This window comes from Strongylocentrotus purpuratus, unplaced genomic scaffold (genome assembly GCF_000002235.5).
Source record: "Strongylocentrotus purpuratus isolate Spur 01 unplaced genomic scaffold, Spur_5.0 spur5_scaffold_12, whole genome shotgun sequence".
NCBI lineage: Eukaryota > Metazoa > Echinodermata > Echinoidea > Camarodonta > Strongylocentrotidae > Strongylocentrotus > Strongylocentrotus purpuratus.
In genome coordinates this window covers 24,561,289-24,633,377 of record NW_022145597.1, presented here as the reverse complement: position 1 = coordinate 24,633,377, position 72,089 = coordinate 24,561,289, and the positions used below count along the sequence as shown (strand labels likewise).

At 38.6% G+C, this 72,089-nt stretch overlaps 4 protein-coding genes across 4 annotated transcripts in view; 1 reads left to right on the top strand and 3 right to left on the bottom strand.

The window, feature by feature from the left end:
- Positions 1–23,243: 23,243 nt before the first annotated feature.
- On the bottom strand, positions 23,244–28,234 carry LOC100891806 (zinc finger CCCH domain-containing protein 13). Its single transcript, XM_030982203.1, has 3 exons — positions 26,659–28,234; positions 26,025–26,228; positions 23,244–24,366 (listed from the first exon to the last, which is right to left on the bottom strand). Exons 1-3 carry the CDS (start codon positions 27,518–27,520, stop codon positions 24,068–24,070), a joined length of 1,365 nt encoding a protein of 454 aa, XP_030838063.1. The 5' UTR covers positions 27,521–28,234; the 3' UTR covers positions 23,244–24,067.
- LOC105446241 (serine/arginine repetitive matrix protein 1) lies at positions 28,121–44,038 on the bottom strand. Its single transcript, XM_011682800.2, has 12 exons — positions 43,944–44,038; positions 40,680–40,846; positions 38,472–38,551; positions 37,811–37,934; positions 37,258–37,423; positions 36,567–36,652; positions 35,864–36,060; positions 33,407–33,574; positions 31,772–32,526; positions 30,624–31,082; positions 29,277–29,496; positions 28,121–28,630 (listed from the first exon to the last, which is right to left on the bottom strand). Exons 2-12 carry the CDS (start codon positions 40,788–40,790, stop codon positions 28,246–28,248), a joined length of 2,751 nt encoding a protein of 916 aa, XP_011681102.2. The 5' UTR covers positions 40,791–40,846; positions 43,944–44,038; the 3' UTR covers positions 28,121–28,245.
- Positions 44,039–45,898: 1,860 nt separating this feature from the next.
- Positions 45,899–57,151, top strand: LOC100890205 (high-affinity nitrate transporter 2.1). The gene is made up of 7 exons (XM_030982202.1): positions 45,899–46,278; positions 47,365–47,526; positions 50,309–50,581; positions 53,145–53,199; positions 54,842–55,030; positions 55,767–56,066; positions 56,428–57,151. Exons 1-7 carry the CDS (start codon positions 46,172–46,174, stop codon positions 56,878–56,880), a joined length of 1,539 nt encoding a protein of 512 aa, XP_030838062.1. The 5' UTR covers positions 45,899–46,171; the 3' UTR covers positions 56,881–57,151.
- Positions 57,152–65,939: 8,788 nt separating this feature from the next.
- LOC115922877 overlaps positions 65,940–72,089 on the bottom strand; it is a 13,805-nt gene continuing 7,655 nt past the window's right edge. Inside the window, exon 4 of the mRNA XM_030982626.1 lies at positions 65,940–66,553. Coding sequence (XP_030838486.1) covers positions 66,126–66,553 — 428 coding nt within the window. The 3' untranslated portion in view covers positions 65,940–66,125. The remainder of the gene's footprint in view (positions 66,554–72,089) is intronic.

Below are 72,089 nucleotides of genomic sequence, written 5' to 3'. Positions count from 1 at the left end.
ATTTCAGCGAATAACTACAGACCATGCATGTAAAGGCTATTCAATTCAGAAGATTAAACTCATTTCGTACCTGCATTAGATAATTATATGCATTGCTGACAAAAACGAACATATATTTAGTTGGTAGAGAGACAAATTAAAAAGAATCTCAATAAAACGGTAAGCCGTGAAAATATGAATGCGTATGAGTTCATTCGTACTTGCATGTTCTTTCAACGACATAGAAAATATTCAAGACATAAGTTTAGGAAAAAACTGAGGGCCATGCAAAAGCTATTCAATTCAGAAGATTAAACTCATATCGTACCTGCATTAGATAATTATATGCATTGCTGCCAAAAACGAACATATATTTAGTTGGTAGAGAGACAAATTAAAAAGAATCTCAATAAAACGGTAAACCGTGAAAACATGAATGCGTATGAGTTCATTCGTACTTGCATTTTCTTTCAACGAGATAGAAACTACTCAAGACATACGTTTAGCAAAAAACTGAGGGCCATGTAAAGGCATTTCAATTCATTAGGTTAAACTTATATCTGCATGAGATGATTATATACATTGATGCTGCCAAAAGTGAACATAATATTTTTTTGGCATAGAGGCAAATGAAAGGATCCAATGATTTCTCTACAATTTCATTATTCAGGTAATAGGTCAGATTTATATAACAGATATGAGCCACATTATGTTTGACAGTGCGACGTATTAGAGGATTCTGCTGAATATATTTGAGTGAAAAATATCCCATTATCTATGTCATACGATGAAACTGAAAGGTATTCCATTACCTTGAAAGACCGATGAGGCATTTTTGCTCTTATTTTTTATACATTTTTGCCGACGTCAATATTTCAATACGAAAAGCTTATCCCCCAAATCTATGGGGAAAATTGGATATTACATCAACACAAAAGCCCACCAATTTCGAATAAAAATTTGCTGTGGGATGCTGACGGGAAAATGTAATGAGTTTTATCGGGTGACGAAAGTGGAGGAGAGTGGGAGAGAGGAATTGTAATGCAGGGGGTTAGAGAGATAGATAGGGAAATAAAGCGAGAGAGAGAGAGAGATAGAGAGAGAGAGAGAGAGCGAGAGAGAGGGAATAGAAATAAAGAGAGAGAGAGAGAGAGAGAGAGAGAGAAAGAGAGAGAGAGAGAGAGATGCCACATATAGAGGGTAAGAGAGAGAGAGAGAGAGATGCGACATTTAGAGGGTAAGAGAGAGAGAGAGAGAGAGAGAGAGATGCGACATTTAGAGGGTAAGAGAGAGAGAGTGAGAGAGAGAGAGAGAGAGAGAGAGAGAGAGAGAGAGAAAGAGAGGGGAGGAGAGAGAGAGAGAGAGAGAGAGAGGGGGGGATGGGAGGGGGGGGGGGGGGGAGAGAAAATGCACTGTACAGGATGAAAAAGAAAATGAGCGAATAAAGAGACACCAGGAAGTGAGACAGTGACAGAGTTGACAACAGGGAAGTGGTAACAAAGAGAGATAGAATAAAAAAAGGAAGGAAGTAGGAAAGAAAAACAGACCGTGAAAGAGAAATGACTTACATACACAGACAGACATAGAATAAGACAGAACAAGAGAAAGGAACAGACGCAACAGAAAAACAAACAAACATACATACAAAGAAGCAGAAGGACGGAGAAGGAGAACACGGGAGAGTATTATGAAGATGGGAGTCACCCGAAAGAAATAATCTGATATGTTTGTAAGTATGGTAATTATCAATCAATCTATAAACTCTTTTTGAAAGTATAAATGGTAATCTCTAAGTGCAAAACTATCGAATATTCTATCATTTTGAATTTAAGGCATATCCTGAGTACATCCATGAGTAATAATAGAACTCTACATGATTATATATGCTTTAAACAATAGCGAATCACCAACCATTCCTACTCAAAAACTAGACTCTGAAAATAAATACACTGTAAAAAATAATTTGTTCATTGGTAATTTTTACGTATTTTTTCCATGTAGAATTTACTTGTAAACATTAGTTTTGCCACTTACGCACTAAATTTAAGTCTTGCTAACTCAAACTTTCAATTTAGTAAAACATACGTGGAATATTTAAGTAAAATCAAATACATAAGAACTTTAAGTAATTTCAGCTTGTATTAATTTAGTAATTTTAACTCAAAATCAGAAATTATACGTATTACTCAAACAATTTATGTTGATTATTCTTATCTTTTTAAAGTAAGGACCGATGCAGTGCGTAATAGAAATATTTACATAATTTATGAATATTCATTAAGACCAAATTAAACTCTTTTTTAAATAAAACAATTCTTTTTTGTGGTTGAATGAAAATTTAAGGAATTTAAAACATTTACTAATTCATTTAACATGGCTAAGCAAAGACAAGACAATTTTTAATTGTTACCCAGTTCAAAACAAATCAAAACTTGATATTTCAGGAAATTGTCAACCAATTTTCCTTTTAAGATGCTACGATCAAGTATATATAAAATTTGGAGCCTTTCAATATGTGTCGAATAGATAGAAGTAGTGTTTGTGATTAGTGATTAATCTTAAATAGAAGTAATGAATGATTAGTGGATGTTACTTGTTAGATTAGATGGGTACCAAATCGTGCAATATGTAATCCTATCATAGCTTTTTTTTAATTATCTAAAATGATTACACTACTTAAATTATTTACGTTAATGTAACTCGATTTAATTGAGTAAAAATTTATTCAGCAAAATAAGTAAATTCTACTTAAGATGCCGTAGGTAATATTTACTTAATAAAAATAAGGCAATTCTTTTCCTCAATTTTATTGAGTTATTTCGACTATTATTTTTTTACAGTGTAAGAAGAGGGCTGATTATCATTTTTTCCATCTACCTTTTCTTCTTCTTCTCCTACTTTTTTGTTCTTCTTTTTCACATAATTTTGATTCCCTGTGATTATACAGAATTCTTCATTAAGCTATGGCGTACCGCCAGGGTTGCAACAGGCACTCGATGACTAAAAGAAATGATGACGATGACTACAGGAGCGGTAAAGAAAAAAGCTAGAAAGTGATACAGAGAGGGACAGAGAGAGACAGAGAGAAGAAAGAATGAGTTATTGAAAGGATTTTGAATCTGCCATTAGTTTCAGTCAATAAGCTAAGATAATCACCCTACTGGGATCAGCGTAGTTTATCCGTCAGCTTATAGCTTTCCGGTTCCTGTTTGTCGGTTATTACTTCCCCCCCCCCCACACACACTCCCTCTTTCCATTAAATTTGACGGGAATGATATTATCATTTGGCAATATACACTGCTTCTTTTGAATTTTTCATTTGTTAGCATTTGTGTAATTCGTGGGTGCTTCTATTTTCATGAATTCAAGGAGCTAAATTATGAAAAAGTTTTCACCATGTTGACAAAACTATAGTCAGACCTATTTTGATGAAATTGCTTTGTGTGTTGAAAAGTATAGCCTTTCTCTCCATCGTGAAATCATACTTGGTAAAAGTGAACAAGCTTTTACAGTATTCAATATACACCAACAAAATATGCGTTACCATTGTGTTTTCATACCGCCGATACCAGATCCTTTCCTTAGCAAGAATGTAAGAGAAGCTTCTCTTACTTGGCATCAATTCAATTTTTATATTAGATGAAGTGATGAATCGATATATTGAAGGATGCTTATTTGATAGCCGGGCAGAGGCACATAAATATTCAATACGACGATTGGTAGTGATAAAAGGATTCTACATTGTGCTAGTCGCTTAGGCTGACTGCATTATATGATTATAATGACTGTCTCTACTACTGCGATCATGGATCGTCAATGGTAGCAAGAATGCACGGTCATAAACATGAACCTTGAACCACGGAGAATCAACCTATTTTTTGGGCGGCGCCATCTATAGCCTCGGCTCCAGACTGAAATGTTTTTCACATGTATACATATTCACTCGTGCTCAGACCAGATTTGTTGCTGTTGTTTTTGTTTTGTTTGTTTGTTGTTGTTGTTGTTATGTTATTTGACATGTACGATATTAAAGGGAAAATCTAACAATCTGACACAATTTATACTTTCCTTCTTGACAAAAGACTAATCGAACCTCATAGTCTAATAACGCTAAATATCTATTCCCACCTATTCTAGCATGCCAAACCCTTAGCCTGACCTAAAGCTAAATCATGTCAATTGTCCTAAATTAATCCATGAACTTAGCACTTGGTGGATTGCAAACGAAATAGCTGGAGATAAATAAAAAATTTAAAAGAGCATAGAATGGAAACAAGGCTACACAGTCAAGTGGTTTTTGAACAGGCGAGTATCTCAAATTACGGTGTACACCCACACATAACGTGACGTCAAATAATTTCGGAAGGTACAGTCATCTTTTAAAGATGGTGTTAAGCACAGGTCATGTACTTGGTTTGTGGATGCAAATAAACAACCTGTTTGTAACGGTTGATTACGTAGAAAACATGAATAATTTTGTTTCGTGACGTTGTAGAATCATCAAAGATACATGGAAGTTAACAACAATTGAGGAAAATCACAATCACTCTTACTGAAAACAATAAATGTCTACCATTGGACTTCACAAACATGTGTCGTCAAGTTTGGATTTTTTTTTAAAGATTAAACTATTTCTAGTCGTATTTGAAAGGTATATAATGATGTTCTGACATTAATATGTTCTTTGTATTCAGGGCTTTCAAAAGGCAAGCTCTGCTTTTCGCCCAGTACTTTTGCAATGTTTAATATATTTCCTTGTACCGAATTTCGTACAAAGGAAATAAATAAGAACTCGACGCCTCCCCCCCCCCCCCACCCCCGATATGACGGTGTTTTCAGAGCAAGCCACATCGTGTGCAACGGCTGCTTGCTATAACACTTTTCCAAATTGGAACGAAACAAAAGATAGCTCAGATTCATATGTACCTTCACTCCAGAAATAAACATTCTCTTTAAGACTGGGTTTTATAGCCTGTACAAATTACGAGTCCCACGGGAAATCATAGAAAACTACGACTCCTTATCAATAATTCAGGAGGGTGTGTAAATCATAATCTGCCTGTTGACATTGAAGAGGAATTTCTTTCATTGATCTGCCACCTGCCGTAGTAATCTAAAACTGCGTTCGCACATACCGCTGTCCCATTTGCGGGCCAAAAAATGAAAAGGTGAAATTCTAACGGCATTTGAAAGACAATACTAATTTAGAACTTCCCTAAAAAAAAGGGGGGGAGGGGGGCTTGAAAATGTCTTTAAGTGGGAAAAGAACGACTATTAATCGTCGAATCGACTTAAGAGCTACAGAGCCAGTACCGAATGGTCGTACGTTTTATGCTGCGCAAAGATTCAATCAGTTTAATTTTGGCCAGTACAAGAAGTGGGTTATTGATGTAGACAAATGCTCATAATAATAATAATAGCTCGTTCTTATATAGCGCTTTTCAGGACCGGAGGCCCTCTCAAAGCGCTTTACAGATAAGTATATTATTATAAGTATATTATTATAAGTATATTATTATTATTTGCACCCTTTACAGCTAATTTTAAGTATGTAATTACCAAAGAAGAAAAAAAGCCAGTCAGTCACTCAATAGTGTCTGACAGTGAAGTCTAGCAAGTAAACGGGTTTCCTTGCATAATTTGAATATTAGGACACTGCTAACGTTTAAATTTCACAGATGGGACATACATGACATATTCATAATTCCTGCAAAGTTCTACAGAATTCGATGTTGGCTGCAAAAGGGACATAATATCTTTAAGATACCGCCCCAAAAAATGAAACGTCATTGCCCATTGGCGTAATGCATTGCGCTTCACATGTTGTGGATCTTCAAACGCTCAGACAAGTGAGAATACGCTTTAGCCCGTAAAAAGCAAGGAATCATTTCAATTTCGTTGTCATCTGCGCTAATCCAGCTTGTTTATAAGCCCACACGCTGGTAGTTCAACGCAACCTTTGCGCTGTTAATTTCCCCTCCTCTCTCACACACACATGGCGTCAATGACTGCACCAGTCGCTGACGCAGGGCTACGTCAGACAAAAAAGGACGCCTCGTGTGCAACAGGCTTTTTTCTGGGAGGGAGTGGGGGGGGGGGGGGTATGCCAGAGACTAAAGCGTGTACGGTACCTTGCCATTCATTTACACGAAATAATATTTTTGTTTTGTTTTGTACTCTTTGGGAGCTATTTCCTTTTCTTCTGTTTGTTATTCTAAAGCAGTTCAACTGTCAACGAGGCTTTAACAAGGACACCAATTGTAGGCCTATCTGGTAAATCACAAACGATTATTTAAATATCTTTTTTAATTGAATGCGAAAGGGTGGGAAAGATTTTGTTCTTGTTGATAATCCGCACTTCATTCGAAAAAGAACGAATGATCGTCTCATGATCATAATCATGATGAATGATAATAATCATATGGCTGTACGTGCGTGTGTATGTGTGTGTATGTACGAGCAAAGTGCGCTTGAAAACAAATGCTTTATCAGATAATCGAGTAACAATAACGAAATTGGGCGTCTATTCATTATGCCTAGATCTAATCACATGCATGGACCGTGAAATTGCTTTTTTAAAGAGATAAGAACGTTCTTTCTTTAAACACCATAACACAACAACAATCATTCTGAAAAAACTCATGTCTGTATTAAAATGGTCACTTCTTATAATCTATAACGATGAAATGAATACTTGCATGTGCAACATGTTTTCGATAGAATCTCTAGTTAATTATCCTAAGATCAAATAACATCGGGGGGGGGGGGGGAATCGCCTCGTCTATTAACCCATTAAAACGCCTTATTAACCAGTCTTTATCACCGGTACCCAATTATAATAAATCAATGTAACCTTTAGCGATGTCTTGCTGCTCATAAGAGACCGGGCGACCTTTTTATAGTCAGCCAGGAGCGTGGCGAAACTAATTTGAAGGGGCACAGGGCGTCGGGCCACTTTAACAGACTACAATAAAAAGGTAATAACTGTCCCAACAAGCTTGATCAGAGGGACTTCAAACTGGCTTTGTATTTCTAGCTTTCGTGTATCCAGGGGGTATGGGGGCACGTCCCCCCCCCCCCAGAGAAAATGATTTTGTCCCCGCCATTTAATGTTATGTAGACTAACAAGGCACATGACATGAAAGATGAAATAACCTGCTTTTAAAATGATCTGCTTATTTGTTGTTTCGTTTTTTCTTCTTTTCCTTTTAATTTCATTTTATTGTTATCGTTATATTTCTTGACATAGGGGATCAACCCCCCCCCCTCCCCACAAACATACACCCCCGCACCTCCTCTTCCTACGCCTCTGTAGGCCTATCCAGTCATCGTCGTATCACTATCGGCATATCCGCCACTCAGTGGAGTTCGGAGAAAAGCTTTCAAGAGCAACAGCCAATTTCTGCACGATACCATGAATCACATCTCTGCCCGAAGTTACAAATCTCTATACGACCTATCCAGTAAATGCATGTAGTCTTACTCACAGATTATGGACCATATATTTTACAAGTTTGCATGGGTGCTTGTCTTTCAATCGCAACGAGATTTGAACCATTACTTATCTAAACTGCTCGTACTGGGACCTTAGGCTGTAAATCAGTCGTTCCTATCTTATTTATCTTTTTGTTTGTCTGACATAGGCAACGCTCGAGATGCTTTGGAAAGTTTAATCGAAATCGAGCCTGTGTCGGGAGACTATATAGTCATGATTAAACCACTCATTTTTGTTTGCTTAAAAATCAATGACGTGAATTTAGAGCTGTGACTATACCGGGTGAATCATGATATCATGGAGTCGATATATATATATATATATATATATTTTTTTTTTGTCTTACGCTTATGCAATGTGAGCGAAGATCATTAGTTTTACTCCAAAAACAGAGACTAACTAAAAACTGTTTTTTCCGATGGCAGGAACCTAGCCATCACCGTGATTCTCATGCTCAATTCTATTGAAAAGCAGGAACTTGTTTTACCAGACAGTTAATAAGACGTGCGCATGCTTGTAAATAAGCAACCAGGGTCCGACTTGGTTTCGAACCCGGGACCTACCGGTTACGAACCTCGCATGCCCTACCCATAAGCCATCGCGTCTTCTTTTAACGTACCATCATTGTGTTAGTACGCATCTATGTGGCTCAATAAATTATCAACGGACAAGAAATCAGAGACATACATAAATGGTTATTATCAATTCCATATACTAGAAAGTATAATTATGTTTTTGCATAATTCATAAGCTTACGGAGAGATTGCATAAAGCATATCTAAATCTCTCTTAGATCTGTTTTGCTTCTTCTTTTAGATACATCCTAATAGAGTTCTTTGCTTTATGTACTGAATCCACTCTGATTGTTTGCATAACGATTGTCCTACTTTCTTTTATTAGATGCATAAATTTAAAAATTTTCTTATACAAAAGCATTAAATAAGGGGGTCAGAGATTTGTTGGGTGTTCTTTTTCTCAAAAATTATCTAACAAATTAAAAGAAGTTTTCAAATATGTGTTTGAGGTCCCTTTTTAAATAGGGGGCACATCTGGGTGATTTTGTAATTAAGGTATGCCAATAGGAATTGGTTTCCAGAGAAGGGCACTGGCGGTTGCGCCCCAACCCCCTTCACGAAAATACGCAGGTGAAGGCTTTACAATGTTCATCCATTCCTGGTTATTGCAATTTTGACCTTTGCACTCAATTATCTTTGTTAGACTGTAATTTTGACTTTTGTTATCCTATGTTTAAAGCAATTTGAGAATGATCCTTTTTGTTTTGAATATAATCGATACATTTTCGAATTGAATGGAATTGAATCGGTAAATCCACAACTTCCCATCATGTGGTCATTTTAAAGTGTCAGACCACCTGCCGTTTCCGCTTGTTACATCAATTGCATCGATCCGATTGTCATTATGCGAGTCCCACTGTATTCCGTCGACCGTGCGTGTAACGTGCGTGTGTGTTTGTGTGCGTGTGTGTATGTGCGTGACTGTGTGCGTGTCTGTGTGCGTGTGTGTACTCATAAATGCATTATTCCCTGAATTAATTCATCAACCTTTTGTGAACCTGTGACTGTTTATCTGAACTGGAATTGACTCAGATGTAGATTTAGAGGGGGAGGGGGGGGGGGTGTCACAGAGGAAATCATTGCCCCCTCCCCCACACTCCATTTACATTAATTGTTTTGTGATGTCTTGGGTCTAATTAGAAGAAAAGTCGGCTTTATTCCTCTTAAAGGGACCCATCACAGACACGCAAATAGTGATTTGTGTATAGCTGAAATAAAAAGAATCCTCAGCGACTGTTTCCTGCAAATTCTCTCGTTGCCAATTAAAACAAAATACCCGGTAATTACATGTACTCAGATTGTAGGAACAGATAAGATAACGTCATCGAGTACGCCAGTGTTCATTATGAATATTATTATGTGAGAGACAAAGAGAAAATGAGACGGAAACAGGTCGGGGAGACAAAAGAGTGACAACAAGATAATTGGAAATGGGAGGCGATAAGAAAGAGAGAGAGAGAGAAAAAAAAAGGGGGGGGGAGGGAGAGAGAAAACAGTGAGAAAGATGGGAGTGAAAGCCACATCATATACTCGTTTGAAAAGAATAACAGTTAAAAAGATGTATAACATACTGAGTGGAAAGAGAGAGAGAGAGAGAGAGAGAGAGAGAGAGAGAGAGAGGGGAAGAGAGAGACAGAGAGACAGAGAGAGGGGGAGGGGAGCAGATGGATGGGAAGAGGCAGCATGAGAGAGAAAGAAAGATAAAGACGCGTGTACATTGTTGAAAGGTTGGATAAACAGAGAGGAGAAGTAGAATAACAAAGCAAAGTACAGCAAAGAGTGAAGGAAGGAGAGAAAGAGCAACAGACAGATAGAGAGGTAGTGTAGGGAAGATTATTAAGAAAGAATAATGTACAAGTAAAAATAAATAAAGAGGGACTGATAGATACAGAGACAAATAAAGAGACGGAGCGAAACAGAGAGACATATGAATCGAGAGAAGGGGGAGAGAGGGGTATGGAAGAGAGATATAGCTAAACGGAGAGAGGGGGGGGGGGGAGATAGCAAGAGGGGAGGGGTAGGACAAAAGAGAGACCGAGGAGAGCTAGAGATATTCATTTTTTAAAAATTATAATAAGGAAGATACTGAATTGAACTATGTTTTCTTCGAGGCAATGTTTCGGGTTTACCTTGGAGATGACTCCCAATCCTAGATTTGTCATGTTTGCGTAGACAAACAGGTGGTACAATTTCCTGTCGGACTAACGTAGTCGTTTTTTTGTTGCTGCTGACAGATAATGTTCAGAGAGAGATGAGTAAAATGGATGACGTGACAATAAATTGTGCGCTAGCCATCATCGATAAATTCTGCTGCTTTGTATGCGTGAGTTGATGACTGAATTAACATCTTTCTACAATATTCCAACCTCCATGTTATTGATAAGTATTTACCTTTGTGCATGTAGTTTTTCCACTGCGCACGCGCTGTGCTCTCTCTCTCTCTCTCTCTCTCTCTCTCTCTATTTCTCCCTCTCTCTCATCCTCCCTCTTTATCGTTCTCTACCTATCTCTCTATATAATTTATCTGTTCACATCTCTTTGTCTTTCTGATTCTCTCTCTCTCTCTCTCTCTCTCTCTCTCTCTTTATTTATATAATTATCTCTCGCTTTGTCTTATTCCATATTTCTTTCTAACCTAACCTCCTAATCTCTGTGTTCATCGATTTACCTTGAATAATTATACATGGATTAGCATTCTACCTCTATGCTTATTCTCCCATAAGCACCCTTTATCTGTTTTTCTCCTCCCCCACCCCTCTCTCCCTCTCTCTCTCTCTCTCTCTCTCTCTCTCTCTCTCTCTCTCTCTCTCCCTTTCTCTTCTTCTCTCTTCCTCTCTCTATGTCTGTCTGTCTCTCTCTCTCTCTCTCTCTCTCTTCTCTCTTTTTCTCTGAATATGAAATCAGCCTCCTGCCAACTGTTCCTTTATAAAATGCGTATTCAATAGAACCCATAAATATATATCTTTCCTCTCCATCTCTAATAAGAAATGTATGCTATCAATGGATTCATGCAGGGCTCTCCACCTCTGTTACACATTTACATAATGCAAGCACTTACCTCCAGTCTCCTCCACCGGTGGCCTGATGATGCAAAGGCAGGGATGCGATCCAAAAGGGAGCTTGTGTGAAGGACGCGGAACAGATGGTGCCAGCAAAGAAAACTAAAAAAGATTCCAAATAGACCGAAAATGAATCAAAATCAACGGCTGGGCTCACGGATTGGAGGTCCAAAACGTGTGCTGTTTCAACCGGATCGAAAAAATAGCGCTTTTGAGCTCGGAATTTGACCCAAAAAAGCCCACCTAGCTTGTTTGAAGCTAGGAGCTGCGAATAGTAACCGACTGCGCTCAGTGAATCCGAAATACACACACACACACGCACACACACGCACAGTGTTAAAGAAGGCGAGCAGGTTACCGATGTTGAGTGTGGCAACTTGCGCGCACTTGTGCACACGTACTATACATTGTGTTACACACGCAAACGACACACAATCTCCAGTAGATATGAACCGAGTACCGGTGGCGCCATATATTTGTCCTTCATACATCGTATATTGTACAGGACCCTACTTTTCCCCTTTGCATCGAGATGCAGTATTTACGTGCATATATTATATTCATCATTTGCTCCATTCTTCGCTTTTCTAGTTTGCTAGCATCTCTCTCTCTCTCTCTCTCTCTCTTCCTGTCTGTCTATCTCTCTGTGTCATCGAATTATTCTCTCTTTATCTATTTGTCTCTCAATCGTTCTGCATCTGTCTCTGTCTCTCTCTCTCTCTCTCTCTCTCTCGCCTTCTTCATCTCTCTCTCTCTCTCTCTCTCTCTCGCTCTCTCTACCTCCCTTTCTCATCTTCTTTCTTTAGTCTCCTATTCTCACCTACCTTAAGATCGGTTTATTTCAATTTCCCCTTTTCTCTCTTTATCTTCCTCTAGCACCATCACCATTTAACCTTCTTTTGTTAGCTCACTGTTCCTTTTCACTTTCCTTTCTGTCTTTCAAGTTCTCTTCACCCTCCATCTTGGTGTGTGCGTGTGTGTGCTCTCACCCTCTCTTTCCTTTTCTGATTATTAAACCTTTCTTTCTTCTCTCTTTATTTCTCTCTCTCTCTCTCTCTCTCACTCTCCCTTTTGTAAATTTGACTTCTTTCAATGTCCTTGTAATCTCCCGTTTTTCTTGCATTTCTTATTACTGTATTTCCATAATACTCACATATTTCCTATGATTGGAAGAAAAAAAAAGCCCGGATATTAAAGCTAGAATATAATTCATGGGAACCGGCATAAGGGCAAAGAGTTAATACTTATATAAAGGTATTTTACACTGCATACAAAAAGAATACTACATTTTCTGCTTTCATTTCCTTATCTTTTAAAGGGGAATTATCCTCAAACAACATGTTGATTTCAGTTTGTAGGCCTAATTGATAACATTATCTGAAAAATCTAAACGTCGTACATTTGACGAAAGGGAGGACGTAACTCTTTTTCAGAATCTTTCGTCTCTCGCGGCTCTGAGAATTTTTCAGAACGTCGCCACTGTGTTTGCGCACGCCCCGTTCTGTGACGTATCGCATGGAGTCGACCACTATTGCGTACGTACGTTTCCCTCCTGTGAACTGTAAAATGATTACTGCAGATCACATCGTTTTTCCTGTCGTACTTCATTACTTGTGCTTTTTGTCCAGAAATTTCTCCACCTTCAAAGCTGCTCCCCATAGTTTGAATATTTCATTGCGATTGTGTGGGTCTGGAAATTGATGAAACGATTTCCCCTTGGTTTTCGAGGAACGATTATTACAACCGAACACTTGGCAGTACACCATGTTTAACGTGTATTGCATATAACGCGCGCGCCCCGCCATACATCAGTTATCAGTGCAATACATCACAACCCGGAAGTTTTTAAGGGAATTTTCGACTAAATGGCAACTACCTTGGGCAGCAGACGACGTCATAATCATCATTATCATCATCATAAGACGACGTCATAAATATGGCGAAGTAGGGTTTCTTTATTGTACTTGCAAGACGATATTATTTTCTATTAAAAGCAATGCTTTTTATATAAAATGAAACGTTGTTTTACTCTCTATGTCATGATAATGCTTCACAGTCGAGAGGTTAATTCTCCTTTAAATTCAATGGACAGTTATTCAAATTTCATGTTCCTAACCCACCCTCTCAAAGTGATAAGGATTCTGTAGGAATAATGATTGTACAAAGTAATTAATGAATAATTATCCTATTCACTTGTTTATTTCTCCCATCGCCTCGTTTTCGGCCATGACTTTAACATATCTGTGCCCGGGTACTAGCTGTGCCAAATACCACTTTGTATATTTTATTCAGCAGTGCTCTTTGGGGGTATTAACGGCTTTCTTGCAGTTACTTGCAAAATAGATCAAACTCTAAATCACAAACTTCTTATATAAAGTTCTTCCCCCCCCCCAACCATATTTCAAGAAGCGATTAAAAAAAGAAATGTAAACATTACATTGAACAGAAAAGTACAGGGAGGGAATTTTTTCTTTCTTGTTATTTTCAATATTATTATGATCATTATTATCATTACTATTTACTATAGTATCATTATTTTTAATAGTAGTAGTAGTGTTGTTATTATTATTATTGTCATTATTATTCGCAGTAGGCCTAGTATTTTTATTATTATCACTAATTTCGTCATTTTTTAAAAATCATTATTAGTATTATCATTATTGGTGTTGTTGTTATCATTTTGGTCAATATGATTATCATCATTATCTTTATCATCATTATCATTATCATAATCATTATTAATATCATTCATGTTGTTGTTTTTTATGTTACTCTTATTATTTTTGAAACAAATAATGAATGACGTAAAATGATCTGTTGTAGCTAATAATTGGAAATTGTCTCTCTCTTTCTGACTTTTACAATACGTGCCTGAATGACATTACATTTTTCGTTACGTAATAAAACGACCTCCCAGGACCCTATTTACCGCGCGCCCCATAACGCTAATGGCATATTACGTAATCGCGCGTTGCCAGATTTCGTCATTATACTTTGTATCTACATGAGGGCAACCGTCCTCCGTTACCATAGCAACAATGAGAACAACATCCCCGTCGTCTTCATGTCCCTGTTGTGATAAAGTAATAGAATAACACCATAGAGTTGCCTTGTATTTTCTATATGGAGTGATAACTAAGGAGCCTAACCCGACTTGCCAATGCTTTAACTTTTTTTCCTTCGGATTAAAGATTTATTACTTGGTAGCAAGCCATCACGATCTAATGTCAACTGGAAATGTCGTGCTGCGTTCATCAAGTATTTATGAAGAGTTTTGTTTTTGTACCTCCTACAGATAGTTGAAAAACATCTTCCATGTTCCCTCCCGAGATTCGATTCCCTACGTAGGTGAATTTCAGCTCCCCCCCCCCCCCTCTCTCTCTCTCTCTCTCTCTCTCTCTCTCTCTCTCGTTCTCTCCCTCCCTTTTAGGTTTCACCTTTCTACGTCTAAATCTCTGCCTTTTTCTATCTGTGTCGATCTCTACCATTATTGTCAACTTCATTATTATCATCATCTCTATTGCCAGTAATTGTTCATAGAAAGACGTAAATCATAACATAATCTCTAACCTTCCATCTTGCCTGGTTGCATATAAAAAGAACGTCAACGCAATAAATTGCCATGATATCTACTTGCGACATTGCAAAAGGTGGAATACAATAAAGAGCGTGAAGCCTTATAAACAGGAGGGCGTGAACACAGTTATGGCGATTGTGCTATTATTATGATTATAATGAATTGCTCATCCTTTCCCATTCGCCCTTTTGTTTCCTGTTTTGTACTTTTGCAATAACAAGCAAAAACAACTTATTGTCCAAAATAGGATTTGAAAAAGGTATTGGAAAAAACAGAATTGGCGAAATTGTTCTCAAACATGGTTTATTCACAAGAATACATGAAATATATTATTCTCCTACCTCCAAATTCCGTCTTGAAGTGAAACATAAATCTGTGTTACTGTTGTCGAAAATGGTAAATAATTCGTTCGTAATTTTGTTGAAAGCGTTATATTCCAGATTTCAATGAGCACACCCCAGGCTTAGTAACATTTTTACCTTCTTCTTGACAAAATTATTATTTAGATTTGTGCTAGTGAATCCACTTAGTTAAATTAGTTAAAGATTCGGGCTATTAAGTTGATAGCTAGCTACCTAAGTAATTTTTAATGAACATGATCCGCACATGATGTAGTTCCTAAAAAAAAAGAGAATTTTAATGGGAAGAAGAAAAAGAATCATAAATTATGATGAATGCATAGTGAATCGATGTATGCATGGTAACAAGATTTGGAACTGTACTGTTCGATTGAAAATCTTTATTCAATTGAACTATGCATCCCACAAGAGCTTACAAAGCAAAGATGTACAAATATAATGTAGCACTGGAATTGCTATTATAATTATATTTTAAGTTTTCTATTAGGAAATCTTGTGAAAATTACTGTCACGGTGGTGGTGATTAATAACGATTTAAAAGGATCAGACGTAATTATTTTTTTTTGCGGAAATATTAGGCACTCGTACCCCCCCCCCCCCCCCCGAGATAAGCGTGTTCTGGTGTTTAAACAAAATTAAGCCCAGTCTCGCCCACTTTAACAATAGAGGAAATAAAAGAGAAGAGCCCCATAGGAATGCTTTTTTAGGATTGGCATGATTAATTATTTGCTTGTCCCCCCCCCCCCCCCTCATCCCCACCCAAATCCAATGGCGGGAAAAGGAGAAGGAGAGAGGAAAGAAGAAGAAGAAAAAAAGGAAGAGTGGAGAGGCAATGTGAAAAAAGTCTATGTAACCACACACATCCTCTCTCTCTCTGTCTATCTCTCTCTCCCTCCCTCTCTCTCTCACTCTCTCTCTTTCTTTCTCTCTCTCTCCCCATCTCTCTTTCGAGCATGCATTCTCTTGCCCTTCACCCCAACGAACCTGTGACGTGTCATTGTATATATCAATTTATGAAAGGAAATAAATAGTGATGGGTCATTTATTTGATTTTTTTAGAACCTAGCCGGCACACCCTTGAACATTGTCTGTATTCAATAATGTAATTTCATTTGCAATTAAGCTGAACATTTCTGACATCACCGTTGATAACATTTCCATTAATCCGCAATCAAATGGTGTAAAAGTAATTGTTACAATACCAATCATGAACTTTTGTCATAAAAGAACATGTGCTGGCCCATGAATGAACCTCAAAACTAATTGAAACTAACCAATCAACTAGTCCTTTTGTATTACTCTTCAAACTGCATGATTGCGTGTTTGTTGCTCCTTTTATGATTGGTAATTTAAAAATTTAACCAATCAGTATTCAATGCAATATAATTTCTCTCACATTTGATTGGCATTGACTGTATCTACATGCAGATATTACAATTGCTAACCGAAGGTTAAGGTCATTGATAATACAAAACCTAGCCATGTACAGGTGACGTTACGACTTAAAAAAAGGAGATAAACCCGTTGCACACGAGGCGTTATAATTTATTGGCGTAAGACTGCGTCAGCAACTGACGCAGCCTTTGACGCACCATGTAAGAGTGATAAAAACGATTGAATGCAAACAATTGATATACTGGAGTCATATAGGTAAAGCATTCAATATGCATTCTCTTAGAGATACACCTTTTTTGTATTCCATTTTTGCACCTCTTATTGTTGGTGTTGATGTTTATGTCGTCGCAATTGCCGTTGTTGTTGTTATATTCAATATAATAAACTTAGAAAAGACAACAAAAAAGAAAATTTAATAAAGGTGTTTTTATGATCGACTTATATTATAACAGATTGGAAATGATATGATAAGAATAAGAAAGATAAAATAAAAATGGAGAAAACAAATATATATATATTACATAAACGTCATAATATTGTCGAGCCTTAACCTGTGTTAATCTTTGATGCTGTTTACTGGGACTTATCGCACGGTACAATTATTAACAAGCAGTATGCCCTGTTGTATTATAGAAAAGATGATTAGGGCTACAAAAAGACTGGAGGAAAAGACTATTAAAAACAAACCCGGCCCTGTTCGCCATCTTGGACTGATGTTGCCACTTTTCGTCTAAAGTGCACGCCATTTATCATTCGAGAATTGATTGCTAAATGAGGGAGAGAGTTCTCTGCCTCGGGGGAATAACTCATCAGCAAGCTAGAATTGATTTGCAGACAGTTTTCATACATTAATTGCTGCTAGGTAGGACAAAAATTAAGGCTTGCCTTACCTAACAACACGTAATGTATCAATGCAATTCGCACTCTTGACTATTAAAAAACAATTATTCGTAACAGGTGAATGAAAAAATGTAACTAGGCATTTCACAAAGATTAATTTGTGCATTAAATATGATGACATTATTACGACAATGGACTATTTTGAACGAGCTCTTCACTTGCATGACGCATTGAATACCGCACGCAGCCAGCCAGCGAGGAGATAAATTCCAATTGACATCGGATTATGCATGGACGACAGATTCATGAATAAATTATCACTTTGTTGTATGTTGTTGTGGTAACACTTGTCTGTTTGTCAGTGAGTTAGTCTGAGTCCTTGTACCGCGGAACTATTTTCGTTCAGATGCGCACACACACCATACAAGAGTATACGCTGCGGTGGCGTTGCGTGGGTCCAGGATTTGAAGGGCACCGGTGGAAATGGGGGCAGCGGAAGTATGGATGGAAATGATGCGGCAGAACAAGACGAGAGAGAGGAAAAAGAGAAAGGAAGGGAGAGAGAGAGAGAGAGAGAGAGAGAGAGAGAGAGAGAGAGAGAGAGAGAAAGAGTGTGAGGATAGGGGGAGTGAGAAAGAGAGGTGGAGAGAGGGAGAGACAGACAGAGAGATACTGAGATAAAGAGAGAGAGATTGAGATGGGGGACTGAAGAGGGGGATAGAGAGAGAGAAAAGAGGAAGAGAGAGAGAGGGAGGGAGAGAGAGAAAGAGAGAGAGAGAGAGGGGAGGGAGACTGGGGAAAGAAGAAAGGCATAGGGGAGGCAGGTGCGAGAGGAACATAATCCTCCCCCTATCCACATATTCTCCTCTCTTTGCTCTCTCGTTCAATTGCATTTCATCCACCTGATATATTTCGACGCCCCCGCCCCCCCCCCCCCAGCTCATAACCCCGGGGCACTTAATAGTTTGACCCTCGCTACTCCACTGAAGAAAATAATGAATGAGCTTCAAGTAGCTGCGAACCCCTAGAACATCAGACCAATGATTTGCGATTCGTTTCGTTTCATTTATTTCTCATTTTGATAATGACAAATAAAAGTACAAGTAGAATGGTTCAACATGCAGTGACATATTATAAAACGTTTTCATGATACGTGGAGAGAGAGAAAGAGATACATTGTAGTTCTAGAAATGCCTTCTTGATATATAAAATTCATTATTATTGTACTCATGCTTACAGCTTGTCTCTAATGCTAAATATATTACTCATTGCGGATATAGTATCGGAAATAATATCGCTAGTGACATTCGTTTGTCTCACAATGTATGGTCAACAAGGGATCTAAAAGATCACGACGTTTCGTGTGCCGCTGCTACACTTCGAAGGGATCTAAAAGATCACGACGTTTCGTGATCTTTTAGATCCCTTGTTGACCATATATTGCGAGACAAACGAATGTCACTAGCGATATTATTTTTCGAACTTGTCTCGATCTCTCTTTACCAGTAACTAGCTTGATTTAAAAACCATATCAAATTAGGCCCTATACTCTCGAGAAAAAAAATTATTGTTCGATCTGTTCGTTATTCTCTTGCAGTACATTATATTCAATGACGTATAGGAAATTGTTATCATTCGACTTAGTGACTTTCCCTTCTGGCATGTCTGACTAAACAGATCAATGTTTTTGTTTTCTTCATCGGCTTAAAGAAGATGGAGAGGCTGACAAAGTTCTCATAATTATACCTCCATCCAACATGTTCAAGGAGAAAATAGCACTTACACGATCGGCGATGGAGGGGGGGGGGGGGGGGGGCTGGTCGACTTAAATTGATAGGTAGCATATTGTTCAGTTGTGTAATTTTTCCAAATCCTCCTACACTTCACTGCCTTGTTACTTCGTAGTTCATCGTAAATATCGGCGCGCCCCACATCCCTAGATCCAGTTCCCCCTCAATAACTGCTACCCATGCTACGCCCCTGCATATACAACATATAGTCCTGTGCTTGCCCTTAAGCCTGTCTGCACTAGTTTGACCAGGAGGGATTAGATTTCCCCGCCGTGGTCACTGACAGGTGGCTATCTCATCAAATCAGCTCTCAATTAACCTAAGAAAAAGGGGATTTGGGGAACAACGGCCCGAACAACGGGCACGCGCTTAGGCATTGTTTGCTATATAGAGGGCGCAAGTAGATACAAGTATTGCAGACAGGCTTTAAACAAAACATAGATATACTAGTACTATCGATACTACATAGATTGGAAACATGCAGACTACAATTTCATGGAGCAAATGCCACAGGGCATCCCTTAAAATCGACGCCCCTGGACTTCAATAAATGTATCTTTTCAACTTCCCCGCAGACCAACCAAAGTAGGAAATAATTTAACTTATCTAGGTCGAACGATATGCGTAGGCTCTCTATACTTTTATTTACCCCTCTCAACGCGATCAATACATCGGATGGTGTCTAAAATTGCCCCACGAGTTCCCGCCGACTTGCTGGCTACAAATCCCACATCTCTGCTCTTAATTCAGGGGCGGATACAGGATTTTTTTCATGGGGGGGGGGGGGGGTCACCTTTCCCCAAAATTCTGACAGGTTATCGCGTAAACAAAATTTGTCCAAATGATAATTTGATAATTACAACAATGTTATGAAGAGATAAGGGAAGTCCTGTTAAAAAATAATGGTAATGAAAATTGAACATTTAAAAAGAAAGGAGGTCCGGACATCCGTGCAACCCCCCCCCCCCCCTCCTTCGTGTCTGCTGTACGGTAAAGCCTTTGAAAGCAAATCGAAGAAAATAAATCTGATAAATTCCATGTATGAGAGATGAGAGGAGATCCGTATACATTGGGGAGAATAAAAGGTTAAAGCTTATGATTGTTTAACCAAGACTGACTTTATCCTCTGGGAGGGCGATGGAAAGGGCAGGGAAGATCTATTTTTAATTACTTTTAGGTTGTCCTAGTTAAAAAGTCAACTTTCTAGATTACAATTTCTGCTCTTGAGAGATTTAGGCTAGGTTATTTCGGCGATAAAAAGTGTTTTGCGACCTGGAGAAAAAAGTTGACAAAATTGGTGAAGCGAACATTAGCTGTGATCAAATCGATATTGAGTGGATGCGTATTTTCTAGATGAATTTTTTCTTTTAATTTCAAAATTTGAGTTCAAAACGTGAGTTGAGGTCTGTATGAATGATAGCTGATAACCATGAGCATGTGGGAAACAATTATGCAAGGGATTGTCTTCTCTTGTCCCCGAATATTTCTCCTTCCCGTTTCTAAATTTTCCGAGCGAGTTCAAATGTTGGCGCTCTATTACCAATTCGTTGAAGGCTCGGGAAGGGGTGGGGGTTAGGCCTATTCATTTGATAACTGCTGACAAACACTCAAATCTAGCGCCGAAATGGTTAAAAATTATGAAATTATGAAATATAAGGGATTTTGCCCCCAGGTTTAAATGTTTAAAAAAAAATTTCCCCGAAAATCTCTACTCAGCATCACTCAGTTTCCATTTTATCTTGCCTTATACTCACCCTCATTGAGCAGACGAGAGAGGGCAACATGCAATTTACTCATGAAAATGGCATTTGTATTTTTAGCAATATCGAGCGGTTTTAGAAATTGCACTGCATTCATTAAACTTTCGAACTAAAAAGAAAAAAAAAGAGAATGCAGAAATATGTTGATGTTTTGCATTGAACTATTTGTAATGCGTTATCATCTCTTATTAATTAGTAATATAACCCCCCCCCCCCCTATCTTGAGAACCTATATATGTGTTTTTACAAATATCATTTTATCATTCAAAAGAATATTCAAAGCCTTTGTAGCTTTTTTGTTTTCTCCAAATGGTGTCATTAGTGTGGACAATTATATCCAGATTTTCCACATATTTTGAGCATTTAATTGCCTCCTCACCCTTCCCTATATGAGATTGAACCCCGCCCCCCCCCCACTCGGTGTTATTTAGGGTACGCATATGCGTGTTCCCTCCTTTTGAAAACACCCCCTAAGTCGGTGTGTAAAGTCAATTTTGTGTACTACGAGCCGGACTTTGGTGCGTGAAAAGTACCCCTTTACCGGACAGTTTGGTAACACGCATGCGGTCATTCCGACCCCGGAGTGGGGGAGGGGGGGGGGGGGGATTGAACATTGTGATGGACATTCCCCAGAGAAGTAAAGGTTGAGTTCTGGGAAGAGGTGAAAAATAATTTGTGAGCGTTATCATTTTATTATGCAAGTATGGAAGATCATCAGATAAAAAATGTTCCCTGAAAAGCATGGCTCCTTAAACGCCTTAATATTCTAAATATGGCATTTAACATCATAGAAATCGGGACAGATTTTTATGCCACATGTTTGTGTAGTCCAATATACATCTTTTTGTGTCAAGTGCTTGTGACTTTACCAAGACTGGGCCAAATTTCTTATCATTTTGAAGTTTTCAGAACCTTGCAGTACACACCAATATGCTAGATGATCAACCTTTTCTGATCGATTCCACGTTTCTTTCACGATGCAATCGCATGACCAGAACTTTACCGGCCCTTTTCGTAAATCACATAACAGCTACGACTCGCATGTAACTCGCCTTTCAGCGAACACATTTGTTTGAATGACAAACACAAGCATACAATTAAGTCAAACATATACAGTAGCCTCATTAAGCTGATCCGAATCTCTACAAGGAAAACATGCTCATTCTCAGAAAGTGACTTTCACCATCTGCCTGGTGCCACAGAATTTATTCACTATTCATGCAAAATTTAGATCATTTTGAGGCCAACCCGACAACACATTCAAAATGGGAAGTTCTTTCATATGAAGATAAAATTTTAAAGAATATTCATCACTAAAATTTCTCTTCTCTTCCGGACTTAAAGCAATTTCACCTTTTAGAGATTCCCATAATTGTAATAGCTTGATTTTCTTTATAACCTATTTTTTAAAAAATAAACTATCACCATCATGTTTCTCAAAAATTGCGGCCTTCACTCAAACAACTTGCAATTCAATTTACATTGCCCCATACATGAATTAGTTAGGAAAACCTAATGAATATCGTCGGTGGGGTGACAAAACCTTGTATCTCAATTTTTGAGATTTTGATTTTTTTGCATAATTTTGTACCTAATGGCCTACGACACCACCTGATAAATCCATGGAACGCCTCCTTTTCGGTTTTTCACAAATTCCACACAAACACCCTTAAACTAAACCTCATAACTTTAACCCCCTTTGAAACTGCACTGACAAAACCTCGTAACATAAGATACGTAATTCCTTTTTCTCGTAACTCACACACGGCCTAACAGTACCGAAGTTAGTGTATTCAAATCCTCGTAACTTATTCAACCAAAACCTCGTAACTCATTCAGAGTTGAAAGTAAGAACTCGTATCTCAATTTGAATACAAACTAAAATCTCGTATCTCAATGTAGATAAACGCAAAAACCTTGTAACTCACTTTCAAATATAAAAACAATTATTTTACTGTATTTCAACAATGACATTAAAAATTGTATAAATATTCCAGTTTTAAAAAGAAAGGACGATGTCACAGCACTAAATTTGTTGAGACAGGAAAGTTTTTTCGCTCTCCTGAAAATTCATGATTTTTGAGATACGAGGTTTTGTCACCCCGCCGACGATATAGCATATTTCCGTAAAATCACACACTTATGTAAGCAATAAGGGAACCATAAATCATTCAGAGTGCTGTACATCATTTTTGACAATTTAATTCTCAATTTGCCTTGCAGTAACATACTAGAACATCTATCACAACTTTTCAGTACCATAATACATGTACATTCAATTTACAGTGTCCCACACCCAACCATTTCAAATAATTAATTTCTGCAAATTCTTTGATCTGTCTACATCTTTTAGAAGTGCAGAACATTCAATACTACTACTACTACTACTACTACTACTACTACTACTACTACTACTACTACTACTACTACTACTACTACTACTATGTAATACCAAATCACCTCTGAGCCGTGGCTTCTCTCTCATGCATTTGCCCTTGCAAATTCTATACAGATTCTAAACATATTTCCCTACAACCATCAACTATCTCTGTAGTATTTCAAAAGAGAAGTTAAAATTATCAAACAAGTACGCCACATACGAATTGGAATGATTGGAATCACTTTAAGATTCTTTGATAAAAAATGTGCAGTTTGATTCTGAATGAAGAAGTTTTTACTTTGTAGCTGTGAATGTTGGATTTGGGAATCACTACTGTCTAACCTATTCAATGGCGGCAAACCTCTTTCAAGTAAAATTCAATGCTTCCATTGCATAATCTTTCACATCTTCAACAATTGATTCCTGCACTTAAAGTAGACATTAATTAATTAAAATAGACATTGCATTAAATGCATGTCAAATAAAATCTCATGATCTTAAGAAAGTGAAACGTGTCATATTGTTTCCCTAAAAATACATATGTGACCACAATCAGACATTTAAAATTGAATCTTGGTACCCCCCCCCCCCTAATAAATGAAACTGAAATCATACAAGCTGGGCACTTTGAAGCAAATTTTTAAGGAGTTACAAACCCTTCAATGGCTGGTTGGCTACCTTATATAATAGAACACTGAAATCAAGGCAAATTTACAATATTTGTTTCGTACAAACTCCTTTCTTTTCATACTTCATACCAACCAACATGATTATCTCACATTCTTGGTGACTCAAACTCTTAGATGGTTTGAATTCTGAAATCTATTCATTATTTTGGGTCATGAAACAACCATCAAATTAAGAGCTAACAGGGACCTGAGGAGGAGGTTTTGTCTCAGTCTCTTGCTTATTCTTGAGAAGCTGAATGCTCAAGCGATAGAGGTCCGTGTCTGCGTCCACGGCGCTGGAAAACACCGGTTCCGTCGGGTCCTTCTCGACCTTCCTCAGCTGTTTGCGGATAGCCATGTCCCTACGGGCACACAGAGCACGACGGCAGGGTCCGATGTCCTGTAGCAGGTTACGACGTTCAAGCCACCTTCTCCTGGCTAGGGCGTTGAGGGCGCCGATCTGATGCTTGAATGTGGGTGCTTCTTCTCCTTGGGATTGAATGAAATAAGGCAGAAAAAAATGTTTGAATGATTTAGTTAGTACAATATGGACCATTGACACAGATGCAAGCATGTAACTTAAAGGCATCATTTAACAATGTTAAATCTGAGATGCATGACCTAACGTGTTATCAGTGTCTGTGATATGGTGTAATATTGAAGCCCTAAAAAATGAGCTTCAAAAATGATCATGAAGTGCCTCAAAAACGTAAAAATCTTTGAGTGACTTGTTTTACCATACTCATTTTCCCAAATTGACTGAAGTGTTATAAAAACCGTTAGGCAAAAGAAAAATGAAAATTTTGATTTCCAATCATAAATATCTTGATAACCAGACAGTTGAGTGGATTGTAAAAGTCATGGGATTCCTAACTGACCTAAAGGTTTATAACTATGATTGAGTATGAGCTAAATCCAGGATTTTGTTTCAGAATCTGAGGCAATGTTACTGAGTCACTTTAAAATCTGTTTCTTCCTACCAAAGCATCAAGTAAATATGCTAGTAGGTAATCAGTTCTGTGAATCTACAACTTATCAGATACTCAACATGAACTCTTGATTGTTTGAATTGAGGTGATAATGGAAATTAAAAAAAATAAGCTATAGTCTAAATCATGTCTCGCAGCAATATTTGTTGATGCACGTTTGTAGACTTGGACGCTAGCTGGCACCACAAGGATAATATGCGTACATGCTTCTTGGAAGACAGTTGTTACACAAGGTCTAAATTGATAGGAATATGGCTGTGTGGCATCCAAGCAAGGGGGCAATTTGGGAGGTTTGTATGCATTGACATATTCATTACTCTTATCGTAACCCTTGTCAGGGAGAATGTACCTATGGCATTTGTTTTCTGAAATACCTAACAATCGGTATTAATAATAATAATAGGCATTTCTATAGCGCCGTCTACCGGTGTCTAGAAATTCTACTCCGAGGTGCATTTACTGTTACAGACCTGCCAACCTCTGGAGTTCAAAAACTGTATTCTTTAATCCCAAAATGTGTATTTTACTGACAAAAGCTGTATTCTTAAAAATAAACATGGACTGTTACGCGGATCAATGCCTCTTACAGTTCCTACATACAGGAAGAATTTTTTTATGGAACATTGGTTGAATATGCATAATTTCTTCACGACTGGTGTGTTCGATGAACCAATTAACATCCCCAAATTGCCGATGTGAGATGCTTTATAGGACAGAATGGGAATTTTGCCATTGAAAATGGCACACACACAAAATACAAAAAAAAAACTTTTTTTTTTTTTGGAAAATCGTATTATATTGAGGAAAATCGTACTGTCGTATTTGCTTCTAAAAATCGTACTAAATACGACTAAATCGTACTGGTTGGCAGGTCTGCTGTTACCCCAGCTTCAGCCTAGCTGCCATTACAGCGCTCCAGTATTTCAAGGAATTAATTTCTGCCAGGTACCGATGTACCTCACCTGGGTCAAGCGTGACAAATTTAAATCAATGTCTTGCCAAAAGACATTAGTGCGGCGGTGGGACTTGAACCGCGGACCTTGTGATCGACAGTCCAGTGACGTATCCACTCATTCACGACACCTCTACGGTGTTATACATGTATAACGGCGAGAACTTTGAATGCAAGCATGACAAGGTATGCAAAGCTCATCTTACCTTCATCTTTGAACTCTTCCTTGCAGACTTTCTCAATCTCCTCCATGAGATCAGGTCCAGCCAGAGCGCGAGAGACACCGATCCTTGCAAGGACATGGCCTGGTGAGAACCTCTTGAGGACCGACGCCTCGGCAGGCATGGCGGTCTTGACGGGCTGCTGTAGGTCCTTTATCATGAAAGCCCAGTCTACGTCCATAACATTGGCTTTATGAGAGAAAGGGATGTACAAGTAAAAGCATGTTCTCTATCTGTACAACTAGGTGAATAGGAACAATAGGTTCACAAACCAAATGTAATCAGGGTGCACTTCTTAAAAAGACCACATTTGATGAATGCGAACAGAGGTGTCAAAAATCAAAATGACTGAATCAGGAATTTCATAAGTTAGTCTAGATTGCAAAGAAGTGCAGAAAATGATACAAGGACAAAGAGAAAGATGCAAGAGATCTATTCTGAACAAAACTTGAAGCACCTAGACTGATATATTTCTATTAGAGTCTTGAGATATACAAGGTATCCATTTTGAAGTGAATGAGGGAGTGAAAGATACATTAGTATAAGGATAGTCAACTCAACATGTACAACAGAATAAGAGTAAAGAGTAAAAAAAAAGAAAATTTGAATAATATCTCACCTGGTTTTGCTTCTACTTGGCTTCCGCTTCTTCCCCTCCTGGATCTATCACCATTAGCAGAATCCTCAAATTCTTCATCGCTGATGTCCTCGTATTCATCCTGCATGCTGGCCACGTTGGCTCCATTCTCATCCTGGACTTCACCCATCTTCTCTGTCTCTGCTTCCTGGGAAACTGGTGTTGCAGGCATCTCTATATTCAATTGCTCTTGGACACCTTGTTCCAATGGCAGCTGTTTATTCTCTTCAGCCTCTGTCTTATTGTCTGCATCATCTTGAGGATGTAATGGATCTCGCGGGGCATCCGATGATGGCTCAGATCGAGTTCTGGTTGTGCTTTCTCTGGAAGATGCACGACTCGGGTGTTCTTGAACGCGGAGGGTCTCTGTGTTGTCTTCATGTTTCTCTCTGGCACTGACGATTGAGCTGCTGCGACTTCCGGTGCTTCCCCGACTCATGCTTCTGCGAGATCGATGAGCTGTCTGGGACGGTGTTTGATCATTCCTATCCATACTGTTATCTCTGCTGCTCATGCCCTTGGCACTTTCCCTTTGAGCACTCTCTGGTTCTTTGCTACGGGTTCGTTCCCTGGTGGGTTCTGCAAGGTCTCTAGGAGTCTTATCTAAATCTTGCCCTCTCCTATCCCGGCTCGACTCCCTTGAGGAATCCCTTTGAGGGAATGATCTCTGATCACCTGGCTCACCCCTTCGACCCAGTCGTTCCCTCTCCCGGAAGGCAGGGGAGCCTTTGTGGATATCATCACTCCCCCCTTCTGACAGATCACTATAGCTCTCTCCAGGACGTCTCTTGAATTCACCACCATCTTCTGGTCGCGCCCTTTGGTCTCTTTCATCCTCCTTCATCCTCTTGGACCCAGCCGAGTCTTGAACCTGGTGGGGATCATCAGGCCTCTCCCTTTTCCTTCCATACCTGTCATCCTCTCTTCTATCCCTATTACTTCCTCTATCATCAGAGGGCCGTCCTCTATCCCTATTATCATCAAAACCCCTTCTACCAGGTCCTGGTTCATCTCTTCTACCTCCTCGTCCATCAGGATATCTGGGTTCTGGACCCCTTGGATCTATTCCTCTTGGATCAGGTCCCCTTGAATCAGGCCCCCTTGAATCAGGCCCCCGTGGATCAGGCCCCCGTGGATCAGGCCCTCGTGGATCAAGGCCTCTAGGGTCCGACAATCTTGAATCATAGCCTCTTGAATCAGGCTTTCTTGGGTCTGGACCCCTTGGATCCGGTCCTCTAGGATCTGGTCCCCTGGAATCTGGCCCTCTAGTGTCACTCCTCCCACCATCCCGCCTGCGATCATTACCTTGATCGTCTCTATACCTGTATGGTTCGCCTTGACCACGCCTATCATTTGAGCCCTCTCTGGGTCTCCTGTCCTCCTCCCGTAAAATATCCCTCCTGTCAGCTTGTGGATAATCCCTCCTGTCGTCTTTTGGGTACGGCCTTTGGTCATCCCTTGGATAGTCTTTTCTATCGTCCCTTGGATAGTCTTTTCTATCATCTCTTGGGAAGTCTCTCTTATCATCCCTTGGATAATCTCTCCGGTCGCCGCCTTTTGGATAGTCCCTCACATCACCCACAGGGATATCACGCCTGTCATTTCTCGGGTAATCCCTTGGATCTCTGTGATCGTCCCTTGGATAGTCCTTTCTATCATCCCCTCGAACACCATCCCTACGATCATCTTGAGGGTAATTAGGCCTGTCACCGTCTCTTCGATCATCCCCCTCCTGTCCCTATCACCCCACTTGGCCCTATCACCATAGTCTCTGCGTTCATCTCGTTGGTCCCTGACACCAGGACTAGGACCTGGGGGAGGTGGGAAATCTTGGTAATGTCTGCTATCTCCAGGGGCACCATGCCAGGGACCTTTGGCAGGCTGGTCGTGAGGGTAGGGCGGCAGGGGGTGACGTTTCCCTGGTGATCTGGATCGCACATCGTCAGGTCGTTTCCTACAACAATAAAAAATATTAGAGTAACTTGAAGGTCAAATACAGACTCACTATTCATATCAATTTAATCATCTTTATGACAGAATAATCCTTGTGATCCTAAAATGTATAGCATTGCAATGGAGAGAACTACCACAAGTTTAAGCTGCTATGGACTAATGTCATTTCTCCAAGATCTGATCTTTGTCTTCACTCTATACCTAGCCAATGACAACAGTGATAATAATAACATCAAGTGCTCTTACATATTACATGTTCTCACAGCCCTTAACAGTGTTTGAACAAATGAACATAAAGTAGCAAAAGTTAATGATAATCCTTGCATTACTTGAATTGGAGAGTTTTGAGCATCTTCTTTAAATTATATTAGAGACAGGAAAACAGATCGTGGCAGGTCATTCCACAATGATGGTGCAGAGATCTAAAATCCATTTTCGTTGGCTTACTCTTTATTCAGGGCACATAAAGTATGTTCAGGCAGATAATCTTACCATAAATTACTACAATACATTTACTTATTTGATGATTCAATCATTTTAGATGACAACAAAAAGGCATCTCAAAATGTTCATGTTAACAGATCAATCAAAGATATATTCCATCAATACAATTAAACACAAGGTATAGATAGATAGTGTCTACTCACACATATGGTGGTTCCATGCCTCTATCCACCGGGCCTCTGGATGGCGGTGGGGGTTGATCGTATCGTCCCCTCGGAGGTGGAGGAGCGGCGCTTGAACCTCCCCGTTGCCGATCCCACTCATCTCGGCGAGACTCCCGTTCGCCCCTCTCTGGACCACCTGGACCCCTCTGGCCAGTGGTTCTCGCCCCTCGTGGATCCTTCTGGTCCCATTGTTGACCTCCTGTGTAAGAAAAGGAGATAAGTCAATGGTTAGAAGCTCATTTGTAATAGTAAAGGCGCTCAGACATATATTCCAATGAGTTAGGATTGCCTTAGGATTTGAGATAAGGTTTATGGTTAAGCGTTTGGGGTGAGGCATAAATATAGGTACTATGCTTGGTCCAAGTTTATAATTTAGCGACTGCAGAGCAAATATTGCTGACTTGTGTGTCGTACAACCCTGGTACACAACACTTCAGGTCAGTCAGATAGCAGATCGCCTGTCTGATTATCAAGATATTTATGATTGGGAATTGAAATTTAAAAATTTGTTTTCCAAACAATTTTTATAACGCTACAGTCTATTAGGGAAAATGAGTACGGTAAAACCAGTCACTCAAAGATTTTTACTTTTTTGAGGCAATTCATGATCATTTTGTGGCGCAATTTTTTAGAGCTTCAATATTACACCATATCACAGACACTGATAACATGAAGGGCCATGCATCTCAGATTTAACATTGTTAAACGATCCCTTTAAGGAGGAGAAAAACAAATTCCTCATTATTGCTACCGTATTTGCCGGCGATAAGGCCGCAGTGTCGCATAGGCGGCACCCCCGATTTTGTCATTAAAAAAAAAAAAAAGACCGCACGGCTATCAAGACTCTGATGCTTTCTCTTGCAGCTTTCTCTTGTGTATTGCGCCATAGCTTTGCTCGCGCGAGCTAAGACTGGATTGAGGTTGCTTTAGCTATGGCAAAAACTTAAATCTAGATCTACCAGTAGAGTTTGGTTGGTAAGTTATGAATTTTATTTACGAGATTGACAAAACTTTGCCCTTCATTTAAAAAATATAACACATAATTGTCGGTGAGACATGTGTTATTCTAGAAATGTCCATCACCTTTCATTATTGTCCCATATGTACAAATTTGTGCTGTCTTTAATGGTTTTGACTTGCAATTTTTTTTTTTTTTTACTCTTTCGCCGCAAAGGCTGCACACTTACTTTTTGATATTTTCTCTTCCAAAAATACTGCGGCCTTTACGCCGGCAAATACAGTAATCATTCCGAAAAATAAAAAATGTCAATACATTTCTTGTATTGTTTCTCTTGATTTCATAGTACTGCCTTTGGATCTACTCGCCTTGCTGAGGGTATCCACCACCAAAACGAGGGTCACGATCTCCATGGAAGTCACCTCCTCTGCTTCCGCTCTCTCCTCTTCCCCCTCTTCCTCCTCCGCTTGCCCCACTACTTCCCCCTCTTCCTCTACTATCAACGCCTCCCCTATCAACCCCTCCTCCTCTGTCTCCTCCTCTGTCTCCTCCTCTGTCCATCCCTCTATCCATCCCTCCTCCTGGTCGGCTACTGCTGCTTGACCGCCCCACTGCATCCCGTCCTTCGCTCCTTCCTCCCCTGTCATCATCCCTCCCTGGTTGCTGCCAGCCTGGACGATCATTGCCCCCTCTCCCTGATGACGATTCACGAGGGTGGGATCGGTCGTATTCGTAGCTGCTGCCCTGCCCAGGGCGCCCCTGTTGGCGGGATGTGGAACTGTCCCGGCCGTCGCGGCTGCTTGGTGGAGGTGGTGCTGCTGGTTTGCCTGTAAAACGAGGGGAGAACATGTCTTTAAACTGTACAAGTTGGCATCCTACCACTGAAATATAATGATGAGGTACTATGGAGTTTGAGGATTTGAGCAGCAAATATGAAACATGTCAATAATATAACAGCATTAATCTATCACATAAGGATTCTCTGCAGCAATATTCATGCGCACCTTAGCTGCATATAGCCAGCTAATCATGTATTCACTATGCACAATACATGTACCAGGAACTCTAGGCATTCTGCATGGTTAATACATAACCAGCTGTCCAGGGGCGGATCTAGAGAGCAGCGGGGGCATAAGCCGGTAGGGGGTGGGGGGGGGGGGGGGGGGAGGGGGTAATGAGTACAATTGCTGTTGTTGCTCAACACCCCCCCCCCCCCCCCCTCCACCTCCCCCTTGAGCAAGACAGAAATAAAGGTCAAATTGTGGTTACCATCTATTAAAAAAACCTTTTTGTTGTTGCCAGGGGTGGGGGCCCATCTTCTTTTTGTTTCTTTTTTAAAGGTAATATTGGGGTTACCATCTTTGTTTTTTTACTTCTTTTTTTTTACAGGGATGGGGGCCCTGGCCCCCTATGCATATGGCCAGCTACATGTAGACACACAATGTCCTTAGCAGCATCTATACTACAATAGCACAATTTGGAGAAATAAATTAAAAGTACAAATCTTCAGTAATACCTCCATATTTATCTCCCCTACTATCCCTCTCTCTGTCTCTGTAATCTCCACTGGCCGATCTTAGTGGCGGAGGAAGGTTCTTCATTGGAGGAGGCTCGGCTCGCCTTGGAGACGGGGACTCCCTCTTACGTCCGCGACCAGGTGAGAATGACTTATTGGACCTCGTCATGGACGGAGAGCGCCCTCTCTTGGAATAGTATGGCAAGTCTTTAGACGGTGCCCCATGCCCCTGGCGGGATGAGGTATAGGAGTCTCTCTCCGGGGTGGGGGCACGCCTTGGGGGAGGGGGCTTGTCCTTCCTGGGTTCTGGGGATGGGCTGTGGGAGTAGAGCGAGGAGGGTTGCTTGTGCTTGCTGTTCGCAGACTGTGAACGCTTCTCTGGCGTCGGGCTCTTTCTACGTCCGGATTCCTTCCGGGCCTGACGCAAGCGTGGCGTCAGAGGGCGTCCCGGGGACATCGATTCAGAAGAGTCTGATCGGGTCGGGGTGGATGGAGAATACCGCCTGGATTTGGGAGATGGGGGCTTTGGTTTGGGCTTTGGTGGTGGGGTACGGGTGCGTGGCGCTTTGACAGGCTGTGGATGGTGGTGGTGTTGGATTGGTGGGGCTAGTTTCTTCTTGGCTGGGTTGGCTTGGGATTTCTTCTTCTTGACATATTCCTCCTCAGAATCACTTGAACTGCTGCTTCCGCTGCTACCGCTACTGCTACTGTCACTCCCACTGCTACTGCTGCTACTATCGCTAGAAGATACTCTGCTGAAATTATTGGGGAAAACAAGAAATACAAAATTATGCTTAACTGTTCTAAAACCTTCCACTGGCATGGTATTAAATCTCATTCTACCTACAGATGACGGGCTTATATTATAGAGCTGCTTTACTGAAACAAACATGTACCATAAAGAAGTAGAAAAGCAATTTAAAAAAATCTACAGACCTTTCTTAAAGGTAATACAAAGTTTTGGGAAATTTTGAAAATTGTTTTGGATAATGATTCTTTACAACTTTGATATATTTGGATGCTCCTGTGGATGTATTATAAGCACTAGAAAATTTAGCTCCTGAAACACTTCTGCTTTCGAGAAAAATTGAAAATAAAAATTACCGGTGCTCCAGGTAAATTTTGATGATTTTCAAATAGCGCCTATGGCCCTACAATGTTAGCTGCGACCATGAAAATCTCAGAATGTGTAGTTGTGATATATAATTTCTAAACGGGAATAGCTAATAAGTCGATTTAGTCAAAAAACATTGTTTTATGGCTTAATTAATATCTTGACCTTGAGAGGGAGCTATACGACATAAAGAGTTATTTATTAACAATTTCATAACTTTAGACTCGATTTCAACCGCGACAACGATCAATGAATATTGTAGGATCGCATATGCTTTCAATATGTTCAATTGAACCAAATTTATGACCCCATACCAAAACTTTGTATTACCTTTAAACAAATAAAAAGAACATTAGCTATTAGGCTTCTTCTCTGACTAAAAGACCCACAACATCGCAACAGGTTACAACCTCACTATTCTGTCGACCATAAATCTTAATCTGAAATATTCCACATGTTCACATTTCTATATATCTCTTTTGCTATTGCAATTATACGTCGTGTGCAGGTGTTTTACTAACCTCTTTTTCTGTGCCCCTTTCTTGGGCATCGCCGAACCTTTCTTCTTCTTCATGCTGCCTTTGAGTTTCTTGGGAGTAGGTGACGGGCTCGGCGTACGAGGACCCCTCCTAGCCGGTGATAGACTCACCCTCTTCTTCTTCTTCTGTGGCGGATAAGTATCCCTTTTTCTAGAAAATGTTAAAGTGGGAATAATTTGACTTTTAAGTGATGACAATTTTGAGCAAATGAATTTGCGGACTTAATCATTTTCAATTTGCTAACTATGAAAGAACAAGAGGCCATTCCATGAAGCTAGCCAACACAAGAAGCCGCCTTGACATCAGGACACAATTTCTATAGCCATAGAGTTGTAAGTTAATGGAACAAGCTGCCACAAACTGCCACTGATGCTCCCACACTCCTCAGCTTCAAACACAACTATCCAACCTGGGTTTTTAAATGGGTCCCCCTTAACCCTGCCATACCACACTATCTATACTGGATCTTCATCACCACGATGGCGAGGTGTGGGCTTCAAGGTATATTCAAGGTATATAACAAAGCTTTTTGCTGAAGTGTGAACAAATAAGAATCTGTCATGTAAACTGCTATGTTTTTCTAAAAGTGAAAATATTTTTTTGTTAAACCAAGTAGTGGACATAATGAAGTCTTATGATGGTTATACATGCATGACACACACTCCTGACACATCATCTGTTTGGAGCCAGAAGGGCGTTAATTCTTGGTAAAAATAAGTTAACACCCTTCAGACTCCAAGTAGACAATGTGTTACAATGACGATTGCTCTGTAGACCTTTTCTCTATTAATCACAGTCTGACGTTTAAACCTAGCCCAAACACAAAAGATTCTTGTACTTGCACCCCTAATATTTATACTCATAATATTGCTTTACCAAGGTAATACTTGAAGGCAATTTTATGGATGGACTCTATGCAGTATACCAGCATGGAAAACAAAACAGAGAGCAAAATAATTTTGTTTTCATGGTTGTCCCCTTTATAGCCCGCCTGCACTAGTTTGGTCAGGGGGATTAGACCTCCCTGCAAGGTCACTGACTGGTGGTTATCTCATCAAATCAGCTCTCAATTAATATAGGGGATCATGGGGAACCAACAGGCACCGATTAGGCATTGTTTGCTATATAGAGGGCACAAATAGCTATAAGTAGTGCAGTGGGGCTTTAAAGGGGACAGTGTCATTGAGCTGCCAGAGAGTGCCTTTGAAAACCTCACAGGGGCCTCACAGGTTGAATGTACTGCATGACGGGTGCAAAGCGCATGCCTCCTGTATCAGAATGATGTACTACCATGGCACATGAACCACTCTGGTTGAAACAGCTATTTCTTATTGTATTTGAAACATGACAGCATTTGAAGTGCCAGTGTAACAATATGATTGCAGGGACCTCAGGGGGAACAGTATCAATAACAATGGCCACGAAAGGAAGTCAGTAGTTTTGCACCTGATCTAAGGATAGACTTATACAATCAACTTCCCAGCTGTGATTCTCGCCTCAACCACCATGAGCCAACCAAGGGCACAGACAACACGTTCACAACCTCAGAGGAAATCGAAAAGGGACATATCGAGTGATTCTGAGGCTGTTTCTGCAAACGTTGAATGTCTCTCTGAGAATGATGAGAAGACGATCGGCCCAGTACTTGCTTTGTGACAAATTTTTGTGGTATATCGGCTGTCTTCATCGTACAAAAGTTAACAGCTGATTTATTAACAGTTCAGGAATAAAATGATCATACTTTCACAAAACCAATTATTGGAAGTGGTGAGTTTGCTACAGTGAAACCTTTCAGTTTTTGTATGTATTACTAGTAGCAGACATTTTGAAACCCTGGACTGTAAAGGACACAGGTGCAATAATTTCAATATTAGTTTTTTGACTTATTTATATACTATGTATTGTACTTTTTAAAATCAATTGTTATTATTACTATTGTGAATTTTAATAGATTTTTAAAATGTAAATAATATATTTAAATAGCTACACATAAGTATGGTAATGTTAAGTGTGACAAATGTTGTTTGAATGATTGTAATAATTGAAATATGATTTTATGTATTGAATGGAGCTCATGTACATGTGGCAAAGAAGAGAGGCAACACACTGGCTCCAGAGGGCTCTAAACTTTCCGGTCACTGGAAGAAGACCTTGCTGGCGACCCAGGAAAACTTGGGACGGAAACCATGAGGAAGATGCCAAAACATCTGGCATCAGTCATATGGATCCCACAGACAGGAAAGCTTGGAAAGCAGTCATTAAGGAAATGAAATGTTGAACCCCACAAAGTGGGACAAATGGACATTAAAGACTGATGATGATGATGATGTGCAATATTATGTAAACATGCACAATTCAGCATATTGGCTGCGAGGCATTATATTTTAATAAAACCATTATTGAATTGGATAGAATTGAAATGTTAACACGGCAACCTACCCAGGAGATATCTTTTTCTTGCCTTTCTTCTCCAGGGCGGGGGACATGGACCTGTGAGGGGGCGACCTGGAGCGAATCTTACTGCTAGACCTGTCCCTCTTCTTGGTCTTCTTGGCGAGGTGCTGGCCCTTCTTGCGGACCGGGGACGGGGACCGGGAGGAGAGCTGACGGGAGAATTCGGCACTGCTGTCATCTCCCTGAGCACGCAAAGAGAGAGAGAGACAAGTATGACATTAAACAGTGAGGCATAAATTCATTAAAGGCATTGTTTAACAATGTTTCCAGTTTTACAAATCTGAGATGCATGGCCCTACGTGTTATCAGTGTCTGTGATATAGTGTATTATTGAAGCCCTAAAAAAATTGTGCTTCAAAATGATCAGGAAGTGCCTCAAAAAAAGTAAAAATCTTTGAGTGATCGTTTTTACCATACTCATATTTCAAAGTATACAGCAGTGTTATAAATACTGTTAGGAAATTGAATTTCTAAATTTCTAATTTCAATCATAGATATCTTTATAATCAGACAGGCGATCCGCTTGTAAAAGTCATAGAGTTCCTGACTGACCTAAAGGTTTATAATTATCATTGCAGCATGAGCTAAATCCAGGATTTTTTTTCAGAGTCTGAGACATTGTTACTGAGTCACTTTAAGTAGGAAATAAAATAGTTAGAAAACAGATAAATGTATCAAACAAGCATACCTGTCCATGATCAATCTGTGCGAGTTGTCTTTGAAGCTCCCTGCGTTGTTCCTCAAGACCATATTCATCACTCAGCGGCTCATCATCTGAAACATTATTTTTAAAAATGTTGATGATGATGATATTCATAATAACAACAAATGATAAATACAACAGCAACAACAAGAATACATAGTAATACTTCTGTCACACCGCCGAACAACTCTACACCAAACCCAAACTGACCGACTTTTAGTAATATTTTGTTCAATCTGCAGTCGACATGGTGTTGGTCTTGGCGTTTGTATGGCCGAGGTATTCACATGTCCATTGTACCCCAAAAAGTGAGGTTATGGCAGTAGTCCATACCTCATTTTTGTATATATCTGAACAGAAAAAAAACAATGTGACTATAAGTGAGGTTTAGACCATGGTTCAACCCACACTAATTTTTTTTCTCATGTAACCATGGTTTTTCAGCCAACAAAGCACATGTGAATGGAGTGAGGTTTGAACAGCGATGTTTTACATTCAATCACTCATTACGGTTTGCATTTGGGATGTAGGTGATCTTGCAAGCAAAGAAAAGTGAAATTTGTTTGAATACAATTTTTGGCTTGTGTGAATGCATGCAAAAAGTCATTGATGTTCGGACCATGGTACAAACTCTACTTTGATCTTGATACTCTGTACTAAAAGACAAGTAATTTACCTGTAGGTGGGTTATCGTAGCCCTTCCATTCATCCGTATCACCATGATTACTATCAGGTGATCGTCTTCCACCCTTCACCACGTGTGAGCTGGGTTCACGACCTTTCTTCTTTCGTTCCGAGCCCTCGTGGTCTTTGTGGCTCCCTCGATGCTTGGAGTGGTCACGCTGCAGAGAGACAGAGAGAAAGAGACATTTTTCATTATGTTGAGACTTTAAAATTGCTCAAGCATGGGTATATAGAGGGCAGCACACAGATGTACGCAAGCGTAATATCCATTAGCTCAGTTTTGTGTAGTGATCGGGAGTGATCCTCAAGTTGCCTACTTCACGAATGACTATAATTATACCCAAGCTTGAGTATCTCTAATAGTTAGCCAGAACAACTGTTTGCCCAAATAAACATGTATAACTTGTGGCTTTTCCAACACATTTTTTTGTTCTGTTATTTATCTACATATCTTTAATATAAACCACTTACTATAGTAAACAAAACAAACTTCCTTTTTAGACTGATCAGGAATTCAAAAGGTAAAAATTTATAACAGAACGCACCTTTCCGCTGGGAGACGGAGATGGGGTCCGATGTCCACGGCTCCGATCCCGACTTCCGTCACGATCTCGTTCCTTCTCAGCTCGCTTGCTCTCAACTCGGTGCCTCAAATCCAAGGAATCGGATCTGCATTGGACATGGGAGTGGAGATAAAAAGTTAAGATAAGAATAGTCATATTTGTAAAGTGCTTGATACAATGTTTCTATTATAAAGCAAAAAATATTATATCTCTGAAACTTTCAAATGTTTTAGAGAACATGTCAGAGATTACACTTCATGAAAAATGTTGTCAAAGTCAAGTGATCCACAAGGTCAAAAGGTCGAAGTACCCCAACATGTACCAATCTTCGAAATGATGGCAGATTTGGAATCCTTATTGAATTCCCTTTCCAACAATACCAATTTTATGAAGATTGAACCCTTAGTTCCTGAGATACAAGGTTTCAAAGGTAGGTGGCCACACCCATTTTTGCAGAAAATCTCAAAATATGGTAGGCCGTACTACCTGATTGGCCTAAAATTTGAGATTTAGTGCTGTGAGATCACACTCACCAAGTAAACTAAGTTTCAGCAAAATCGAAAATGGTCTGGATAAAACCATTTGGTGATTTTACATGGAAAGACCCTTCCATTTTAAATATTAATGTTTTCCATGAACTTACCCTTCTCCGTGGCTGTAGTGATCGTGATAAGATCTGCTGCCCTCGCCCTCCCACTTCCCATAATGGTCCTGTTTGGAGCCCTGATAATGAGAAAAAGAATAATTGCATTAGAAACATATCAATTGCATTGATCATGTCAAAAGTTCATGGACACTAATATGGCAGTACTGTCATGAATGAAACAGTAAACCACCATGCACTCCACACAGCAGCAGTGCTTCATTCGGTCAAACCCATTGGTGTCTTCTCTACAACGCAAGTGTGTGGATGTACATGTAAACGGATCAGTGGTTCTTACATGTAAACCATGATTTTAAGTTAGCCATCATATCAATTGTTCATGAAAACTAACACACACATCTACAAGTAAAGCCTCGGTCACAAATGCCATTACGAACAGCTACGAATGCCGTATGAACAATGGAAATCCGGGAAGACAATGAAAAAACACGGAGATTCGTACGAAATTATCGTTCGTACGAACTTTTGTGACCGTAGCATGAGCGTCCACTTTTACACAATAAAATTTCCAATGTGGAAGTATTTACTTTTGGCATGTTTCAGGTTGGGCTTCAAATAACATAATGAACAAATCATAAAAGCATCAGTTAGCATGAAGCATTTATATGCATTTGCTAAAATGCATGTAGCAAGAGAGCATTTCAAGAATTTGTTCACACATTCAGCATACATGCAGCACACCTGCAGCACAAGCTTTGCTTACAATACAAAAACTGTCAAGTTTCCCTACATGACAAAGTGCCCTTCTGAGTACTAGCAGTAGGACATTCATAACAGGTGAATTCAATAGAGCATTTTGAGAAAAGCAGGCATGAGTTTGAATACATTAAACTGGTTCATTGTGAACAAATGGCATTCAAATTTCAAACCTTTAGAAAACTTTTGAACCCCCTCACACTATGAATATGACTGACAAAGAAAGTGGACAAAATATACAGTTCCTCAGGTAGACAAAGGAACATCCCTTCACTGCTATTATGTAAAAAGGCGAATATGCATGTGACACCTGTTCTACACATTTTTACATAACAGTAGTGAAGGGATGTTCCTTTTTCTACCTGAGGAACTGTATATTTTGTTCGCTTTCTTTGTCAGTCATGTTCATAGTGTCATGTACTTTCTTAAGTTTAATGCATTTACCTTGTTAGGCGCCTTGAGCATCTCTTGGGGTGGATGTGTGCGCATTATAAATGTTGTTATTATTATTATTATTTTATTGTGAACAAATGGCATTCGAATTTCAAACCGTTAGAAAACTTTTGAACCCACTCACTAGGCCATTATGGTAATGTACCAATTGACTAGCCTTTGTTTAGTGCCTCATTGCAAATTATTTGACTCACCTGTTACAAATAATTGTTTCTAAATAGTCAGAATACAAATGGCAGTGCAAGCCATAATGCTTGTCCTACCTAACAGCCATTGTACAATGTAGGCAAATTGCATTCTGATTACCGGTACAGGAATACAATAATATGTAAATGCAATACCTTGTTGCTAGTTAAACATGAGAACATGTATACAAATTATTGGTCTTTTGTCCGTCTCATTGGCGTAAATGAAGATTTACTTTCATAATTTGTTTATCTCTAGTTCTTTACTAATAATATACCATAGGGGATGACTCACTCAAGTATTCAGACAAAAAAAGATTAATCTGATCTGCTAGCAGCAACCAATGTAAATGTAGGTAATTTTTCTGATTTCTGATTATAGGAATACAATACTATGTGTTTGCAATACCTCATTGCTACATTTGTAGGTACACATGTATATTGTATAAATCATTGGTCTGGTGTCCATTTCAACGTTCACTCTCTGGTTCCATGGGGCTGGCTCAACCAATTATTCAAAGAAAACAAAGTAAATTTGATCTGGTAATAATGGCAAATGATTTTATATGACACTAGTACCAGAGCACCATTTTTTGTGTATACCCAGACTGTGTGTGTTGTGTACCCAGACAGTTGATTAAAAACATTAATTTGAAGAAGTTTACAAGCAATACTTCAGACATTTTCTAAGACTTACATGTACTGTACATGTACGTTACAGAATATCATAAAAGACAAATATTCATGACTGTTTTCTGTTAAATCCGAAGGCAAACAAGACATCTTCATGTTTTTAAGTGTCCGAACACCCCTCTCCCCCCCTATCATACTAGTATTATCTGGCATTACTTACATGAGAACTGGATCCACCCGGTCCGAGTCGTTCAAAGACGCTGGGTCTCCGACTATCAGAAGAGGAGTCCCGGACCGACTTTGAGCTATCCACTGTGACTTTCCTAGGCATCCTCTCAAAGCTCAACGCTACAGGCTTTTGTTATTTCAACCAGCGTCCAATCTATCCTGTTGAACCATTTAAAAAAAAAATAGATTTAACCAACAACAAAAAATAAAGTCATTGCTTCATTTAAATTCAGTCTAACTACCAGAATAATTGGTTGATAATATAAATAATACATTGATTTGAATGATGACAAAAAAAGTGTTGTTTAAAAAATCTTTTAAAAAGGCGTTTTTATGAGCATGTGATTAGGGTCTATCAGTATTACAGGATAGCCCACCTTTATAACTTATCTTGCCAATGTCACTGGACTCCCTACATGTACATGTATACCAAACTAAATCTAGTTTGGTGTGGTTGTGGGCACTGTGACTGTAGTCGTGGAGTACCGGAGTCAAAACTCCAGCACAAAGATTCTTCTCCCACCCATATAACAAATTAAGACTAAGAAAACTTTACCAAAGACGTTCCAGAACACAACTGGCTGGCCACTTTTATTTTAACAGAGTGGTCCAACCTTGGAATTATCTACCAGATAAAGTTGTGTCTGCACCTACATGTGTACCTGCCCACACATAGGAGCATCACTATCCTGGCTGTGGAGTAAAAGCTGTGCTTTTGATTCTCAACATTTCAAACACCACTGTACAAAACTCAACTGATTTCACTCAAAATCGGTACTTAAGTAACAATTGATGACACCTAAATACTAGTAAAGTACATTGTGTAACTTTAAATTACTTTTTTAACTTACTGATGTTAAAAAGAATAATTTAAACATTCAAATTGTAAGTCTAGTGTCAAAATTTGCTTACAGCTGTATCGACATGATTGTGTACAGTCTATGCAATATTGTGTGGTGTGTATTTGTGTATAGGTCTAATAATACCTGCCTCACAGCAAGCATGCAGTGCTAGAGGTCAGTACGCATTAGCATTGACTCTCTATGCTTTGCTGGAGTGTACCTGCCAACAGTGGCCACTTTTAAGAGTCAATTGAGAGCCCTACCCTTAGGAATAAAAAGAATCAAAATTTGCTTACAGCTGTATCGACATGATTGTGTACAGTCTATGCAATATTGTGTGGTGTGTATATTTGTGTATAGGTCTAATAATACCTGCCTCACAGCAAGCATGCAGTGCTAGAGGTCAGTACGCATTAGCATTGACTCTCTATGCTTTGCTGGAGTGTACCTGCCTACAGTGGCCACTTTTAAGAGTCAATTGAGAGCCCTACCCTTAGGAATAAAGGGCTAATCTACCAAGTACATGTACATGTATACCAAGTTAGTTAACTAAATTCTAAATTTTTCAAAGACCACTCTTTCTTACTTGCGCAACAAGAACAAATAGATAAAATGTTAAAATGTGGGATAACAGGATATGTGAAAGTCTCCACATATACATACACAATCAGTTTGTTTATCTTCTTCACCTTGTCCTTGAAGCAGCACTGGAAGAAAAGCTTAAACTTGTCATGAATTTAAAGTGGAATTGAAGTCTGAAGAACAATAAATTGAATAATCATGCCAATTTGCCATCAAATATCACTATACTCCTGGGGCTCGTTCCTAGAAACCAACAACAAGACAGTCATAACTTTATTCGCCAACTACGGAGATGTCTCTGATCTTCCTAAACCGTTTCACGAAGAGCTTACTAGATAGATATCTTGTGAGATCGATACTATCGGCGAGAAGAGGAGCCACGACTTAGCCTTAGTAATACCACCGGATTATTACAAAAGTAATATTAGGGAAAATGCAATTATTTAAATGAATTCGTAATAAAAAAGATTGAAAATGATACCAAGAAAAATAAGAGATGCAATATACACGTACTTCCAAATTTGTATAGATTATACAACAGAAGTACTTGTATTAAAATATAAGTGAGTATTTCAGAAGTACTTGTATTAAAATATAAGTGAGTATTTCATTACATGACCGGTGAATCAGTTCTGTTCTTGAGATGGGTACCCCCCAGATATTTTCATTTGATAGTTTATAAAAATACACCCTTATATTCTTCTTTAAAAAAAAAATGTTTTGAAAGTTTTGTCCATTGTTTTAGGCGTCAGTACAATATTCAAATGACAAAACTTTGACATTCCAAACGTTAAAACTCATGTTTTAAAGTATTTATTTTACACATTTGAAGATAGAATTTATCTCGAAAGCAGTATGGGTCTGAAAACTAGAGAATACACTTCTAACTATGGGTTGCCTGTCGTGGCAGATTACCCATCCTATCAAGGATTTTACAATGTGGAAATAAACACATATAATCAGTTCAGTTAAATGGGAAAAGCCTTAGATATAGGTATAACCGTGACATATTTTTAAAAGATTTTCAAATATAAAAAAAACAATAACTCCCTGTTTAAGTGAATGTGTAGTTAGATCATAGCCCGAGGATTTCTTGTCCTTTTTTGCCAGCCATAGATCTAGTCTACCCAATAAATGACATGTGATGGCGCTACCCAGTACCCATCGACTAAAAAGTTACGACAGAGATATGACGGTGTCAGCTCAGAGGCGTCATAACTACTTAGTCAGGATGTTGTCGGTGATCTTGGCAAAGAGGGCTTTGTGAAACACGTAGCGGACAAGTTGCTCACTAACGCTGATTTAGTCAAGAAGTTAGACTTGTGTCATTTGTGACGGTTTCTAGGAACGGGCCCCAGCCATTTGGAATTTTTTTATAAATCATTTCTATACAGTAGACCATTACAGAGTCTAAAGCCTTTCTCTTTGTAAAAAATTAAAGGCAATGCAAACAAGTAATACACTCAAACACATAATTCATTTAATTGTCCATCGCAGCTGCACTGGAGAAGAGGCGGCAGAGGAGAGCGGAGGAAGTGCGGACCCGCAGTTCGCAGGCGGGATCGATCGGTCAGGTTTCGGCTTGGTCTTCTACGCGACTTACCCTTCTTCTGCAGCGGTACGGCTGCGCTGTGTCGCCGCGCTCAGTGCAGTGGCCAGCAGTGCTCGCAATCATATTGTATGGTAATCTTGATCCCGGGCCCGACCCCAGATTCGAGAGTCGAGACATCATTACAACATAATCGCTGGCAATCCAGCTATCACTATCCAACCCATATTCATGCATACCATTTTAACTACACAAATAATATGTTTAATAATCAACAACTTACCTAAATCTGCCCATTTGTTAATGTTTTGTTCGTGTTAATTTTTCCGCTGCGGCACGCTGAAGGAATGCTGAAAACAGCGGACATGAAATTTAATGTATCTACGGTGTCTCTTAATTAGGAAACGAAAAGAATTGAACATTATTTTGGAACTCGTTTCAGCTGAGGAGCCAATTAAAATAGAGGCACTTTCCCCTTCTTATAATTGCCCATTTAATTTTTTAACGTTCCCCCTTTCCTGTCTAAAAGGTGCCCTTTCCCTTCTGATAAGCGTCTCTTTCCTTTTATAAGAAGTGCCCTTCCGGCCCTTTCTTATAAGTGCCCCATTTTCACCTCTGATGAGTGCCCTATTTTGGTATGAGAAGTGCCCCTTTTAACCACTTACAAGTGCATCTTTTATTGTGACCCTGTTCCTTCTAATAAGTGCTCTTTTCCCCTTCCGATACGTGCATGGCCCTTTACAAATATAAGTTCCCCGTGTTACTTTTGATAAGTGTCCCTTTTCCTTTCTACTAATTTCCCTTTGATAAGTGTCCCTTTTACCTATACCCTTCTGGACCCTCCCCCAAATCAGTGGCCTTGTAAATTTGCATTTCTATTTGTAACCCCCCCCCCTTCCTCCCGATAGTAGTGCGCCCCTTGATCGGCCGAACTCACACAGTTCTGCCACTATATTTGAAAATATAATTATGCCCCACCAACCGACATAACTGGTTGAGAGATACTGATGATCAAAGTAGGTCAGGAACCTGTCCCAAATTAGTAATCCCATTATAATTAAGATTGGACCCCTCAAAGTTACGGAGACAATGGCCGAATGTATAGCTCCAAGCTTCTCCCGCCCCCCGCCCCCCCCCCCCCACAGACTATACTCGGGTAGATTTCACAATATGATCATGGTCATGCACCAAACTTTATCAGTATATGAAAGGCCAAGTCCACTCCTAAAATAATTTGCTTTTAATAGAAGCAGAAAAACAAGAGAAACAGAGCAAACAAAAATTGAGTAAAATCGGATATAAATCATAAGGAAGTTATGAATTTTTGAAAAAGTATGAACAAGTATGGAACAACAGAATCCCTTAAAACTAGATTTCCCCATGCCTTTGCCCGCCGGTTATATCATTTGCATTATATCGCATGCATGACATTTCACAAAATCTTTTATGAAATTTGAAGAATTGATACTATTTTCTGAATATTGTAATCATTGATTTTTTTATATAAAAAGGTTATCAAAATTCACATTTTATAATGATTTAACTGAAGAAAAAAAAACTTTGCATCCACACAAAAGCATAGTGCTATCAATATAACTTGGATGCTGGTGTGAGGAAATAGGATTTTTAGGGGGAAATTGGAAATTTATATTACCAATGTAAAGAACAAAATTAGTGGATAGTGAGGCAATGACATCACAGACTCACGAGTGAGTTGCCAATTAATTTTTGTCTTGTTATTTTCAAAGCTTTTCATGTCATTAAATATTCAAACTTTGTCAGAAGAAGAGCTGTCGACTGCACATTATAAAATATAAAAACTGACAAAATTATCCATAGAAAAGATAATTTAACATCCCCTGAAAAAAGGGAGGGAAACACTAATTAAAGTGCCCAACCGACATTTGACATTTTGCTCCGTTGGGTGGGGGGGGGGGGGGGGGGGGGGGGTAAGGTCAGCTTTGGGGGGGGGGGGGTTGCACACAAAAAAAAAAATACCAAAAAGGGGGTTAACCCCCCCCCCCCCCTCCCCTGTGTACGCGCCTGAATATGCAAGGTAAAGATAATTTTGGGTGTCGATCTGACCATTTTTTTCCCTAAAGCCGTGAAACAAAACATAACAAAACAAACGAGGGGAAACCCCTCGAACTCACGAGCGCCGAGCGCGACCCACTTTTAGTGTCATGTGACACTTTTAGGTCATCGCTATCAGCTCAGGTACTGTACTACATCATGAATTTCGTTTTGCTACTGTGTTGTGTGTTGACTAGACTGTGTTCCATCCATAAGTGCGGATGATGGCGGTGATACCAGAAGAAGGTGCCAGCGTATCTTTGTTCAGTTAGAAATCTTAAAGATATAAATTGAAAATTGCAAGCTGTCAACGTACGATGACCACTATGCTTTGCTGGAGTGACAACGGTTCCGTAACAACAACCTGACAACAACCAGTTGTTATCAAGAGTCTGAGTAAAGTATTGCACAAAACTGTGCGGCCAGAGCTATATAGCTATGACATTGTGCGGGGAGAGCAGCGAGGCTAACACGAATTCCAATGGCCAAGCTTACTACGCTCTGTTTGTTTTCACAATTTTGACTGCTCTTAACCAACTTCACAGGTGATTATAGTAGTTTAGGTTTGACATTTTGAATGGGATGAATTATGGTATTAAATTTTCATGGATATAATCCTATCTTTTGTTCTTCTTGCCTGAGTATAAATTAATGTTATCAATATTGAAAGTGAAAGTGAAATATTTATTTCAAACAGAATTAAATGGTTGATAAAAATTGTTCATTCACAACTAAACTGTATTAAGAACTTATCGAAACACAGGTAAATTTTTGCTCTAGGCCTATAGGCCTAATAATAACAGTAGTCTAATAACAAAAATAATTACATTAATAATGATAATGATAATTTTACTAATAGGCCTAACTAATGATAATATTTTTTGTAATAATAATAGTCATTATAAATATTAATGATATATCAATGATAATTATATTAATAATAATAATAATATGTCTTTTTTTTACCATGGGTAGGCCTATAGACTCATAATACTGTCTTCCCTTGGGCCCTGCACTAAAATTATCACCCTTGTTAATAATAGCTGTAATGTTATATTTATACTAATTTGAACAAATGGCAAACTTAATTACGCCGTCCACACAAAAGAAATAAACGGTTCAAACTTTTTGTGTCTGTCTAACTCTAGTTTGCGGGTTGGGTTCAAGGGGTGGAAGTTGACCCTTGATCTAGATTATGCTAATGCCTATCATTTTCATACACTATAATAGTATTTCCCCCTGTGTTATTGAAAGAGCTAATATATGGGGCATGTTTGCTTCCGAAACTCTCAAAATGCCCTTTTATTTAAAAAAAAAACTTCCTGAATTAAACTTTTTCTGTTGAATGTCAAAAATGCTATTGCATGAAATTGCAGGGCAAAATGCCCCACTGTCCTACTTGTAGCTACTTGCTCCCTCTATATAGAAAACTTCCGTAATCGGTGCCTGTTGGTCCCCCATGATCCTCTATTTCTTATGTTATTTGAGAGCTGAGTTGATGAGATAGCCACAGGTCTGTCAGTGACCTCGCTGTCTGGTATTATCCCTCCTAGCCACACTAGTGTTGATAAGCTTTACGAAGAGGCTCAGAAAAATGACATAATACAATGTATATTTTGTTTTCTTTTCAGGTATTTACTGATAGCTGCCATCGAGCCGATGTCTAACGATCTTCAGTTTGGAGACAGGAATTGCACCCCATTCAATGGAACGTCTGCCATTGATAGTTACATTCAGGAATATGACCTCAACACTACTGCTGGGGACTACTGTATGCATGACGATGGTATCAGGTAAGCTTTTGTTCTCTAGTTTTTTATTCTTATTTCATAAATTAATTAATTAATTTCAGTTCATTTTTATTTTCTCTTGTTTTTTTAAAAATCATTACAATACTATTCTTTTTCTTCTTCTTCATATTATTATTATTATGGTTTTTTTTAATATTTATTTATTGTTATTATTATTATTGTTTTTTTTTTTTTGGGGGGGGGGGATGGGGGGAGAAGGGGAGAAAAAAGGCAATGGGGTTCTAGGACAACTACCCCCTGAACTATCATCTCCTTGACAACATGCAAGTCAGGTAAAGCTACCCCCTAGGACAAGTTGTTTTTTTTTTGAGGGGGGGGGGGGGTGGGGTGGATGGGAGGGGGCCATGTGTGGCAAATCATGGGGATCAAGGCAAGTGAAGTCCCTGCCCGGCCTGTACAGGGGTCCTAAAAATTGGACATACAGATCCCCCCCCCCCCCCCCTGAAATATATAAGCAGGGCCTTGTGAACATGGATCTCTAGTATTTTGATCCAGACCCCACACAACAATAAGTTGTTGGAAGTTTTGAAAAGTGTACCAGAATGTAGAAGATACATGTATCATTACCGTAATCTCAACTTCTCACCTCTATCACATCCGATTGTTAAGGTTCAGTGGCTGTTTCCAGTTTTTTTCTGACCTTAAAGGTATTACAAAGTTTTGGTATGGGGTCATGAATTTGGTTCAAATTAACAATTTCGGAAGCATAGTGTTCCTACAATATTCATTGATCGTTGTCGCGGTTGAAATCGAGTCTAAAGTTATGAAATTATAAATAATAAACTCTTAATGTTGTATAGCTCCCTCTCAAGGTCAAGATATTAATTTAGCTATTAAACAATGTTTCTTGACTGAAATCGACCGATTAGCTATTCCCGTTTGAAAATTATATATCACAACTACATACTCTGAAATTTTCATGGTCGCAGCTACCATTGTACGGCCATAGGCGCTATTTGAAATTTATCAAAATTTACCAGGAGCACCGGTAAATGTTTATATTCAATTTTTCTCGAAAACAGAAGAGTTTTAGAGGCTAATTTTTTTAGTGCTTATAATACATCCACAGGGGCATCCAAATATAACAAAATTGTAAAGAATCACTATCCACCCAATTTTCAAAATTTCCCAAAACTTTGTATTACCTTTAATCAAATAATGATAAGGATTATCTATCAGCTCCCTCGTTCCTCCTTAGTACAGAGCTCTTAATTCTCAAATAGAATCACCGTACATAACACATTACAAAACAAAATAGGAAAAGAAAAGTAATTGAAATCATTAATTATCTAAAATTTTGTAAACAGAAATGTGGTTCCAATTTGTAATAGCATACTCTTCCAAATTGTAGTCATGCGGCTGTTACTTAATACATGTACGTTCTAAAAATTTGAATGATAAATATAGCATGCACTAGCAGTCACTCTTGTACATGGGTATGCATTGTGTACAAAGTGCACCTCTTAAACCCAATGCTTAGTACCAGGCAATGGGAGCTGATAAAGAAATAGCCAGACTCAGTAGATATTGCTGTAAAACATGAGCATGTATGTACATTGTAAATTGTGTATTTGCTGGTAAAACTGTAAGGTTAGCTCTGGTTTAAAAAAACAGCCACCTCAGATAACCAGGCCTCTTTTTATACACAATGTATTAGAGTTGCAATGGATGATTGAAACTGACATTATATTGTCAAGTTTTATAATAAGACAGGGTCGTGATCATATTGTACATTATATGCACTGTATGATTTCCAGGACAATGCAAAATGTATCTTAAAGGGCCATGTCTCCAAATATATTTTCTCTCTAAGACTACGTGCTTATAGTGGCATAAAATAAAAACTTCAATATTTGTAAAATATGTACAAGTTTTTTTTTAATGAAACTAAGGAAATAGGGAAAAGGGTGTGCTGAGTAGACTACCTGTAGTTAGTCTACCTAGCACCCAAAGGCATAGATATGTAGGGATTTTTCTTGCAATTTTGTTTACATCACGACGAGCATGGAAGTTAACTTTGAACTTTTGAAGTAAACTGTATCTCATAAATTGACTAAGTATACTGACTTTGATATAGATTGTTATTCTTGTGTACTCTGTAATAATCATGTACAGGAATATATCTAATAATACATCTATTTGTAGGTTTTGCTGAGTAGTGTTATATATGTCTTGTAATGATTTAAAAATCATATTTTCTGGATATTGTTCTCTTTATTATTGCACATTTTGAAATGCTAGTCGTTCCATGTACTTGAAGCTACATAATCGTTTTCAAAGTGCCTTTGTCTTGTATCCCAGTGCAGTCACATGTTTTCAATTCTAGGGCTTTGTTGTATCACGTAATGTGTGTGTGTGTGATTGGGGGGGGGGGGGGGGGGGTGGGGGTGGATGACGTTTATTTGTGCAGTATATGAAATGTACATTTTGCTCATTCTAGCCCATAACAATTTTTACCAAATTGAACTATTAAAGCGTTGTGTAAGTGATTAAAATAAGATGCTGATTTTGATAATGATAATGATGTGAATCTATTTATGATTAAAAATGAATCATCATTTGAATAATAATCATGGAAATCCCCAACCCTGATTACTGAAATCCTTGCAAAACATATTCTTTAAAAAGTTGAGATTTGATGACAGCTTGTGATCTTGTAAATCTTGATCTTGACTTCTGTATATAATGTAGTTAACTTTTTTTTATTGTGATGATGATTTTTTTTTCCCCTTTTTTTTCTCCATCACCCATGTACCCCACCCAGATGCACCAATGAGACCACCTTCCAAAACACAACCCTCTGTGAGTGGCACTATACCGGTACTGGATCAGAGTATGAGATCCTCGCTGGACCAGTCTTCATCATCGTCCTGGGCATCCTGGGCGTGCCGATAACCGTCCTGGCCGAGATGGGTCGCATCAATCGTCGCAACGTCGTCGGGGTGTGTACGATCTGCTGGAGCCTCACCATCGTCTGTACGGGGTTCTCGCAAACGTTGGCTGAAGTCTACGTCTGGCGCTTTCTCCTGGGGTTCTTGTAAGTTTTTAGGGTTTGGATTTTATTTTGACTGCTACCAACCACTAGTTTTTGTCAGTGATGTTGTGTTTGAAAAAAATGAATAATGTCCCTATGTGACCATTGAATAATGGTACTTTCTGTTATTAGTACTAATTAGTCATATAGCCCGTATCTTTACGCTTATCTTTCTACATGTTGCATCTCTCTCTCTCTCTCTCTCTCTCTCTTCCTAGTTCCTCCCTCCCTCTCAGTTTCTTGATCTTTCTTTCCCTCCATCTGTCTTTCTCCTTCTCCCTCCTCTCTGTCTCTCTCTGTCTCTCTGTCTCTCTGCCTCTCTCTCTCTCTCTCTTCTCTCTCATGTGTTTTCATCCTTTCCTCTTTCTGTTACATAACCAACTTTATATTGGTAACAACTAAACTTGTTTAGCAATCTTTAGCATACTAAAATAAAACTAGATTTTTTTTTTGTTCATTTGACGAGTGGTCCATATTAACGAGAGTTTTGTACCGCAAAATAATTGAGTTACATGTACATCACTTGATTCACATCACAATAGTTTCTTACTGATAACAACCTTCTGTCATGAAGTCTTTCTTGTTTTAATGTGCATGTGATCTATCTTCTGTCCATAATCGAATGCTGTATGCAAGCCTTTTATTAACCGGGCGCCGGGCGATTTTTACCCTACGGTCCCTGACTTTTGGCGCCCGGTAAGACGGGGAAAATGAGTACCGGGCGCCGGTCATTTTTTATTTCTGGCGCCCGGTCTGGGAGAATTAACATTTTCTGTTTCATAAACTTCCACATGTCTTGCAATAAATGTTCACAAATGTGACAAAAACTTACTTGATACAAGTTAAACGTGGACTGAATGAACCCTTACAAATCATTATAATGAGAATCCTAATTAAAATCGCCCAGAAACAATTGCAGCACGAATACGAGCGGCCGCTATTTCCTACTCCTAGCGGAGAACGGCACACAATACAGGGGATGTACACCACTCACGAGCGCATTTCACCAGCCCAGCCCATGCATACACACACAAATGCCATCAGTGCTGTACTGCAGTACACACACAGTGTCAGTACAAGAAAGTCTCGATGTAACTTCCAAAAATCCATCCGAAAAGCCAAATTTTGCTGTCAAAAATGCGGAACCGGAGCCATATTTCCAAAGCTCACGGGGGTTAAGCTCAGTTTTAAGAAACAGTTTCATCAAAATAGCGCTAAAAATCAAGAAATCAGCGATTTTGTTACCAGTTTTTTTGCCTATCGCATGCCCTTCGAATGTAATGGTATCTTCAAAAAAGCAAATGAAAATCAAAACACCGGATCTGCTGATGCATTGACTTTATGTACAAAGTTGATTGCAACTCCAGACTTGCCTTGATTCAGCGGCCCTCGTACTCATTGACTAAAATTCTGTGATTTTTTTAATAATGGACTTTTCTGATAAAATAGATAAATATATTTAACAAATCTTTTTTTTTAAATTTTCGAATTATTATTATATTATTATTATTATTTTTTTTTTTTTTTTTTTTTTTTTTTTTAAGTGACAGGTCTGTCGTTCTCAATGATTAAATGCGTTTTTATTCAAAGAAACATGAATGCAATAGCATTTTATAGGGAAAATAACAAAAACGTAAAACAGGCATAATTTTTTTTTTTCACCTAAAATATGTTTTTTCAAGCTGAATAATATGTTTTTTTGAAAGCGACAGGTTGGAAGCTCTGCATTGTCATTATAGATCTGGTTTTTCTTAAATATTTTTTTATAGAAATAATTTAATTCCCCCCTTCCCAACATTTTTAAATTTTTGACATTTAACGGCATGAAAATAGTATTAAACATGAACTACAACAACTACAAATGACAGATTTATCTAAGGTATGAGTGATTTAATATTAGAGTGCTCAAAATTTAAACTAGAAATTAAACTACCGCGTATGTATAAATAAAAGGTAACGTTTAACAAATAATTTAAAAGAAAATGGTACATATTTTCATCAATTTTGGAAACGGCTCCTGGTCCTGGAAAACGGCTCCCGGTTCTCTAAAAAAAATAAGGACCGGGAGCCGCTTTTTCAGATATTTGGCTCCCGGTCTGCTTTGACTTAATAAAAGGCTTGGCTGTATGGTTTCTCTCCAATTAGCGGTGGTGGTGGTTATTTTTTTTTTTTTTTACCTGGCTGCTATTCTACTCATGTGTCTGTTTTAGTTATTTTAGAAACTATTGTAACCTACATTTATGTGCATGTACATGGATAATTCCATAAATTAGGAACCCAGTTTGTGACATTTTTTGGTGTCCCTATAATACATAAGGAACCCACACGTATTTGTGGCTCTGAGTAAAGACTTAAATAATGGAGTGAGATTGTAAATTGATTTCTAAGCATAATATTGCATCCTCATACCCAGATTCACTTAACAATCATACTCCACTATTTAAGTCTTTACTCAGAGCCACTCCTTATGAAATAGGGACCCCAAAAACGTCACAAAGTGGGTCACTAAATTATGGAATTACCCACATATAATATCTCAAATTTAACACCATTTTATTGTCTCTAGTGAAGCACCTTTCAACCCTTTTTCAATGACTCTACTTGTGACTTTCTTTGGTCCAGTAAGTATAAGTTCTGAAGCCATTATTTAATTAAGTTTTCATTGAATTGTAAAAATGTTTGTTTGACTCAATAAAATAGCCTATGGAGGGCTAAAACTTTTTTTTTTTTAATTGATTTAATTAAGTGTACTGATGACTTTTAGTGAAGGTTTCAACCAGGAGCTGTTCTAGAAAGCTATATAATATATATATATATATATATTATTATATATATATTATTATTATTATTATTATTTATTTATTTTTTTTTTTTTTTGGGGGGGTGGGGCTTGTTGGTTCTGGTATTCATTTTCTACATGACATCATGTGCCTCACCTTTTTTTTTTTGGGGGGGGGAGGGGCTTGATCTCTCCCAACCCCCTCTAAATTTGATACTTTTTTGTCAAACCTTTCTTGGTGAATTGAGTCACTCCACTGATTTAAAGATAACAACGAATGTCAAATGCTTCATCCTGTAAAATTACCATCTGTAACTAAATCAATGGAGAATTTTTTTATTTCTATGATCTTGGAATTAATTTGAACTTAATGAATTGAATTCATTTTGTTTAGTAATTATTGAATAATCACTGTTTTTCATTACTTATTGGCATTAAAAAAAAATGTTCAACATAGTTTAGTTCAGATGAAAGACTTGTAATGACAGCAATGCAATAAAAGAAAAAATACAGTTGTTACCCATCTAAAGAAGAATTGAGCAGGGGAAAAATAACACTCTTTAATTTGTTTTGCATTGAACTCTATGCAAATTTTTTGGGGCTCTTTTATGACTTTCGGGGGCTCTTTTGGGCATTTTGGGGGCTAATTTGCCCCGAGCCCCCATGCATTTTTTTCACTGGAATTGAGCTCTTAGATAATGCCTCTGCCGAAAAGGTTGAGTTTCATTTCCATGACTCAAGATTACCTCTCATATTTGATAGTGTCAGACTCAACAAGGGCTGGTTTTGGGCGTGGCTGCTACCGGGGCAAATATAGGGTATATTTTCTTGCCCAATTTAGCACACACTTTGAAGCACAACAGATTTTCAAAACCCTTCTCAAAACTTGCCCGTTTCTTATGTAATTTTTTACATTGCATTTAATTAATGAATCATAATTAAATATGTTACTCTAATTGATTTTTCATAAATATTTGCTATCTGTATTAACTTTGCTCTTAATAAATTAATGTATTTACATGTCTTTACTTTAAGGATTTTGTATTCGTTCTTGTAACAGTAAAATATACTTGTACATGCTTATTTTTTACTTTGTAAAGCGCATAGAGAAACTTCTGTTTATTATGCGCTTAATAATTAAATCAATCTTTATTATTATTATTATTAAAAATTATTTATGAAAATCTTTCACAAATGTGGCAGCTTAGAAGAGGTTTAGAAAATTTCCTTTAAATCCCTACCGCACTAGTTTGGCCAGGAGGGATTAGACCTCCCAGCATGGTCACTGACAGGTGGTTATCTCATCCATAAGCTCTCAATTAACATAAGAAGAAAGGGATCATGGCCAAGGGACCAATGGTCACCGATTGGGCATCGTTTGCTATATAGAGGGCGCAAGTAGCTATAAGTAGTGCAGTGGGGCTTAAACACCCTTACTTTTCCATGGCTGATTGCATGATTACCTCCCACTTTTGTTTCGGCAGAGGCGTCGAGGGCTTGCTATGGGTGTGGCCGCTAGCGGGGCGTATCTAGGTTACGGTTCGTCCTATGCTTTCATCGCAGTCGTCAATGTAATAGGATGGAGATGGACCTACATCTCTACCGGCATAGGGGGCGCTCTGCTTGGTTTGATAAGTCTTATCACCGTCAAGAATCCATATTCAAAGGAAAAGGTAGGCATTCTTTGTGTGGGTCAAGCATGCTATCCATAAGGACGGCTGATATTCATAAGGACCATTATTCATAAGGACCACTATCCATAACGCGTGACAAAATGAATGGCGATTCATTATGAATAGTGGTCCTTATAAATAGCGAGCAGACCCCCTTTGTGTTTCTGTGCCCAATGTATTCTTTAAACCTTATACATGATGTTTTTATCAACAACTAAATGTGTTTATGTTTATCAATCCATTGCATATGGTCCGGGTGCATGGTCCCTGCAATAAGATATGGGGAATGGAGTATTCTGTATTCAGCAGGTTGACTAATACTTGCAAGTCACATTGATCTTATTTCATGTGTCAGCGGCATTGTGCTGCGTTGAGCTGCGTTGAGCATTTCCATGTACATATAAATGATACAGTGTTGACCTGATGACTTTTGCCTATGTTTTATTGCTAATCAACTTATATTAAATCAATGTCAATAGGATGGAGTAACCATAAACAGCACCCCAATTCATATTGTATGGATGGTAAAAATTAATTATTCTCTATTTCAGAGAAATATACTGTTCAACAGGATTTTGGAAACTTTAGTTTTGTATTAAAAAGTTGTAGCCCTCACCTCTAAATTTGATATATTTACATTTAATTGTGAATTATGGATATATAAATCTTGTATAAGAAGGCCATTGTGTATAACCTTTAATTCAGTCAAATAACTGTACTATTTTTACTCTCCTAGGGAAATATACCCCTTGGGTCGGTGCGCAACATCCTGAAGGCACTTGGTGCGGAACCCTGGTCGGTGCTCTCACCCATCTTCCTAGCCTTCGCCTGCAAGATGGGTTACCAGTACACCCTCAGTTATAACCTCAATAACTACTTTGTGGAGTACTTCCCAACCTTCCCGACGGACGTGTACCTGAGCTGGATCCTGGCTCTGACGGGGATCCTGGCCTTTATGCTCGGGGGCTTCCTGAGTGACATCGCAGGCAAGCGGGCAGGGGCCTTAGGGAGGCTCTGGACCATCGTCATCCTGGAGGTAGGTTCTCCCTTTCAGATCAATGGGCTCTTATTCATGTAAGTTAACCAGGGGGTGTTTCACAAAGATCCTAAGTCGAACTAAACTCTAAATTGGACTTAAACATTATGGAGAGCCATTGCAGCCTTAAAATGAAATATATTCAAAAGCAAAAATTAAAGTATTTTAAACATTTCCACATATACATAATTGATGTGTTTGCACACTATTCTCTGTATTGTATGAGGTCATTGAAGACAAAACCATCATTTCAAATTAACTTTGTTTTCTCACATTCTATTTCTTCTGTTCCGACCATCAACAAGTGATGATTTTTCTTGAACATTTTCTCTCTACCTTAATCCATGTGCTTGTTCCCCAGGTGATACAGATACCCCTCTATGTATTCTTCATCCTCCTATCACTACCAACCAACATCATCCTGGGTGCCCTCGGGATAACCGTGGGAGACGGATGGAACGGCATCGGTCTTTCAGCCATCGCCGACATCGTCTCCCCGTCCATCCGCACTGTCATCTACGCTCTTTTCTTCTGCGTGATGGATGTTATCGGCGGGTGTGTCATCGTTGCCGTGACGCCACTGACGGACGTGGCTGGATTGAAGAGCGCCCTCTTGTGGTTGGGGACGGGAATGCTTGTGGGAGGCACCCTGCTGATTTTGTGTGGGATTATAGCCCTGGTGTTGCTTAATCGTCGTCGAGCCAGGAGCTACCACTTGGAGGGGACGGAGGAGGACGCCCTCTACAGTCGAAACGGTAGCCAGGGTAATCATGAAAGGACACCTTTGATTTCTGATGAAAGCACTCCCACATAGGATCAGTTGTTAACTTGAATTCATTGCATTCCAACAATAACACATCAAAGATAAACTTGAATTCTGGTAAAAAAGAAAATGAATTCTCACAGAATCAAACAAAACTTACACTGAATGTTCAAGATTAAAATAAATGTCATTTGCCAAACAATTTTGGTAGAAAATGTATACTGGCTGACTAATGGGCAAAGAAAGATACTATATACATCTTTCTATGTACAGTGCTTGTTACTTTACCAAGACTGGGCCAAATTTATTATGATTTTGATGACTCCGGAACCTTGCAGTACATACCAATACTAACGTGCTACATGATCAACTTTTTCTGATCCATTCCACACCTTTTCTTTCACAATGCAATCGCATGACCAGAACTCAACTATCTTTAAACTAATATATTATAATAATAACAATAATAGCTACATTTATGCTTTGCTCAAATCTTTCCCACCGGATTCTCAACATGCCTACAAAGTACTATTTTAACATATATAACACTAGATTTGGATTTAACCCAGATTTCCTAATGTGCTGAACCCATTCAAGGAATAAGTTCCTACCATCAGGTACCCATTTACTACATTGGATGGAGTGGCAATTGTACATGCTCACATAGATTAATGCCTAATTGCCACAGCAGGACTTGAACTGAGATCCATGTGATCCACGGTTGAGTGACATATCCTCTAGACCATGAACCTCTGATGAATGAATGATTATGATGATTGTACAAACAATGAATAAATGTGCTTTGTGAGTGGGTAATGCACCCCTATACAAATTTCAGTACGCTTACACGCGAGCTCGTCAGCGTGCTCGCCAACGAGTTTGTTGACGAGCAAGCAGACGAACTCGCCAGCGAGCTCGTTTCGTTCCAAATATGCAAATTAGCTACGAACTCGTTGGCGTGCTCGTTGGCGAGCTCGTTGGCGTGCTCGAAATATACACGCTCGTCACTGGCCAATAAGCTCGTTGGCGAGCTCGTCGGCGAGTTCGTCAACGAGTTCGTCGGCGAGTCCGTCAACGAGTTCGTCGACGAGCTCGTTGGCGAGTTCGTCGACAATCTCGTGGAAAAAATGGCTGCACGCTTTATAATGGCGTGCTTAACAGCAGGTTGGCATTGAGAACAAATTTGTGTCTACATATAGAGGTGAACTTGATGATCCTGTTGAGCTATTGGCAAGCATATATATATATTTATCTAACTTATCAGCCTTTCAATATCCTGGTAACATCTGCAGGCTGGCCATGCAAGGGCAATTCAGTTGGCTAGCTGGTGAAAAATACAGTGATACTCTTAGGGCAATTTAAAAGCTCATTACTTCTGGGATATCAATCAATTAAATCACTAATATATCAAAGAACAGAAAGAAAAGATATAACATAAAATGTAACTTAAAACAAGTAGCTCTTTATTAGAGTCAATACAAACCCTGTATTATGCATGTTACCTGTATGCAGGGTTCACAACTTCACACGACAATATGAATGAATAAATGATTTCCAAATTATATAATTACACTGTATAATGAAATTAAATATGTGAGTAATTACACTGTATAATACTCTGCCTTTGAAGAAATATTATTATCCATTTTGGTAATTATTTATCCATCATTCTAATCACTCATAATATTACAAAGATTCAAACTTATAAAGCGGTATTCATACAATAACTATGTATCATCCCCCCTTTTTGTCAGTGTATTCACCAACCCAGGGTACCAAGTAATGATACATGTACACTATAGGATCTCTAGAACAATCCCTTCTTTATATCCGCTAGCAAACTAGTTTTCAGTATTCAGACCAAATGCATTCTTGTGCTCTCAAGTCTCATGTTGCCTAAAAGGTAGGGTTTGTCATTCACGATACAGAAATGTTTACATGAATATAACCTTATCACATAGATATCTAATGTTACTTTATTGAAGTGAATATACTATGTGCTAGATAGATAAACAAAATTCCCAATATATGAAAAGATATCTCACTAGAAAGAGAATGAATACATTATCTCATTAATCATTACTCTCTACACTTCTCTTTCATAAATGTATAAGAGAGGTAGGCCTAACTGTTGGCCTACTCTTATTATAAATACACAATAGAACATTTAGTTAAAAGGTGTGAGAAATTAGTTTTTCTCTTACCTAAAACAAAGGAGCTGCAACACCATTCAAAACCCATGTCTGCTCTCCACAACAGCAAGATAGAAAAAGACTTGACCAAATGGGCCTAAATCAATTCATTCTTATCAGGAATGCTACCAGTGGTAATTCCACAAGAGAGAGTACACAAGAAAGTGAGAGAGGGGAGAAGAGAGGAATAGGGATTTGTGTCTAAGCAGGGGGGATCCTTTGTACATAAGGAGAGAGCAAGATAGAAACAGGGAGTTGACCTCGAATCAAGCACTGGGTGTGTGGTCTTATGTAATACCTGATAGTGACATTTCAGGGTGTTAAATATATGATACAGTCAGAATAATGGCACCCCCTTCCCAATCTGGTATGCTGCAAATAAATGTTTCAAAGTTTCAAAAGAATTTAATTAAATTTACAAGAAATTTGACAGGTTACTTCAGCATGAAAAAGCTATTGTTTCAATTTCAACATAAATTTTCTGAACTTTCAATGTAATTGCATATGTGTATTTTTATGATACTGGAGAGATTTCACCATGGATATTTCAGATCCAAGTATGAAAATAAAAGAGTATATTCTATGGTGATAATTTTGTCCATGTCTTAATGCAGATATGTAGTGGAGATAACTTAAATAACGTTGTGTTTCAAAACCCTGGGTTTAAATTTTTATGTAAGGTGAAACCCATTTTTTGCCATTTTTTAGGACGTACACCAAAACGTGACATGAAAAAACCTAGTTCCTGGTAATGAGTATTCTCTAAATTTGTATGACTATCTGATGTTCAATTATTGTCTGGTAGTAAGTGCTGAATCTATTCATGATCATGTCATTAATAATCTTAGGTTGCGTGGCAAAGTTTTTTTCATAATCACCATATTTCACATCTTGTAACAGTTGTTATGCATGGTGTCCACCATGCAACACGCGTTCCATTTGGTGCTTCTGCATGATGAATGCACATTATATGAACAACTTTGACAATTCCCAGTTTATTTCTTGGAAGAACTCCATGAATCAAATCAATTAAAAAAGATGAAAATTAAAAAAAGATGAAGCTTAAAATGTTATAGTTAAAAAAACAGCACATGTTTGAAATTCTAAAAATTCTTTGGTGTCCACCCATAACATGCGTTACCGTATATGAAAAATACAAAATACAATTTTGTTAAGAAAACTTCATTTATAATCGTTCTAATCTTTCACAAGAAAGGCTTTCTACATTGTGTATATAAAATTCATTGAATTGTTCAATTTTGAATCAAATAGATATTTTTTTAAAAATTATGAAACTTTGGTGTCCACCCTAGAGGGCTGGGTTTACCAGTTTAACCCTGAGTTTGCCACGAGCTCCCCCTTTTACCCACGAGCTCGCCACGAGCTCCCCAGTTTACCCCCGAGCTCCCCAGTTTACGCCCGAGCTCGCCACGAGCTCCCCATTTTACCAACGAGCTCGTCACGAACTCCCCCTTTTACCCACGAGCTCGCCACGAGCTCCCCCTTTTACCCAAGAACTCGCCACGAGCTCCCCCTTTTATCAACGAGCTCGTCACGAGCTCGCCACGAGCTCCCCCTTTTACCCACGAGCTGCCCAGTTTACCCGCGAGTTCGCCACGAGCTCGTGACGAACTCGTTCACGAGCTCGTGAAGATTTTGTAAGATCGTTACTAGCGTCCTGGAAGTGTGTTACGAGCTTAAAGCCTAAAAATCGATCTTATTAAGCTTACCACGAGCATAATACGAGTTCGCGATGAACTTAAATTTGTATAGGGGCAATGAACATCTAACCAAAAAATATTTGTATATTGAATTTCATAGAAGTAATTTATTTTATATATTCCATGCTATTTAACATTTTGGCGGCCTTAAAGTGAATATTAATAATCAATCATTGTTAAGTATATATTATACTACATGAATACATATGCTAATACATGTACTACATGTATAAAATGGATGTTAAATACCCGGTACATTTTGTCAAATAATGATTTATAATTATATAAGTATATACAAGTACAGTTATAGTTATTATATATAATAGTATATAAGTATAAGGTTACTATGTTCGTGTAATGGTGTTTGTAATAAAAGCTGCATTTATAATGAGGCTATTGCCATCCAATGGTTGATCAAGCTGCCTGCAATATACTTTTGTTAACCTAACTAAAAGCCAAGCTGCCCTGTTGCACTGAAATAATTCTAGGAATTACTTCTTAACAGTACCCCTCCCTACCTTTGGGTTGAGAGTAGCAAATTTAGATAATGTTTTACCAAATGAATACAAAAACTGCCAGTATAAACAGGGAAATAGATATTATGAATTTCACATCACCACTGATGTGATAATAATAATGAAAATTCTTATATAGCCCATACTAATTCGTAGAATTCTCTATGCACTTTAATTTTTTTAAACAATAATGTTTATTTATTTTCACCATAAGATAATTGTTCCCCGTTTTCTCAATTATGAATAAAGAGATGGAAAAATCATGTGCAATTCTAATGCTAGTAGATAAAAAGATAAAAACAATTCCAATAGTGCAATTAATTATTTTTTTGTTATTGTTATGTTCGCCTTATGATGAATCATGATGCTGTATGTTCCACATAATCCAACTCGTAAAGTACTGACTTGGCATAGTGCATGTGTATATATAACAAAAACAATATTACCAGTCTAATATGTATTTGTATAATTTTATTGTATAAATTTATTGCATATATTATCACTGTCATCTGTAAGACTTATATGTATCATGTTATTTATCAGTATCATGTTAATATCATTTCATATGTAAATGCATGCTCATTGTTAACATCACTTAGAATAATTGATATTGTTTTTACTTGTTATAGGTGTGTGCAAACATTATTCATGTAGCCTATAAGTAATCTTGAATATGTGCATGACGCAATGGGGGCAAGGAGCACTATATTTTGTTTCTTCCCAATTTGTGAGAAAATATTTAGCGGCCAATAAGCGGAGGGGGGGGGGGGGTGGGGTGGGTAAACACTAATTATTTTGTTTTGCTTTTTTCTCTCACCCGCCCCCCCCCCCCCACATTGAGCAAAAAGGTAAATAACACATTTTTATTTGGGGGGGGGGGGGGGTCATAGATAAAACACAGATAAAGGGTGTTTCTATAATTCTATAATTTGAACACCCAAAACAACCCCCCCCCCCCCCCTCATTACGCCAATGTTCGTGCACATATAATGAAATGTTGAGTGTCACATGACACCTTTTCAGCCAATAGCAAACTCACTTACAAATACCATATTTGATTGTAAAATGTATTTCTTTTTATATTGTGATGATATAAGGTGCTTGAATCTTGAATGCCTGCAAAGTAAACAAGATACATACATGTATTTACATGTAGCTGCCATACCATTTCATGCAATAATATATTTTTAAGAACTTTTTTTTTTAGAATTTTTTTGATTTGAAAGATGTTTATGATATTACAATATGTGAGCTGCCATATTCTATGCACTTTGACACCTTATATGTTTTATATGTTTGTTTGTAGTAGAGGTTTTGTTTGGATATATTTCCTCTGAATTGCAGTAAAATCTCACTTCACACATGACTTTTTTTTGTTTATGCCTGATTATACCAAAGCTATGTTTTTAAAGATTTTTAGAATTATTAAATTTATCATTGAAATTTAAACATTTTTCTGAAATATAGAGTGCATTGTGTAATATTTTATATTTTTAAATTATTGTTGTATTCCAATACACTGAGTTGCATAAAGAATGTTTTAATGCTTACATTATGAAGTCCTTATCTTTAAAAGAATATATGTTTATATGTTTATATGTATGACTAATAAAAATGAATTTTATATAAATATAATTTTATTACAAAATAAATGATTTTGGATTCATTATAATTTGGAAAGTGTCACTTTTGTGGTTTCTTAAACGTAGCCTCCAAATTTTCAGGAATATGTACCAGCAGCTAATTAACTTAACATTATAGAGAGGCTTGCTGGGTATCTGGGCCAGGGGCGTACGCGGGGGGGGGGGGGGGGGTTTGGGGTTCAAACCCCCCCCTTTGGTATTTTTATGTGTGTAAACCCCCCTGAAAAAACCCAAAACCCCCCCCCCCCCTTTGGGTTTTGTTTGTTTTGTTTTGTTTTTTTAATTATATAAAAAAAATTAAAAAAAATAAAAAAATTATACCCTCGGTTAACCTAAAAAAGGTGACCTTACCCCCCCCCCCCCCCCCCAACGAAGAAAAATGTCAAATTTTGAAATTTCGAGACCAAAAAAAAAAAAGTGTCCGCTTGCCCCCCCCCCCCCCCCCCCCACTGAGCGACTTTTCGGTTCGTTGCGATTTTTTTTGGACTCCCCCCCCCCAAAAAAAAAAGTGTCTGCTTACCCCTCCCCCCCCCCCCCCCCCACTGAGCGACTTTTCGGCTCGTTGCGATTTTTTTTGACTCCCCCCCCCCCCAAAAAAAAGTGTCCGCAAACCCCCCCCCCCCCCCCCCCTTGAAAAAATCCTGCGTACGCCCCTGATCTGGGCTATGTGTCATATGTACTGAAATTAACTATCTTTGTGTTCATAACCCACATTAGATTCCTAGTATGCTTTCTGCTAGTACCTTAAATCCCCACTGCACTGCTTACAGGTACTTGCGCCCTCTATATAGCAAACAATGCCTATTCGGTGACTATTCATTGGTCTCCCATGGTCCCCTTTTTCTCATGTTAATTGAGAGCTGATTTGATGAGATAGCCACCTGATAGTGACCATGCAGGGAGGTCTTATCCCTCCTGGCCAAACTAATGCAGATAGGCTTTAAACAGAGACCAAATGAACCCTTCTTTGTGTTTGGAAGATAGCCGACATGACCCTTGATGAAAGTGCCGTCTGTTTGGAGCCAGAAGGGCATTAACTTCATATACTTTTACACAGAATTAATTCCTTCTGAATCTCATCAAAAGATTTTTGTATTTGATCTTGGCTATGTTAACCATTTGCGATGGGGTGAAATGAATAATTTTAGGGGCAAAAAACCCTGTCCCATTAGCTTATTTTCTATGTTTTCACCCGTCCCTCCATTCCTATCAATATACGACTGATAGTAGGGTTGGAGGAGGTCAGCCTTCAGACTCAAAACTCAAGCAAAACATTTCATTCAATATGGGAGTTTACAGATACAATTTGCGCATGGGCAGATAAAGGTCATTTGTACCAAAAAGGTAAAACCCACAGAGATGAATACTGGATATGCGCTCATGAAAGTTATGTAACATTATTCATTTATGCACCAACGGTACATTCTATGATACGCAGGTGGAAGTATTCTTTTCAAGAGGGCAAACAAAAGGTATTCATGAAGCACATCTAGGACTTTGGCGGTTATTATTCTAATATGCTCAAAGTGGAACTTCTCCATGTGTAAAAGATCTGTGGATATTTGGGGTCATTTGTACCATGTGCTATCTGTAAACTCCCTTATTGCCCCACCATCAATAAGAAAGGAACTGTCTGCCCAGCGATATGTCTAGTCGATTGTTCTGAATACATGCCTGATGATCGCTCGCAAGGCGTGAAACTCGGATTAGCAACCATGTTCCATTAGTCTGCCTTATTCAATATTTGGATTACGAAAACTAAAAAAGTAACATATTCCATCTCCCCATATCTCCCACCCACCTCTCCGGTATTCTCTCTCTCTCTCTGCCTCTCTCTCTCTCTCTCTCTCTCTCTCTCTCTCTCTCTCTCTCCATCTTTTTACACTTCTTTCCTCATGTTTTCTCAACTGACCTAAAGATAAAACCAACAAAAAATGTAACAAAAAGTGAAGGAAATATTTTATACAGCAATTGATGATGAATTGAAGAAAAAACTTCCAATCGAACAAGAGGAGCAAATTCTGACAAATTTTAGATAATGTATTCTTGCGGATTAGGTTTTATTCAATCCCAGTACATATACGTAGAATACAAAACTCCGATACAATTTTCTCAGATCACAACTCAATATTTACAAATACTGATCTTCTCAAAGCTAGTGATTATGTACAATATTCTGATATACCGAGAAGATATCGTAATCACAATTATATTTCAAAAGTCCGAGAAAACAATTCAATAATAATAATGGTCATAAACAGATCGTGGTTATGCGAAGTCATCTATTCAAAGTCATCTATTCAAATTCTCTCTCTCTCTCTCTCTCTCTCTCTCTCTCTCTCTCTTTCTCCCCCCTCCCCCTTCTCTCTCTCTCTCTCTCTCTCTCTCTCTCTCTCTCTCTCTCTCACACACACACACACACACTCCTGACATTTTTTCCTTTTGTCATATAAATACATGTACAAGCAAATATGTAAACCATTTTATATACATAAATTAACAGGATACAAAATGAATGATACCATTAGAGAAATCTGCATGACTGATGATGACTATGTTGAAAAAGAGAATAAAAAAGAATAGATATCGGTTGGAGCAATCATCAAACTATGGCATGCTATCAAACTGCATCTCTCACTTGGGCCTGCTCAAAAATCAAATATATTTTATTTAAAAAAACAATAAAACGAACTTTAACAATGATGGCGCTAGAGCACGAACCATTCGCTCGATCGGGACACTGCCGATACTGGTTATTATGGGAACAAACTTTCGACCAATCAGAGAAGCGTATTTGTTCGACAATCGTAAGTTTAAAGATTTAACACATAGAAGAAACTTATGCAAGGAATGAGGTCACTGCGCCTACCAAAATTAGGGTTAAATATTCAGATAAAACGATATCAACATTCACAAACCCCTTGAGAGGACTTGTAGCATTATAGACAAACTGATTATACAGATGGGTCATATTATAATTCTTGTTCGTTCTACTGTGTTCGATGGTGTGTCAGTCTCCGCGAAAATGATGGACGCGTTCACAGAACATTTGCAGATTGATTATGATGACCATTATTGACAGTTACGATTGCCCGACCTATCGTTGTATCAATCTAAAGCTCCTGATTTATGATATTTCAGTGTCTTTTCTACCATAATATACTAAAACAGTAAGTTGAGATGGTCATACGATGACGGTGATGTTACTTTAGCTTGTTGTAAGAGCTACGGTGTGATGAAAGCCTGAAGCCCGAGAGCGGCGGCATGCTGGCGAGCCTTCAGCCTGAGATCAGCAATACTCGAACTCTTGCTCGAACTGGTCACCGACGCCCCTCGAGCCAGCATCGACCCCATAAGCGTGGCGAGCGGGAAGGCGTAGGGAGGCGGTGGAAAGAACATGAACGGCGGTGCGTGAGCCAGTAAGGATGGCGGCGGGAACGGGGCATGGTGTGCCGCGGTCGCGGGGATGGTCCGGTGGGGCGAGAGGGGAGAGGCGATGGAGGACGGGGAGGAGGCGGAAGGCGCGGAGGGGGATTTGATGTTGAGTTGAAGTTGTTCTTGGACGCGTTCGAACGGCATTCGAAGGGACCCCATGCTAAGATACGGAGCTACCCGACAAGTGTCGACTGATGCGCTGCTACCAACAGGAGTACCTGAAATGATACAATAAATACATAAACTTGTTATTTATTGATATTGATAATTCTGATCAAGAAGAAGAGTAAGTCAGAAGGATGGGAAGGGGTGAAAGGAGGAGGGGCATGGGGAGGTTTTATTAGGAGAGGGGAGGAGGAGGAGGATGAGGAAGAGGATGGAAATGAAGATGATAATAATATAAGGTTGATTGTGATTTTGCTCAGGCTGATGACGATGACATGGTGGTAAATGATGAGGAGGATTGACGAAACAGAGGAGGGGAGAGCTAAGAAGGAGGAGGGAAGGAGGAGGAGGAGGAGGAGGAGGAGGAGGAACCGAGGGCGGATGCAAGTGGTGGTAGTGGGGCGGTGAGGGCGATGATAGAGATGAGGAGGAGGAGGAGGCTGATGATGGGGGTGATTGATGATGATGACGATGGTGATGATATTGACGATGATGACGATGGGGTGATGATGAGATGATAAGGGTAATTATGAGGAGGATGAAGTAGTGGCGGGGCAGCTAGGAGGGTTAGGAAGAGATGAGAAGAAGGAAAGTGGTGAAGATTAGGTGCTGGAATGGAGAAGGAGGAGGGGACGGAGAATGGTAGGGATTTAGCTGTGGATGGTGAGGATGCTGTGCATGGTGACGACGATTATCACCATCATCAAGAGAAGAGGAACAAGAAAAAGATTCTTGATGGATAAAGGGGAAATGAAGAAGATATGCAGAGAAAGAGAAAGTAAAAGAAATCCGAAATAATGAGATTATGATCAAAAGTAGATGCCAGTATGATAAACCGATGCGGGTGGCGACAAAACAAATAGAAATAACCAAAGTGCGATATGTTTTTTGAAAATAGAAATAATCAAAATGAAGATAAGATTATTATCATGATTATGGAAGAGCAGATCTCACAATGGGAAAGATTTTTTTTTTAAATAGTAAAAAACAGTTGACAGTCGATGCGAAAGATTTCACTTAGAAGTTGAAACAAAAACTTTCATATTAAAAATGGTTAAACCTTAAAATGTTGCTTTCTTAAGCCGTTCAGAATGGTTATTACTGAAAAGTGAAAATTGGGCTAATCCACTTACTTAGAATAGCGACTATATGATAATGACCAGACTAGACTAATATGATCAGGAATTCACCTCTCTTTATTCCATTTACCTTTATTCTCTCACCTCTTATCCCATCCCATCTCTCTCTCCCTCTCTCTCTCTCTCTCTTTCTCTCTCTCTCTCTCTCTCTCTCTATCTCTCTCATCCCTCTCTCTCTCTCTCTCTCTCCCTCTCATCCTCCTCCCTCTCCCGTCCTTCTTCCCCTCACCATACCCTTCTAATCCTCTCCCCTTCCTCCTCTTCATATCTGCTCCCCAACTCTTCTTTTATCCATACATATTTCCACAACCATGAAAAACAAACTGAAACAATTTCCAACACAGGCTACGGAAAACGGCCCCAATCTTCTACGCTGCCTCAATCGCGGGGTGTAACATAATTTCGCTCCCTTCATCCCGTCATCCAACTCACTTTAGGGGATGAAAATCGGATTAGCAGAGCCCCTCCCGTGTCGTCCTCATCAGTTGCGTAGCCAGACATTCGCTTCTAGAGGGGCAAAAAATTCGTTCCCCACTCCAGAAAGCAAACTAATTTTGACCCTGGTTTTCGTACAGTTCAGGAGGGGAGGGGGGGGGGGGGGGGTATCGTCCAAAATGTTTTGGTGGGTGAAGAAAAAGCAAGTGTTCTGAAAATGTATTTTTCTACGTATGCAATCGAACACTTTTGACTTTAATATTACTATGGTGACAATATATTTGTTCTTAATTGGAAATCTTTTCGGAGGAGCAAACTGCCCCCTTGCCCTTGTCCCTCCTTCACGTACACTGGTGATCCTCATCACTTAGATGTAATCTAAGGATTTAAGCTTGTCACACACCATCTTATAATCTGAGAATTTCTGCCCCCATTTGCGCGCCGACTGGGTTGGGTAGGTGATAATACGCGTGACTATAATACCCGTCGAGCGCGATGATAACGTATTGCGTACGCCTGAGTTCGTGCGACGTCGTCATCCCTAATGTCTTTGTTTATTGGGCGTGTAAAAAAGACACCAGCAATATGTCATAGCTTCTTGCTTTCTTTGGAGACAGCTCGAGTATGATATCGCGATTGAAGTCAATATTCAAAGAATATTATATGAAAAAGATAAAATGACTGAAGATTGACGATCAGATTCATATACTTGAAAATAAATAATTGTTGCCGCCTAAAGTATTATTTTATACAAGTCGTTGGTCCAAATAATGATAAAATGCCGCCATCAAATCGCACCAAGGATTTTTATGAATGTTCGATTCACATTATTGATAGCTTAAACACTAATCGGTCATTATTTGAGTTACACACTATGAAACCATGCAATAGTTGGCAATTATTGAAAACAAATGTGTCGTGGTACAGTGGATACGCGTCTATGCTGTGGATCACAGGGTTCTCGGTTCGAGTCCCGGCGCGGTAATAATGTCTTTTGGAAAGACATTAATCTACATTTGCAACTCTACACCCAGGTGAAGGTACCCGTAGGAAGAAATTCCTTGCATGCCTTAGCGCTTAATTATATAGCCTTTATCCTATATCTTGAAACATTTGTACATATCTTATTATTGAAATGGTAGCAAATAGTGTGATTAATGCAATTTCATTGTTTTAACAAATGAACAATAAATAGGCAATGTAATGACAAAGAAAATGAAATCGTTCAAAACTTGAGGTTGATAAACATGTTAAAAGACATTAAACAACTCCTGTAACGTTATTTGGCATGTGTGAGCAATATACTGTTACAGCATCAAACTTACATTCTTTTCTCCACCATGACACGTGTTAGAAGTAATTAATGGAAATGCGAAATTGGGAGAAGAGACGCATTAAAGTGACATACATTCGGCAAAAGAGAACAATCTACATGGATTAGTGAATGAGGCGTAGATTCTAGACTATTTAAAAACCATTCAAATCAGAGTTATAGAGCAGCCATTGTGAATAACCACAAGTCTATTCACAAACGAACAATAGCCGTCGGTAAAGAAAATTTTCTCGCTGTTTCATTGAGGAGAAGTGAGAAATGAAACGAAAAGGGGAACGTCTGTGAATAGTGTATACAGAGGAAAAGGTAAGAATTTAGGCACAGACGGGGGACAATAATTGTCACCGAAATATGAGAAGGGGTGCAGTGTAATTCATGTGTAGCAAGCGGTGATTTGAAAAGGGTAGGCACGCGTATGTGTGCCATGTTTTCGGGCGATTTGGGTTGCCCCATCTTGCAAAAACCTCGCGGTGATTATTATAAGCGACGCGCACGTTAGCGTTTATTGAGCCGAACATAATAGGGTTTTTTCAAGAAAAACGAAGGAATTAACCAATGACGGATGTCCCCTCAGGTCAATACTCACTAATTTTCGAACGTTTCTCTTTTATCACATTTTATTCACTTCAAACGACAGTAGTTAGAACGAAATACGTAGCTTAATGATCATCCATTAAAGAGGACATCATCATTTTTCCAAGAGAAACATTTAAGTGAGGGAGACTCCGTGAATTCAGAGGTAAAATTGAAGAAATAGTATATTATAAAGATAATAACATCGTGAAAATAATAGTCATGAAAATAGATAACAATCTATGAGAAAAAGCTGACCTCGATGTTGGGTAGATATCAACGTGATTCTTTAAAGGATTTTGTGAATATAACATCACTGCATACAAATATTTCTACCTTTAACCAAATATTTTTTATGATCGGTTAAAATAAAGCAACCTACAAACCTATTATCCAAAGTAATCTAAACATTATGTCAATAAAGTATTGGCAAAACGAAAGTACACGTATTGCTTCCGTTTCAAACTATAATGTTCGAAACTAAATACGCTCATCGACAAACGGAAAGTTCGATTATTTAACCAAATTTACTATAAAAAAAAATTTTTTAAAAAGGAGGTCGCCTCTTCAGTAAGATTTATAATCATTTACCCCCCCCCCCCCCGATTTCGGAGATTGTTCCTCTGAAGCCATTTGTGTAGAAACCTGTGGGAAATCATGCCATCTGTTATTTGACATGTATATATTTAGGACTTTCGATTGATTCGAACTGATTATCAAATTGCCTTCAAATAACAACCCACGTCACAAAGCTATTTTCGATTACCGATTAAGATGTTTGGGTCCAATATCATTGTCGTCCAAGTGCTATGCTCTTAAAAGTATCGGGAGAAAATGCCGAACATGAATATTAAGAAGTTACGTGTCCGACCAGTTTTTAGCGATTATGTTCAACTTGAGTAATAATTTGCCGGATTCGGAAATTTATTTTGACCACAATGTGGCAAAATATTATCTGTTGTATAGTCTTCTCCTTTAATTGCTATTCACAAAAAACATGGTATTTATTATCACAACTTAAACAAGAATATTTCATAAACAGTATAGTTAATGTTTATTTTGTATATCGCATAATATTTATGGGTATTTCTCTCTTTTCGTGTGGTTAACGCAACATTTTACCACAAGTCAGAGCCGCTACAGAAAAGGGTTATCAATTCTCTTTCCAATTGGAGGTAAATTTTGCCCAGGATCATCATATAGCCGCATCAGAATTAACACTGCTGGCCCTGCAGGTCTTGCAATACCATTACTCCTCACTGTCAGTTATCCATTAAATCACCTGGGTCGAGAGGAACATAATAATGTGCACCTTGTCCGAGGTTGTCAGCACATAGCAACGATCAACTCGGGATCTCTCGGATGAGACCCAAGAGCCGCCACGTTGGCCATGCATGCCGGGGATGCAGAAAGACGTCAACTCATAATAATTTTACACAGAGTAAACTCATGTAGTATGTGTATGTGTTTCTGTTAATGTTTCAGATGCTTTTGTTTTAATTTCTGATTAAAAAAACAAAGAGCACAATCATTAATCTACTCGTTACAAAATGTCTGAAAACTGTATTATTTTCTTCAAGTTAAACTTGAACGTTTCATACAATAACAATAGTAGTGAAAATTGGATCACGTAACAGAAACTAAAAAATCCTGAAGGTTTTTTATCACAATCCCAATCGAGTTTAGCTAGGCCTATCTGCTTAAACTTTAACGTTTCATACAATAATAATAGTAGTGAAAATTGGATCAAGTAACATAAACTAAAAAATCCTGAAGAGTTTTTTTTATCACAATCCCAATCGAGTTTAGCTAGGCATATCTGCTTAAACTTTAACGTTTCATACCATAATAATAGTAGTGAAAATTGGATCAAGTAACATAAACTAAAAAATCCTGAAGAGTTTTTTTTAATCACAATCCCAATCGAGTTTAGCTAGGCCTATCTGCTTAAACCTGAACGTTTCATACAATAACAATAGTAGTGAAAATTGGATCAAGTAACAGAAACTAAAAAATCCTGAAGGTTTTTTTATCACAATCCCAATCGAGTTTAGCTATCTGCTTTAGTTTAACAAGCTCACTTTAGTTACTCCACCTCGGGTTGTATGA

Coding starts and splice junctions, on each gene's coding strand:
- LOC105446241 (XM_011682800.2), bottom strand. CDS start 40,790: ATGCCTAGGAAAGTCACAGTGGATAGCTCAAAGTCGGTCCGGGACTCC. Junction 37,935..38,471: donor CACTACAGCCACGGAGAAGG/GTAAGTTCATGG, acceptor TGTCCAATGCAG/ATCCGATTCCTTGGATTTGA. Junction 31,083..31,771: donor TAGGGGAGATAAATATGGAG/GTATTACTGAAG, acceptor CTCGTTTTACAG/GCAAACCAGCAGCACCACCT.
- LOC100891806 (XM_030982203.1), bottom strand. CDS start 27,520: ATGAAGGAGGATGAAAGAGACCAAAGGGCGCGACCAGAAGATGGTGGT. Junction 26,229..26,658: donor CCAAGTAGAAGCAAAACCAG/GTGAGATATTAT, acceptor TCTCTCATAAAG/CCAATGTTATGGACGTAGAC. Junction 24,367..26,024: donor GGAAGAGTTCAAAGATGAAG/GTAAGATGAGCT, acceptor TTCAATCCCAAG/GAGAAGAAGCACCCACATTC.
- LOC100890205 (XM_030982202.1), top strand. CDS start 46,172: ATGACATTGTGCGGGGAGAGCAGCGAGGCTAACACGAATTCCAATGGC. Junction 47,527..50,308: donor ATGCATGACGATGGTATCAG/GTAAGCTTTTGT, acceptor TACCCCACCCAG/ATGCACCAATGAGACCACCT. Junction 56,067..56,427: donor GGACCATCGTCATCCTGGAG/GTAGGTTCTCCC, acceptor CTTGTTCCCCAG/GTGATACAGATACCCCTCTA.